The 60,948-nt window shown below is 44.8% G+C and overlaps 3 protein-coding genes across 5 annotated transcripts; all 3 read right to left on the bottom strand.

Moving 5' to 3' along the window:
* Positions 1–6,407: 6,407 nt before the first annotated feature.
* LOC120381121 (olfactory receptor 6F1-like) lies at positions 6,408–27,655 on the bottom strand. 3 transcript variants are annotated; one of them, XR_005587942.1, is made up of 4 exons: positions 27,602–27,655; positions 21,493–21,597; positions 20,894–20,972; positions 6,408–6,577 (listed from the first exon to the last, which is right to left on the bottom strand). XR_005587942.1 is itself a non-coding variant. In XM_039499220.1 (4 exons), the coding sequence occupies exons 3-4, from the start codon at positions 20,933–20,935 to the stop codon at positions 17,062–17,064; spliced, it is 981 nt and encodes a 326-aa protein (XP_039355154.1). In that variant the 5' UTR covers positions 20,936–20,972; positions 21,489–21,597; positions 27,602–27,655. The 3 variants fall into 3 exon arrangements, 2 of the variants coding, with proteins under 2 accessions (XP_039355154.1, XP_039355153.1); XM_039499220.1 differs by lacking the exon at positions 6,408–6,577 and adding an exon at positions 17,062–18,000 and having other exon boundaries at positions 21,489–21,597; XM_039499219.1 differs by lacking the exon at positions 6,408–6,577 and adding an exon at positions 17,062–18,000.
* On the bottom strand, positions 11,436–12,368 carry LOC120381122 (olfactory receptor 5A1-like). The gene has a single exon (XM_039499222.1). It carries the CDS (start codon positions 12,366–12,368, stop codon positions 11,436–11,438), a length of 933 nt encoding a protein of 310 aa, XP_039355156.1.
* A 20,773-nt stretch (positions 27,656–48,428) lies between the features above and the next one.
* Positions 48,429–49,355, bottom strand: LOC120380083 (olfactory receptor 287-like). The gene has a single exon (XM_039497580.1). It carries the CDS (start codon positions 49,353–49,355, stop codon positions 48,429–48,431), a length of 927 nt encoding a protein of 308 aa, XP_039353514.1.
* Between the last annotated feature and the right edge of the window lie 11,593 nt (positions 49,356–60,948).

The raw sequence follows: 60,948 nt of genomic DNA, 5'->3' as shown, positions 1-60,948 counted from the left end.
AGCTGTTCACATTGTATAAATCAGCAGCACATCAGCAGCAGGAGACACACATCACACTAATGCAGCAATGGTGACACTAAGGCCTGGTCTACACTAGGACTTTAATTCGAATTTATCAGTGTTAATTCGAACTAACCGCTCAACCGTCCACACCAGGAAGCCATTTAATTCGAACTAGAGGGCTCTTTAGTTCGAATTTGGTACTCCACCCCGGCAGGTGGAGTAACGCTAAATTCGCACTTGCTAGCTCGAATTAGGCTTGGTGTGGATGCTAATCGAACTTAGCAGCTCCGGGAGCTATCCCACAGTTCACCACTCTGTTGACGCTCTGGACAGCATTCCGAGCTTGGATTCTCTGGCCAGCCACACAGGAAATGACCCGCGAAAATTTGAATTCATTTTCCTGTCTGGGCGGTTTGAATCTGACGTTCTGGTTGCACATCGGGGCGAGCTCCGCAGCACCTGCAACGATGCAGAGCTCTCCAGCAGAGGAGTCCGGGCAATCCCAGAATAGAAAGAGGTCCCCAGCATGGAGTGACCGGGAAGTCCAGGATCTGATCGCTGTGTGGGGCGAGAAGTCTGTGCTCTCGGAGCTGCGCTCCAACAAGCGGAACGAAGACCTTCGAGAAGTTCTCTAAAGCCATGAAAGACAAAGGATACAGCCGGGATGCGATGCAGTGCCGCGTGAAAGTGAAGGACCTAAGACAAGGGTATCAAAAAGTCAGAGCGGCAAACGGACGCTCCGGAGCCCATCCCCAGACATGACGCTTCTACGAGGCACTGCATGCCATTCTAGGTGGGTCTGCCACCAGTGCCCCACCAGTGACGGTGGACTCCGAGGACGGAATAGTGTACGGGACAGTTCCCCCTCCTGTTCGCCGATGGGGAAGATGAGGAAGGGTCTTTAGAGGACGGCGCAGGCGACATCGAACCCACTCCCGCTTTCCCTGACAGCCAGGATCTCTTCATCACCCTCACAGAGATCCCCTACCAACCGTCCCCGCCCGTTAACCAGGACTCGGAATCAGGGAAGGATCAGGCGGTAAGTGCTACAAACAGGGAAACATTTATTTTTAAGAAACAGGGATTTATATAAAAATAGAAATACTATATAAACATTTTTAAGTATGAAACTAAACAAACAGCAGGTCTACACAAACAGCAATGGAGCAATAGTCCTCTGGGGATATTTCAAAAAGCTCTCAGAGAGCAGCTGGAAAAGCCTCAGCAAGAGGTTTCTTGGGAGAGGTGCTTTATTGGGTGCTCCGTTGAAGCACACTCTTCCGCGCCATGCCATCCTCAGGTAGAGGGGACCATCGCCTCTACGAGCATGGCAGCGTAGGGTCCTGGTCTGTGCAGGGCTTCTATTAACATCCGCTCTCTGTGTGCGCCTGACACGCCTCAGGGTGATGTCGTTGTGGAAGTGCTGCATCTAATTAGTGGAATTAGTGTACTGTTACTATTGTGCATGGTAGACTTTTACTTTGCATAAGAATGACCCTCGCTTAACAGAGTTTTACTTTGCATAAGAATGACCCTCGCTTAACAGAGTTTTACTTTGCATAAGAATGACCCTCGCTTAACAGCCACGTGTTGCAGGCCTCAGAGGAAAAGCATACAGGGGTCTTTCGCGGTCACTGGCGGGAGATGCCGCATAACGCTCATCTTTTCTGCTTTGCACATTGCCTCCAGCAGGAGAGCACAGCTAAGCACTATCTGATAAGCAGTCTGTACTGTAAGGCTTACCAGGACTTTGTGCAAGAGGGATGCAGCTGTCTCTCCTCGCTTGTGCGCTATCCAGTGCAATCGCGCCGCCAATGAGAGCGTATTCCGAAATCTCGGACTAGTTCTGAGATCTCCTGAGACTTGGTTCCCTGTTTGGTCTTCTTAACTGAAAATGACTAGACTGTGTTTACTGTTGGCAAACATGTATTTGTTCAAGGAAATCACCTACTTTTTCGCATCACACAGCTTCGGCTCCTTCACGGACTGCCCCGCCATCCCCCTCGCAGAGGCTGGCTCAGATTAGACGCCGAAAGAAAAAGACAAGGGACGACATGTTCCAGGAACTGATGGCCAGCTCCAGAGCGGAGGCGGCAGAGCAGAGACAGTCGAGGGAGAGCCTGTGTCAGCAGCATCGCACACACCTGGAACGGGAGGATAGGTGGCGGCAGGAAGACCAGCAGGCGACTCAAACGCTGCTTGGTCTAATGAGGGAGCAAACGGACACGCTCCGGCGCCTTGTAGATGTTCTGCAAGACCACAGGCAGGAGGAGAGAGCCCCCCTGCAGTGCATCTGCAACCGCCCTCCAACGCCAAGAAGTCCTGTCCCCCCCTCACCCAAAGTGACAAGAAGGAGGGGCGGTAGGGGCCGTGAGAACTGTCACTGCACCGCAGCAGAGCGCTAATGTACAAGACACCTCTCGCTGTAAATTTGTAGAAGTTCTTCCCTTACAGGATCACCCAGTCCCAAATCCAAGTTTCAACCCCCCACTGTGTATAACATTATTAAAAGCGGTTTGCTGTTACTCTCTGTTTCCGTCACGTTTCTCGTGTCAGAAGACTTTGTGGGGGGGGGGGATTTTTAATTACAGTGCATAGCCCACATTACCAGGGTACAGACTTGGGGGCAGGGTCAACTGCAGGGCACACACAGACTGCAGTCACTAGGCACCAGGGACAGTCTGTGTGGTGTATGCTGCCCCGGGTCTTTCCTTGATGTGTAGGGTCCTGGTGCCTGACATCCCCGAATGTAAAGGCAGGCTTCCCTTCACATGCATTTGGACCGTAGTCACGATCCTCCCCGGTGCCCCGAGCCCCAAAAAGAGACCTCATCCAGGGGCAGATACTCACCCTTCCCCCACACCCCTCACCCCTTCCAACGCCCAAACCCACAGCCGTCATGGTAACCCCTATCCAAGGACGGCACCCCTCGCCCCTTCCTGCAAACCCACCCATCAGTGCACACCTTAACCAGCACAGAATGCTTCCATGTTTCAACGAAGAAACAGAAATGCAAAGTCAACGAAAGATTTATTATTAATTACTAAAACATGTCCTTAGTTTTAAAACGTCCTTGGGAAGTGGGGAAAACTTGGTTTATGATCAGGCTCTCTTAAAATCAAGTGGACAGTCACAGGTTACCCTGCTCTGCGAGGAAACTCGCTTTCAAAGCCTCCCTGATGCATATCGCTTCCTGCTGGGATATTCTCTCAGCACGGGTGTCTGGCTGATCATAAACAGCAGCCAGGCGATTTGCCTCAACCTCCCAAGCGGCCAAAAAGGTCTCGCCCTTGCTCTCACAGAGATTGTGGAGCACACAGCAAGCAGCAATAACTACGGGGATATTCTTTTCGCTGATGTCCGAGCGAGTCAGTAAGGTCCGCCATCTCCCCTTGAGACGTCCGAAAGCACACTCCACCACCATTCTGCACTTGCTCAGCCGGTAGTTGAAGAGTTCCTTTTCAGTGTCCAAGGCGCCTGTATAGGGCTTCATGAGCCAGGGCATTAGCGGGTAGGCCGGGTCACTGTAGGCATCTGCACATCCCCAACCGTTATTTTGTGGTCCGGGAAGAAAGTGCCTGCCTGGAGGCGTCTAAACAGACCAGAGTTCCTGAACACAGCGTCATGAACCTTGCCCGCCCACCCGACGTTGATGTTGGTAAAACGTCCCCTATGGTCCACCACAGCTTGCAGCACCATTGAAAAGTAGCCCTTTCGGTTAATGTACTCGCTGGCCTGGTGGGCTGGTGCCAGGATAGGGATGTGAGTCCCATCTATAGCCCCACCGCAGTTTGGGAATCCCATCGCGCGAAGCCATCTATGATGACCTGGACATTTCCGACAGTCACTACCTTTGAGAGCAGTTGCTCAACGATTGCGTGGGCTACTTGAATGACAGCAATCCCCACGGTAGATTTGCCCACGCCAAAGTGGTTCGCTACTGACCGGTAGCTGTCTGGCGTGGCAAGTTTCCAGAGGGCTATGGCCACTCGCTTCTGCACAGTCAGGGCTGCTCGCATCCTTGTGTCCTGGCGCTTCAGGGCAGGGGACAGCAAGTCACACAGTTCAAGGAAAGTGTCCTTACGCATCCTGAAGTTTCAGCCACTCTGTGTCATCCCAGACCTGCAGCACTATGCGGTCCCACCAGTCTGTGCTTGTTTCCCGGGCCCAGAATCGCCGTTCCACACCATGAACTTGACCCATTGCCACCATGATCTCCACTGCCCGGCGTACCCTGCTTTCTGAGAGGTCTGCGCCCACTCCTCACCGTGCTGCCGGAGCCTCCTCGCCCGGTTTCTCAGCATCTGACTGTGGAAGAGGTGGACGATAACGTGCGAGGAGTTGACAACGGCCATAAGTGCAGCGATGATCGCAGCGGGCTCCATGCTCGCAGTGCTGTGGCGTCCGCGCTGTAACCGACCAGAGAAGGGCGCGAACAGATTTCCCGCCGGCGCTTTCAAGGAAGAGGGAGGCGGGATTGACGGTTCAATGACGACACATTTTTCCCAGCATGCATTGGGGAAATCCCACAATTCCAATGGGCAGCGGGGAGTGCGGGAACTGTGGGATAGCTTCCCACAGTGCACCGCTTCCAAAGTCGAAGCTGGCCCCGTGAATGTGGACTCAGAAGTTCGAATTTGTGTATTTAGTATGGATACACAAATTCGACTTATTAAGGTCGAATCCACAAATTCGACTTAAGTAGATTCGAAATAGTCCTGTAGTGTAGACAAGCCCTAAGACACTCATCTCTTAGTGATCAGTTAGACATTGTGCCAACCAAACAGAGGCCTTTGAAGATGCTGAAATGTCAGTGACACAAGACTGATCAGATGTGTGACTTCTTTGCATAGAGAACATCCTGTTGCCAACCAGTTACTATTCACCCATTCAAGGTCATTGCTATCTACATGTGCATCACAAGGTCATTCATTTCCGGTTTATAGGCTTTGGTTTTATCATCATAGAGTAAGCAATTTTTCTCAGCTTTGATCAGTAGTCTCTCCAACTAAGGCAATATCATTCTCATATTATATTCAAGATCCACTAAAGATGAATCTTTAAATAGTACACCTCCTCCTTGGGCTTCAGTCATCGGATAGTCTATTATACCATTAAATACCAAAGGGTGAGAGATTGCATACCTGACGCACCTCCGATTCTACTGAAAACCAGTCTGTAATACAACCGTTGACCCTCACACAGGTCAATGTACCATGGTACTGTTCTTCCATGTGGCGCACTAAGCCCTCAGGCACCCCACACTGGTGAAGCGGTATCCACAGCGCTGGTTGATGCAGTGAGTCAAAACTGGCTGCAAAGTCTATAAACACAGTGGTAACATCCTTTGGTCACTCTATTCATTTTTCAGTAAACTTATCTGTCTATCAAGTCTGGCACACGGGGTTTCCCTTTAGTAATTGTTAAGATTATTTCAGAATCTGTCACTACTGTTGTGGTTTTTGTACAATGGAATCAGCATTTCACACAACAGGTCTCTCTGGGTTGTAGAACTTACCTCCCTAGAGGGAGAGGGAGGAGGCCCTTTCCAATAGTTGACTAACACCTTACACTTAGTGTATGTCTACACAATCAGCTAGGGGTGTGATTCCCAGATTATGTAGACATACTCACACTAGCTCTCAGTGAGGTAGATTACTTAAAATAGTAGTGTAGCTATTGAACACCTAAACTCCTGTCAGGAATGGTCTAGATAATACTTAGTCCTGCCATGAGTGCAGGGTACTGGACTAGATGACCTCTCAAGGTCCTTTCCAGTCCTATGATTCTATGAAGTACAGACATTGGCATGGGCAAGGTATGCCAAATACATACCCATTGGGTTCAGGTGGGTTTCTACTCAGTGAAAATAGCCTGTGGCTCCACTCACTGCAGCCTGTGATACTATTGCTACACTGCTAATTTTGGAATGCTAGTTGGATGAACTGGGACTGACACCTCTTGCTCATAGTGTAGACATAGCCTTAATGGACGTTGAGAGGCAATGACTTAAAGTCTGTAGCCTTCTGCCCCTGGGGAGCACTGGAACCAGTTTGAACAGGCTGGGTCACACTGTGGGAACCATACTAACCGTTGCATGGACACACTGGAAAATCTGAGCAAACCAGGAGCATGTAAATCAGAGAGATTCTGTTCTTGCAATTTAAGAGTGAAGCTAAACTAATTTAGATTCTAGTGAAGTATGAGATTAGATGAGATTAAGTATGTGTGCAGGGCTCTGGCAGAGCTGTTCTTCAACCACTACCCAGGGGTTTTCCTGTCTTTTCATCACATCCTCAGCCCAGACCAAGAACTACTCCTTACTCTGTAAGACATTGATTTCTCCAGTATTGCTCTTTAAAGAGACGTTGCTTACATAATCAGATAGACAATCAGTATCTGCTCAAAGTGCAGCTTCAAAAGGTTTCCAGGTGAGTTATTTGCATAATCTTCACCACCAACAATTTTCTTGAAAATCCACTTCATGCGTATTGTCCCCAAATGGCCTTTGATATCCTCACTATCTGCCAGAGATTGCATGATTCATGTCTTCCTCCTAAAGCTCCATGTAATCCTAGAAAAGTATACAAACATTTGCATTTTTAATACAATGAATTCCAAAGATGTAAAAGTTAGTTCAATAAGATTTGTCCAGGATGTTACAGGACGCCATCATATCTGTCACAATGATACTCTTGCAATACAGTTTCTGAACCCCTGGCTGCACTTACTCAACTCAAACCTTCCTGCAGCCTTACTCCCTGCCTTGAATGCAATTCCTTGGAGACGGTGCGGCTAATAATATCCTTTTGCATGACATCCATCCAGTTTGGGTCTTCCAACCCTTCTCTTACCCTCCACTTCTAGGATAAACTCTGTTTCCTATACATTCTTCCAATTTTCTTTTCACATGGCCAACCCATCTACACCTGGAATCCCTTAGTTTTTTTCTATAATTGGTACCACCTTCAAATTTCTCCTACTTCTCTGGTTTGAAATAATGGACCAGCCATGTAACTCCAACCACCCATCTTTACATTTTCATTTCCATTGTATTCAAGATCTGCTCTTGTCTCTTCCTCAGTGCCCAGAATTCAGGGCCCTAGAAAGTTCAGGCCTAATTAACAGCTTGTATATCTCACTTTTCAATTTGATAGGTTTAGAGGAAACATGCATGTTCATATAAATAGGCATATAGTGCCCAATACAGCAAAAGCTGTACATCTGTAAATAAATTGAACACATGAATAATCTCATTGAAATTACATGAGAGTACGGATTACTAACATGAGTGTAAATTTGTCTGCAGGATTGGGATGGTGCATAATGTTGATTAGGCTCAATAATGCAGATAATCTATAAGTAGAAATCCTATAGTCTCCATTGGAGTTCTGAATGCAGACAGGCTATAGGAGTATTTCTATTTAGTCTAAACACTCAAGTGCATGCAGTATCATGTCTGTAGAGAAGAAGAGATTCACAAAAAACATAATAGAGGAATAAAAAAGTCCATTCATTGGAGACCTCTTCTCTTTTTTGTGTGTAGAATTTTCACAAAGTGAGGATGATGGTTTGGTGAACCAGTGTTGGGAGGGTGTTCTATGCATGTGCTGATGGTACGAAGAAGACACATAATTAGACTGTGGCACTTCTTGGCACAGAGAGACATTGAGACCAAAAATGTAGCAAGATTCATAAAAGGTTTGGATAAGAAGAATATTCAGGATTATTATAAATTAATTAGGATAACATATTTTGAAGGGATATTAAACATCATGTTTCAGGGATTAAGCCAATATCTAATTGTTAACAATTCTACTGTGGGGACTGATTATCCCATCTCTGTCTACTGGGAATCTTCCTCTGAACATCTGGTTCTGGTCACTGTGAGAAACAAGATACTGGGCTATATATGGCCCTCAGGTTGGATGCCGGATGGCAATTCTTTTGTTTCCATCACACAGACAATGGCAGAACTGAGCAATTTTCTTCAGCAGGATCTGTGACTCACAAAGATCTCAAAGTATTTTGTGTGTATTAACTTGGATCCATATATAGGCCCAAAGAGGCCACATAACCCAGTCACTGTCCACGATTAAACAGTTTTAAACAAGATTAGGAGTTCGGTATGCAGAGACATGGAACCCTGGGGAAAAAATCACCATTATAATCTCTTTTTATAACATTTTTATTAAAGATATAGACAAGAAAAACTGTTAAAGCATTTGAAATGTAAAATATTAAACGAGACTTTCATTTTAACAATGTCCTTTGTTTCCATTCTCTTTAGCTGGAGTCTGTTTTAAAAAAATAATTAGATAACTCGATGATAGGTCCATCAATGGCTATTAGCCAAGATTATTAGAGACCCAATCCCATGCTCTGGGTGTCACTAAACCTCTGACTACCAGAAGCTGGGACTGGATGACAGGGGATACATCACTCGATAATTGCTCTGTTCTGTTCAGTCCCTCTGAAGAATCTGGCATGGGCACTCGCAGAAACAGGATACTGGACTAGATGGATCTTTGGTCTGACCTGGGATGATCTTTCATTGGTTCTTATGTTCTAACATGATGATAAGCGGTTTCTTAGCCAATGGGAGATGCTGAGGAGAGGGGTGTGTTTTAAACTCCCCAGCTGTCAAAGAATTCAGTCCCGATGTCCCCTGGAGTGAGACACCTCCTTCTACTTAGGATTCTCAGCTGGGAACCCTCTAACCCCAATTAAGGTGTTTTCTTACAACAAGCTGGCCTGGGGGGTGGGAGGAGGAAGAAGGAATTAGTAGGAGACTGATAACTTTTATCCCAGTGATCAGAATAGTCACCTGGAATGTGTGAAGGCCCCACTTTCAGTGCCTGATAAGGAGAAAGGATTTAAACAGGTCTCTTCCCTGACCTATGTGGGTGTCCTAACCACCGAGATATGGGATCTCCTGAGGTGAGTCTCTCTCAAACTCTCCTGTTCAAGCCTAAGTCCCTTTGTGGTATGATGGGTTGGACCCCACTTCTGGGATGCCACCTGATGTACTGAGGTTTCACTGAGCCCACCTGCTCCACCAGCCTGGACTCCCTCCCCCTGTTTTGCTGAATCAGGCTCCCCGGCCTCTTGCAGCACACACACACACACGCGCGCGCGCACACACACACACACATAGGGATTCACTAGCTGTAGAATCACACAGAGTCTGCAAACACCTCTGTGTGGGAGGACTCACCTCTGTGTGGGAGGACTCAGGTGCACCTCCCCTCTGGGGTCACCCCCAAGGTAGTAGTGTCTTGTGCTACCCAGAGGATTGTGCAACAGAAGCTCATTGAAATTTGCCCCCTCCCCCAATGTGGAGTGAGATATGCACAGCTTCCTGGTCCCTCCAGTTATAATTTGCACAGACTGGGTTTAAATATAAACAAAAACAAGTTAATTAACTACCAAAGGCAGATTTTAAGTGATTATAAAGGATAGCAAACAGATTAAAGCAGATTACCAAGCAAATAAAACAAAACATGTATACCTAGTTTAAGAACTTAAAGAAACTGGTTACAGCTAGGAATTTCTCACCCTAAATGTTGTTTCAGGTATTTCTCTCACAGACTAGTGACACCTTTCCCCGACCTGGTTACAGGGCCACCCAGAGGATTCAGGGGGCCTGAGGCAAAGCAATTTTGGGGGCCCCTTCCATAAAAAGAATTGCAATATTACACCATACTATATTCTCGTGGGGGCCTCTGTGGGGCCCAGTGCAAATTGTCCCACTTGCTCCCTGCCACGGGTGGCCCTGGGAAAAATAAACCTTCCGCATCTCAGCACAAACCTAGTTTTGAGAAAACTTCTTTACAAGGTATCACTGGTTCTCAGCATCAGCTAGTGCTAAAAGGCACTAAAGCTCATTAAAAGGGCTGGACAAATATTTTCCATCAAAACTTTTTTTGGATCAAAAACTAGGGTTTTTTTAAAAGTAGAAAAAAATCACAGACAATGTCTGCTTTCCTTCAAAATGTGTTGTGGTTTTTTTTCAATTGAAAGGCTGAAATTAGTCTGCCAAAACCTGAATATGGTTTGAGGTTTCAGAAGTGTGCGGCCAAATATTTGCTGCTCACAGTCCCACCCCCTTACCACGCGGCTCTGAGCGGGGAGGAGCTCAGGCCCCACCGGAGCCACGCTACAGCTCTCCAGGGATGCTCCTGGATGCGCTGAGGCTCTGGAAGAGGGGCGGAGGCAGGGTCAGGCAGGGGCCGGGGAGGGAGCCTCAGTCATTCTTGTGGGGGCCCCTGCGAAGTCCAGGGCCTGGGACAAATTGCCCCACTCCCCCCCCCCCATGGGCTGTCCTGACTGGGTCAAGACTTCTCCCCCCCGTCATTATTTCTCAGATCTTTCCAGCTGTCATCTTGGGTGGGGATTCAGTGAAGAGTGAACCAAGATCAACTTACTCCCCAGCCTTAAATAGAATTTGCATAAGGCAGGAATCCTTTGCTTTCCAGACCCTTCCAGTGTAAAAATATCAGTTCAAGATGGGATCCTGTACTGGCTGACATGACCACCTGACCTACTGTTGTCAAAGCAGCGTCTCAGGAAGCTTCTCAGGAGGGAGAGAGACTAATATTTTCCAAGTCCCATTGTTCCCCTTAATGGCCCATCCAGGCTGATTGCATTCTGTCTGATAGGCGTTCCCCAAGTATAAACACAGTTGTAATAGTTACACAGTTAATACAGAATATGTTATGTGCATACAAATAGGACAAACATGTTCAGCAAATCATAACCTTTCCAATGAGATCTTACATGAACCATCTTGTGTAAAATGCAAATTAGTTATGCCAAAATCATGTTATAACAATGTTTCTATGAAGAGTATGGCGTGCAATGTCACAAGTGGATCTAGCCCTACCTGGGGAGGAAACCCATTGGCTCCACTGATTAGATTATGTATTAATTATTATTATCATTAGTTAAAATGCTTGAGCTTTTTAATAGGATAGAATTCAATAAGATACTACTGATATTAAATGGGGTTTTCAACAATTTAGTAAAAAAGAAAAGAACAGAAATTGATAGATGAGAAGATTCTTTTTATAGAATTGGCCAGATCGCCAGCTGGTATAAATTGGCCAGAGCTCCCCTGAAGTTACTGGGCCAGATTAAAGAGCCATTGAAAGAGAGGAATGTGTGAATGATTCTACAGCCTGATGCTCAGAGCACACACCCTGGAAGTAGGAGACACAGGATCCAGTCACCCATGCTTCGGTGACTCTTCTAACACTGGGGATCTGGCCCAGTGACTTGAATGGAGCCACACTGACTAAGACCAGTTGTGGTTTTGTCCCAGTGTGTCTGTCCATTACCTGAGCTGAGAACGTCCCAAACACTAGTTATCCACAATTCTATGCTTTCAGATTTTAAAATAAATAAAATTAAATTAAATAAGGTCATCGACACTACTTGAGAAACTTCCAAGTCCACAATATTTTCCCTAGTGCACTTTTCACCTCTTTGTTTTTCAGGCTGTAGATAATGGGGTTTAACATTGGAGTCAAGATGTTATACTGAATGGAAAACATTTCATCCAGAGCCACAGAGGAGACTGAGCTGGGTTTTGTGTACTGGAAAGAACCTGTCAGGTACCATAAACCAACCACAATCAAGTGGGAGCTGCAGGTGGAGAAGGCTTTACGCCTGCCCTGCACCAAGCATATCCTCAGGATAGTGGCGATGATGTGAATGTAGGAGATCAGGGTGAAGAGGAAGGAGCTTGATCCAAGTATCACAACAGAAGGGAGAAGCACCACTTGATTGGTGAAGGTATCAGTGCAGGACAGATGCAATAGGGGAGGGAGCTCACAGCTGAAATGGCTGATCTGATTGGGGCCACAGATGTGCAACCTGAGGGCGAAATCTGTGTTAAGCTGGGTATTTATGAAGCCTATTACCCATGCACCACTCACCAGCAGAACACAGATCCCTTTGCTCATGGTCTCCACGTAACGCAATGGGTCACAGATGGCAGCGTAGTGATCATACGCCATTGTTGAGAGAATAAAAATTTCAGCACCAGCTGGTAGTAAAATGAAGAATATCTGGGCAAGGCAGCCATCAGTAGAAATGGTTTTGTTCTTGTCTAGGAAAATCACCAACATCTTAAGAACTATGGCTGAGGAATAGCAGATAGTGACAAAAGATAAATGAGACAGGAAGAAGTAAATGGGGGTGTGAAGGTGACGATCAGTCCTTATCACCAGTATGATCACCACGTTCTCCACTAGGGTGATTACATAAATAACTACAAGCACCAGGAATAGGAAAATCTGCATCGGTGGGTCACTGGAAAGTCCCAGGAGAATAAATTTGGTCACTTTGGTTTGATTCCCCATTGATGCTCTCTCAGGAAATCTGACCTGTCACATATCACATAGAAGTAAATTGAAATGGCCTGTCAAAATCATCTGATCAAAAGGATGAATGTAAAGTGAGGCCGACTACCACCTATAAAATGTGTGCTGTAAATAGACAAAATGGGCTAGTTGCACAGAAGGACCTTGGCACCTACCGTACCTACCACCTTAGGTGCCTAAATCCCAGAATCAAGCCCCACTGGTATTCACATAAAACCTGCTCAGCTGTGACATTGAGGTACCCCTATGACAGTCCCAGTCTCTCCTACTGAAGCTGTTCCACTGTGGTTAAATAATAAAAGAGGCTTTGGAGCAGAAGGACTGGATACTCAGCCTTCTGTATTGGCGGGTGAGCACTCTAACCACCAGCATATACAGTCATTCATGCTCTTGCCATCTCTTTCAGGTCCAATATCTCTTTAATCTGTCCCACTAACTTCAACAGAGCTACATCTGATTTACACCAGCTGGAGATTTGGCCCATTGACTCCTATGGCGCTATTGATGATTTACACTAATATGGGATCTGGCCAGTTCTATAAATACTTTTACAAAAAATACAGAACGTATAATCTGTAGAATTGTATTGGATGGATGCCTATTAAGATCTCTAGGATTCTAGAATAAGATAAAGACGAAGACGACGAGGAGGAGGCAGAGGAAGTGGAAGAAACCTCCGAGGCCTAGAAATTCTGGTTTGCCACCCAGCAGGGTATAGCCTATCAACCCAAACTAATATGGAAAATACAGGTAATTCATAAATATTATGAATAACATGAAGTGTGGGTCAGATAAGCTTATCTGGTTGACAGCCTCCTCCCCTATGAGGGTGTGTTGTGTGGAGGTGGGCAAACCAACATATCATTCATCTGTTCAAATGAACAACCAGAGATCATTTGCAACAATAGAGGGAAAAGGACTCATCTTATAAACCAGAACGTGACCTGAGGTTGTCTTTTGGCAAAACCAGAAGAGAGAGGTTGGAGCAAACAAATGCTCCAACACTGGAAGGAGAGAAATGACAACAGAGAAAGAAATGACAGAGCATAGATTCACTGCACAACTGAGAGATTTATTCCAAAGAGGAGAATTTATGCAAATGGCGATTGAAAACCTGAAAAGGGAGACTAGTCATGTAGAACTGCATGCAAACATTTTGGGAGCAGCAATGATACAGGATCAACAGAAGCCAAAAATGGGCGGGGAGGGGAAATGAGGAGAAAATATGAATGAAACAGCACCTGAAGAAAGTACAGGAAATATGAATAATTTGTTGATCGAGATCATGCAAAGTGTAGAGACATTGAGGAGTGGACAGTGTTGCCAAGTAGGAAATTTGTACACCAGCAAAGACTGGATGATATAACACAAGCACTTAATGAAGCACTCAAGGAAACTGTGGAGTAAAACCACCAATAGCCGGTAGAATTATATAATTTATGCTGCAGTAACCATAGCAGCTCATCAGTTTAAGATCAAGACATCTGAGGATGTGAGCCATCCTCATGGCAATGAAGGTTAAAGCAGAAGAATAAGCTTTTATATCAGCCTACAAGATGCACGAGAAAAAACATCTGAAGAGACAAGAGAAGCAAACGGCCTTGGAGATAGCAACTGGATGAGAGAGTTGTGAAGGGACAATGTAAATGAAGGCTGAGCCATCTGAGTCACAGGCTTGAAAGATATTGAGCAGAAAGTTATTAGTACCAGGAGAACAATTTCTTCACCAGAGACCCTAGGAGATTCTTTGATCTGATGGATGTTAAAAACAGAATAGGCAAAAATAGAAAGCCAATAAATAAGGTGGAAGAGTTTCAGCGCTACTGGAAGGAAATCTGTCTGAGACTGCGCAACATAATAGACAGTGAAACGGATTAAAAATGAGAGGAAAAACTTACAAATCACACCACAGAGGAATACACAGAAAGATCAAAGAAAGAAAGAAAGAAAGAAATGAGATACTGAGAGGAATGAAAAATGAAATGAATAGAATGTCAAAGGAGAATGAATAAATTTGAGCACCTAAAATGCAGGAAATCTGCAGAGGGCTTAACAAAAGTCCTGACTACCCAAACCTACTGAGTCCGTTCAGCCAGGATTTATTGGTTACTCATGCGGATACATTTTAGTCAGCAGCTTTCTCCTTTTTCAACTTAAAGATTTAGTATGGTGTAAAAGCTATTTCTTTTTTTAAAAATCCACCATATGTAATACAGAGAGACATTCATAATAATCATAAAGGAACGTGCCCAGCAAACACTGTCTAGGCACGCTGACATGATTTAAAAAAGAAGGGTCCAACTGAACGTTAATGGGAATGTTGTGCTTAAATCTTAAATCTTTTGTGCCTGAAACTTAAGTTCCTTTGAAAATCTGACCCACTGGCACTTCTGACTCAGTGTCCCACAAGTCTGAATATCAGGCTGCTCACACGTAAGAGAATCTCTCCTGCTCTCTTGGAAGCGAGTGGCTATTTTGACATTGATTTTTAGTGGAACTGGGAATGAAGCCAGTGTTCTGTCCAATGTCACATCTATGTTTAACCCCGAATGCCTCCCAGACACAAACTAAATCTTTTCCCCATTATCAGCTCATCAGACAAACACCCAAGGGAGGAGATCTTATATTAGATTAGAATGTGAATGTCACCACAGCCAGATTCTGTGCAAAGTGAATTCCAAAGCTAAGTGTCTGCTCCAGAGAATGCCCTGCAACCCCATAACACACACACAGACACACTCACAGAAACTATGGCTAACACACACCAACTGATCTCATTTTTTGTTGTAGTGAGTGAGCGAAAGTAGCTGGGTTGCCAGCCATGGCCCCTGTGGATTTCTTGAGAACTGAAACCTGTTTAAATGCTGTTTTGTTCCTCCTGGGACAAGCTCCCTGAAGTTCAGTCTCTGTAAGGAGCTTCTGCTAACACTGGGCTCGGTCAGTCCTTAAGCAATGCTCTGTAGTGTATAAGAATGACAGCAAAGGGGCTTGGATTATCACAGGGTTTAGGTATCCAATCTCAGCAACAGTGAATAAAAAAGGTGTGGACTTAGCCCCCTATTTTCAAAACAGCCCAGGGAGCTAGACACCTTAATAGCAAATCATTTCGTCTTCCCTACAGTGCTTTGAAGCTCCTAGCCAAATATATATAATTACCACAAGAAGGCAATCTAGCCAGCCAACCTTAAAGTTCACTAATAAATGGACATAGGTTAGGGAATGGAGAAAAGGAGTAAATAGAGTGTATATGATGGTGGTAAATAATAGGCACTGAGATAAAGGAGGAGATAAATTGTAAGGTTTTTTTTCTTATGAAAAGTTTATTTTGAAAACACAAAGCCAATGTCTGTAAAACACAAGGTCCACACGCCGCCAAAGTCCAGTAAACCCAGCTTCCTCTTACCAAGTCATCCCAAAGCTGTGGCCTTGGTGCAACTGTTTCATGGGATGGATTTGTGTCCCCGCATATGTACCCAAGGGGGTCATAGAAGTCCTATTTCCACGGCTTAATTGGCCATGTGCTGACTCTTTTCATGGGTGAATGTCACTCTGCATGAACAGAGAGATGTTACAACTTACCATGGTGATTCCTTTAGATCAGGGGTGATTTGTGGTGCTCTAAAGAAAGGCAGATCATCCCTCTGTGTTAGGGCTGGGGGACACTGACTAGGATAAAGAGATGGGGAAGAATGTGATGCTTAGATTCATAGATTCTGATGCCAGGAAGGAATATTGTGCTAATCTAGTCAGCCCCCCTGTATAGCAAAGGCCAGATAACTTCTCCAAAATAATTCCTAGAACATATCTAGGATGCTGCCCACACTATATATATATATGTCTTGTGGATGAATATAAGGTTCAAGTCAAGCACGTGTGTTTTATCTGACCAGCCTGATTCAGCACATCCAAAACACACAGATTGTAATTTTCAAGGCTACCAGAGGGTGTGATTTCCAACAGTGCCTAAGGCAGTTAGCTACCCACCTCGCATTGAATTTCAGTGGGAGTTGGGCACCGGGAGGGTGAGGGAGGAGCGGGGATGGGGCAAACGCAGAGAAGGGGCTGGTAAGAGGAGGGGAAGAGGTGGGAGCAGGGGCAGGAAGAGGAGGGGAAGGGGCGTGGGCCTGGGGGAAGGGCCTGGAGCAGGGAGGGGGTTGAGCACTCCCCGGGGGAAGTCTGTGCCTATGGTCCAGCTGTTAAATGCAGTGGTGTTTCCCTGGGACTAGATCAGTGTAAGTGAGGTCACTCTCATGGCTCATGGTTCAGTGCCCTAGACATCAAACCATAATGGCTCATGAGCAATGTACTGGGGAACAGGTCAGAGAGAAGAATTTATGCTGCAGTTTCAAAAGGATCCCAAGACAGTTAGTTACCCAGCCAACTCTGAAATGGTTTGAAATGGGTTTGTTTTGCAATTTCCATTTCAAATGACATTCGGAAAATACTTGTTTCCGCTATGATTTGGAATGAAAACAAATGTCAAAATATCAACATTTCCCACTTGATTTCCCCTCACTGCCTGCCTAAATCAGTTATATCCAGGGCATTGGACTAGGGTGAACAGATGTCCTGATTTTATAGGGACAGTCCCGATTTTTGGGTCTTTTTCTTATATAGGCTCCTATGACTCTCCACCCCCATCCTGATTTTTCACACTTGCTGTCTGGTCACCCTATGTCCTACTGAATGCCTTTCTCAAGATTTCTTTAATGTCTTTATTTCTTAGCGTGTAAATGAAAGGATTAAGCAATGGTGTCATGATAGTGTTCAAGAGGGTGACAACTTTGTTCATTTCCAGTGAGTTCTGTTTGGATGGTTTGACATACAGAAAGATGGAGCAGCCGTACCATATAACCACAACAGTGAGATGGGCAGAGCAAGTGGAAAAGGCCTTTTGCCAGGCTTGGGCAGATGGGATTCTCAGGACGGTGGAGATGATGTAAATGTAGGAGACCAGGATGATGGCACAGGACCCAAGGACGACAATAAAACAGATAATAATATACACCATCTCAACAAGGTGCGTGTCTGTGCAGGACAGCTTTATCCAAGAATCTACATCACAGAAGAAATGGTTGATGATGGTAGAGTCACAGAAGGACAACCCGGTGACCAGAAATGCCAGCACAGCAGTAGTCAGGAAGCTACTTGCCCATGATCCAAGAGCCAGCTGAATGGACAAAGTGCTGTTCATGATGGCGCTATAGCGCAATGGGTGACATATGGCCAGATAGCGATCATAGGCCATGACGGCCAGAAGTAGATATTCAGTGCAACCGAGGGAGTAGACAAAGTACATCTGCAGGAGACAACTGGAGAAGGAAATGGTTTTGCTTTGGGACACTAGGAGAGCAAGAGTTTTGGGAATGTACCCCGTAGTGAACCAGATGTCTACGAAGGAGAGATTGCAGAGGAAGAAATACATCGGAGTGTGCAGGCGGCGGTGAGTCCCCACTAAGGAGATGATGGTGATGTTTCCCATCAGCGTCAGGAGGTACATGAACAAGAAAAGCAGGAAGAGAGAGATCTGCACATACCGAGAGCCAGGGAACCCCAGCAGAATAAATTCCCTCACGTTGGTCTGATTTCCCTTCACCATTGGGTGCTCTCCCTGTTAAAACACAAGAAACCATAAAGGGAAGACAAAGAAACATCCAGGTCACTTGGTTAATTGCAGTTCATTGTTGACAACAAACTGAGAAATCATGGAGAGAGAGAGGGGGGAGAGAATATATTATATTGTTAAAGCCCAACAGGATTATACAGTCTGACCTCCTGTATCACACAGGTTGGAAAAACCCATTAATCAAAGCCCAGTAGCTAATGGTTGAACCAGAGCTTATCTCTTAGGAAAAGGTATCCTATCTTGACAAGACACCACCCCCCACCCCTGCCATATCACATTAAAGAGCAGTATCCTACAGGATACTGAACACAGTTTATGTGAAGTAGTGCACATTCAGTTCTCAGTAGGAGATGTGAGTATGTTGTCATCTATGAGAACTAGAGTTTCAATGGCAGATTGGCACTTAACTCCCCTAGATTCCTTTGAAAATCCCAGCCTTAGATTCTGCTCCACCCACAAAGCCAGGAAACTTGGCTTAATTCACCTCCCAAAGCCAGACGCAGAATCCTGGATTTCTTGCTCTCAGACCTCTGCTCTAACCACGAGACCCCACTTCCCTCCTAGAGCTGTGAATGGAACCCAGGAGTCCTGATTCCTAGCCCTCCAACCTTTAGACCCCATCCCACTCCCAGAGCTGGAAAACAGAACCCAAGCATCCCAATTCCTTTTTCTAAGCCAGAGGTTCTCAAACTGTGATCTGAAAACCACTTGTGGTCCGCGAGCTTCATTCAAGTGGTCCACAGATATTTTCCTCTAAGGTGAGCGCCTGAGCTGTCGCACCGAAGAGAATGAAGGCCACCCGCCTAATTAGTGGAGCCGTGAAGATGTGGTTTCACTAATTAAGTGCCTGGACCCTTGAGAAGATGTACATGTAAGGTGAAGTTGTGACCTTGGAGGGAATAGGGGGTAGGTGGGAGGGGCAGTGGGGTGAGAAGAGGGGGTGGGGCAAATTTGGAACTTCAGGGCTGCAGCAGCCAGAGAGGCAACTTTCCCCAGCTCCAGGGCTGCGGCTGCTGGGGAGAGATGACTCTCCTTCCCAGCCCCAGCTTGGGAGCTGCTGCGGCGGGGGAAAGGCACATCCATCACATTAAAAAGGTATGACTACTGATATTAAAATATGAGTTGTGTGCTTTTATTTGTAGAACAAAAAATATGTTAATTATTATTAAGGATTTTTTATATAGCGCTTTTATCTAAAGCGCTTTACAATGGTTAGCTAATGGTTCAAACATTTGGAAAGATAATTAAGTGGTCCCCTGAGACCCTCTGCAGTTTTCAAGTGCTCCATGAAAGAAAAGTTTGAGAACCACTGTTCTAAGCTATTAGCACACTCCTCCACAGAGCCAGAACATCAGAACGTAAGAACTTACATAAGAACAGCCATACTGGGTCATATCAATTTCCATCTAGACCAGTATCCTCTCTTCTAACAGTGGCCAATGCAGGTGCCCCAGAGGAATGAACAGAATGTCTGCCTTGAGACATCTTAAAGGACATCTAAAGGACAATCCTCTGTTGTTGTTGTTGATGATGATGTGTGCATATTTGACTTATACCTCCTCTGAACCATTGGTAACCATGATGGTACCCCTGATTTCCAGACTCCATTCACTTCTAATTCTGGGTATTCTCTATAGTAAGGTTCCATTAATACATAATTTGTAATGGGTTAACAATTGACGTTTTAATAAATGGTTAACCAATTTGTATTGAGGCCAACCACTCCAAATGTGTTTATAAACCCGATATATAACCATTTCTGAAACTTTCTACTGATGTGCTTATAACCCTGGGAACATATAATGTTTACGTCTTTACATGCTTAAAATCAATTAAACTTTGTCAATAGGCGTGGAAGAATTCATTTTCCTCATAATTTTGATGGCTAATATCAATGCTTATTTTTAAAAGCATTGCTTTTCTATTTTTATGGATTTAGATTTTCATATTTGCGCAATATTATCACTTTTAATTGTTTATTTCCATTTTTATCAATTAAGTGTTCACAATTGCAGTTCATTATGTGGGCCAGACAATGAAGCAGAGTCAGACAGATGTTGAGATTCAAAATGTTAAAGGTTTATAACTGTTAAAATTCTGTCAACATCATATGGCAAATTAAGCAAAGCAAATACCCTTTATCAGCATTTTCCTTCTTTACCTGTTAATTTGGATTATTGATGGAAATATATTTGTCATTTTTCTGGGTGTGTGGTGAAATTAACGTTTATCATCATTTACCAATATAAATCTGATCCTTCCAAGCTTGTTTCTAAAGGACTTATAAAGGGAACTCTAATATAAAGTGTGGTCCCATTTTCTTCAGTTTAATTAGTCTCTCTGCAAACTGCACTGTCTTCAGGATGTTCTCACAAGAGTCACTGACATGAATGTAGTAAATAATTCTATTGGTGATACAATGGCTAGAATCTTTCTTTCTTTCTTTCTTTCTTTCTTTCTTTCTTTCTTTCTTTCTTTCTTTCTTTTCTAAAGTCACCATATATGGGGGAAGATTATTTTATTTTGGAAGGTGTCAAGTATCTCTGCATAGTTTGCAAAACTACAATTAATCTGCAAGACAGCGAGAAGGTGAAACTGACCAGAAATCTACTATAAACACAAGTGAAATTGCCTAATATGTTTTTGTACTGGAGAGGGAGCGCAATGCAGAACCATAGGATTGTATGCTCTAAGAGGCTTGAGGGAATTATGAACCCAAATCCATTGAATTTCTGAGGGATTTGTGCAATTTGCTCTAAACTAGTATTAATTTGAATGCTAGGAATAATAATAACACCACCACATTCTGATTTCATTTAAACTGGTGTAACTTCTAAGCATTCTGGGTAGATACTCAAAGACCTTTCAGAATACTCACTGTGTGGGTGGCAGTTCTGTGGATGCATCCTGAATGAAACATAACTGCTAACACATCAAGTGTAGAAAAAAGGTGCTCTCTTAAGCATGGAGAGAAAAACCAACACAGTTATAATTATTTAAAAACAGACAATAATTCTGCTTCTCTGACACACACCTTTTGAACACTTTCAAAAGATTCAAGCACACAACCTGCTCTAATGAAATCAACCATCAAATATCCTTAAGAGATTATCAGTATATCTTAGTATATACTTATAACTGAAAATGAACTATGTATACGTTATATACTACTGTCTGCTGTCTTTCTCTCTCTGTCTCTTCTATGGCACTGACATCTATTTATCTATCTATCTCTTATATACTACTGTCTTCTTATGTGCTCCATTCAGGCAATGAAAGAGTGTTTGACTCAGGATGGCTTAATTCATCAGAAGGCCTCCTTGGGACATAATCTTCAGAGAAATTCACAGACTTTCTCAGAACTACAGAGGGAATTGCTTGAGGGGCCATTAACCAAATAACTCATGGGCCAATCCTCAGAGAAGCTGGCTCTAATTCCCACATGCCCGCATGGGTTTTGTAAACACACACACCTACCTTCGTAGATTTCCTCTGCACTGAATTCTGAGCAACTTCTACATGCTCTTGCGGCATGTCAAACCTCCATCCATTATTCGTGGATCCAGTCTCGAGAAGAGTTGGCTGAATAATAAGGCACAGTGGGAAAGATTCTTTAGGCAGCCAACCAATAGAAACAACACTTAGCTCTTATTCTGGGCTTAAAATCAGTAGCTCTCAAAGAACTTTACCAAGGAGGTCAGGGTCACTATCCCCATTTTACAGATGGGGAAACTGGGGCACAGACAGGGGCGATTCACTCTGGAATGGGTAAGAGGGGACTCAGCCAAACTGACTGCAGTGGAGTTATTCCAGGTTTACACTGGGGTGAACAGAGAGGAAGAATCAGTCCCATTTATCCAATGGGCCAAAAACCAGTGTCTCTTCCCCTGATCATCCACTCACTGACACTGGACTTACACAGGTATAACTCCACTGACTTCAGGAGAGTTATTCCAGATTTGCACTGGCATAGGAGCAGGATCCTGTCCCATGTGAACACAGCATGTGCCTGAATTTCAGAGGCGCAGAGGGGAATTACAACCCTGGTCAAACTGCATGGACCAGATCCTCACCTTGTGTGAATTAGCAAACCTCTTTTGATTCCAGCTGAGCAATTCTAAGGGTACGTCTACACTACAAGACTATTTCGAATCTACTTAACTCGAATTTGTGGAATCGACCTTATGAAGTCGAATTTGTGTATCCACACTAAGGACACTAATTCGACTTTGTGAGTCCACACTAATGGGGCCAGCGTCGACTTTGGAAGCGGTGCACTGTGGGAAGCTATCCCACAGTTCCCGCAGTCCCCGCTGCCCATTGGAATGCTGGGTAGAGCCCCCAATGCCTACTGGGGGAAAAAATGTGTCGAGGGTGGTTTTGGGTAACTGTCATCATTGAACCGTCAATCACGCCCTCCCTCCATGAAAGCGCCGGCGGGAAATCTGTTCGCGCCCTTCTCTGGTCGGTTACAGCTCGGACGCCACAGTACTGCGAGCATGGAGCCCGCTGCGATCATCGCTGCACTTATGGTCATTGTCAACTCCTCGCACCTTATCGTCCACCTCTTCCACAGTCAGCTGCTGAGAAATCGGGTGAGGAGGCTCCGTCAGCGCGGTGAGGAGAGTGGCGCAGACCTCTCACAAAGCAGGGTACGCCGCGCAGTGGAGATCATAGTGGCAATGGGTCAAGTTCATGGTGTGGAACTGCGATTCTGGGCCCGGGAAACAAGCACGGACTGGTGGGACCGCATAGTGCTGCAGGTCTGGGATGAATCACAGTGGCTGCGAAACTTCAGGATGCATAAGGGCACTTTCCTTGAACTCTGTGACTTGCTGTCCCCTGACCTTAAGAGCCAGGACACCCAGATGCGAGCAGCCCTGACTGTGCAGAAGCGAGTGGCCATAGCCCTCTGGAAACTTGCAACGCCAGACAGCTACCGGTCAGTAGCGAACCACTTTGGCGTCGGCAAATCTACCGTAGGGCTTGCTGTGATTCAAGTAGCCCACGCAATCGTTGAGCAACTGCTCTCAAAGGTAGTGACTCTAGGAAACGTCCAGGTTGTCAGAGATGGCTTCGCCGCGATGGGATTCCCAAACTGCGGTGGGGCTATAGATGGGACTCACATCCCTATCCTGAGACCAGCCCACCAGGCCAGCCAGTACATTAACCGAAAGAACTACTTTTCTATGGTGCTGCAAGCACTGGTGGACCATAGGGGATGTTTTACCAACATCTACGTCGGGTGGCCGGGCAAGGTTCATGACGCGCGTGTGTTCAGGAACTCTGGTCTGTTTAGATGCCTCCAGGCAGGTAGTTTCTTCCCGGACCACAAAATAACAGTTGGGGATGTGCAGATGCCTACAGTGATCCTCAGGGACCCAGCCTACCCGCTAATGCCCTGGCTCATGAAGCCCTATACAGGCACCTTGGACAGTGAGAAGGAACTCTTCAACTACCGGCTGAGCAAGTGCAGAATGGTGGTGGAGTGTGCTTTTGGACGTCTCAAGGGGAGATGGCGGAGCTTACTGACTCGCTCGGACCTCAGCGAAAAAAATATCCCCGTTGTTACTGCAGCTTGCTGTGTGCTCCACAATCTCTGTGAGAGCAAGGGGGAGACCTTTATGGCGGGATGGGAGGTTGAGGCAAATCTCCTGGCTGCTGATTACGCTCAGCCAGACAGCCGTGCCGATAGAAGATCCCAGCAGGAAGCGCTGTGCATCCGGGAGGCTTTGAAAGCTAGGTTCCTCGGAGAGCAGGGTAACCTATGACTGTCCACTTGATTTACAGAGAAGCTGAACCTGAGCCTGTTTCAGTGACTGTTGACTTCGATCTGCAGTTACATACCCCGTTCTGCAGGTTTCCCCCCTTCCAACACACGTTTTAAAATAAAGTTAATGGAACACTGATTATTAACAAAGTTTTCTTTAATTATGAATTCCTGTTCTACGGTTGAAACATGGACGCAGACTGTGGTGGGTACGGTGTGCACTGATGTACAGACCGCTTCTACACTAGAGGAATGACAGGCTCCTGCTCCTGGGGGGAGGACGGTTGCGGGTGGGTTTGCAGGAAGGGGTGAGGGGTGTCGTCTTTGGGACGGAGTTTGGATGCAGGCTCTGGGCTGGGGGTTGGGGCGTAGGAAGGGGTGAGGGGTGTGTGGGAAGGGTGAGTATGTGTCCATGGATGAGGGCTCTTGCTGGGGCTCAGGGCATCGGAGAGGCTTGTGGCTAGGGTGGAAGGGCATGGTAAGGGCAGCCTGCCTTGCCATTTGTGGATGGCAGGCGCTAGGAACCTGGGGCAGCATACACCTCACAGACTGACCCGGGGCAGCATACACCTCACAGACTGACCCTGGTGCCTAGTGACTGCAGTCTGTGTGTGTCCTGCTGTTGATCCTGCCCCCAAGTCTGTACCCTGGTAATGGAGGCTGTCCTGTGCAATTAACCCCCCCCCCCCCGTCACACAAAGTCTTCTGACAAGAAAAACGGGACGGAAACAGTGAATAACAACAAACTACTTTTAATACTCAACTACACAGTGGGGGCATGAAACTTGGATTTGGGACTGGGTGATCCAAGAAGGGAAGCACTTCTCAAAATTTATGGCATCAGAGCTGTGTGGTACATGAGCGCTCTGCTGGGGTGCAGTGACAGTTTTCACGGCCCCTAGCGCCCCTCCTTCTTGTGATTTTGGGTGGGGGGGGACAGGACTTTGTGGCGGGGGATTGCGGTTGCAAATACAGTGCAGGGGGGCTCTCTCCTCCTGCCTGCGGTCCTGCAGAACATCTACAAGGCACCGGAGCATGTCCGTTTGCTCCCTCATTAGCCCAAGCAGTGTTTGAGTCGCCTGCTGGTCTTTCTGCTGCCACCTGTCCTCCCGTTTGATGTGTGAGCGCTGGTGCTGACATAGGGTCTCCCTCCACTGTCTCTGCTCGGCCGCCTCGGCTCTGGAGCAGGCCATCAGTTCCGAGAACATGTCGTCCCTAGTCTTTTTCTTTCGCCGCCTAATCTGCGCCAGCCTCTGTGAGGGGGATGGCGGGGCAGTTCGTGAAAGAGCCGCAGCTGTGTGATGGGAAAAAGGAAGTGATTTCCTTGAAAAGATACATGTTTGTGAACACTGAACACAGTCTACTCAGTTTCTGTGAACAAGACCATACAGGGAACCTAGTCTCACGAGCTCTCAGGACAAGTTCGAGATTTCAGAATACGCTTTCAGTGGCTGCAGTCTTGCACCGGAGATTGGACAAGCGGGGCGGTACAGCTGAATTCGTTTATCAGCCAGGCCTGGTAAGCCCTACACTATAGGCTGCTTAACAGTTAATGGATAGCTGTGCCCTCCCGCAGAAGGCAATCTGGAAAGCATAAAGTCTGACCCTGTTTCAGCCCCTCGCGGCTGTGCCCGGGAAAGATCACTGTATGCTTTTCCTCTGCGGCCTCCAACACGTGGCTGTTAAACGAAGGTCTTTGCTATGCAAAGTAAAAGTCAAGCATTCACAATAGTAACAGTACACTAATTGCCCTACTTAGATGCAGCAGTCGCCAAACGACATTACCCTGAGGCGGGTCACTCGGAGAGAGAGAGAGAGGATGCTGCGAGAATCCCTGCACAGACCAGGACCGTATGCAGCCATGCTGGTGGAGGCAATGATTCCGCTTTACGTGAGGATGGCCTGGCGCGGAAGAGTGTGCTTCCATGGAGCACCAAATAAGGCACCTCTCCCCAGGAACCTCCTGTGGAGGCTTTTCGAGCACCTCTACGAGAGCTTCGTGGAAGTGTCCCAAGAGGATTTCTCTTCCATCCCTATATGTATGGACCTTCTTTTTATATAGTTTTATATGGACAACTTTTTAGCTAGTTTTTATATAGTATATATTCCTGTTTTTTAAGAAATAAATGTTTCCATGTTTATAACACTTACCGCCTGATCCTTCCCCTGATTCTGAGTCCGTGTTAACGGCCGGGGAGGGTTGGTAGGGGATCTCTGTGAGGGTGATGAAGAGATCCTGGCTGTCAGGGAAAGCGGTATTGTAAGCGCTGTCACCTGCGCCGTCCTCCACAAACCCTTCCTCATCTTCCCCATCGGCGAACATCGCCGAGGAACTGCCCGTCGACACTATGCCATCCTCAGAGTCCACGGTCACTGGTGGGGCAGTGGTGGCAGACCCACCTAGAATGGCATGCAGTACCTCGTAGAAGCGGCATGTCTGGGGCTGGGCTCTGGAGCGTCCGTTTGCCGCTCTGACTTTTTGGTAGCCTTTTCTCAGGTCCTTGATTTTCACGCGGCACTGCGTTGTACCCCGGCTGTATCCTCTGAGTGCCATGGCTTTGGAGACCTTCTCGTAGGTCTTTGCATTCCGTTTGTTGGAGCGCAGCTCCGAAAGCACAGACTCATCGCCCCACACAGCGATCAGATCCAGGACTTCCCGGTCTGTCCATGCTGGGGACCTCTTTCTATTCTGGGATTGCATGGACTCCTCTGCTGGAGAGCTCTGCATCGTTGCAGGTGCTGCTGAGCTCGCCCCGATGTCCAACCAGGAATTGAGATTCAAACTGGCCAGACAGGAAAAGGAATTCAAATTTTCCCGGGTCGTTTCCTGTGTGGCTGGTCAGAGAATCCAAGCTTGGACTGCTGTCCAGAGCGTCAACAGAGTGGTGCACTGTGGGATAGCTCCCGGAGCTACTAAGTTCGATTTGCATCCACACCTAGCCTAATTCGAGATAGCCATGTCGAATTTAGCGCTACTCCCCTCGTCGGGGTGGAGTACCGAATTCGAACTAAAGGGCCCTCTAGGTCGAATTAAACGGCTTCCTGGTGTGGACGTTTGAGCGGTTAATTCGAATTAACGCTGCTAAATTCGATTTAAAGTCCTAGTGTAGACCAGGCCTAACTTACATCCACTGGGGATCTGACCCATTTTGACCTGGGATATCAGGAACTACAGGTGCCCATGTCTCATTCACTTGCCCTGAACTGAAATCTAGTAAACACTGCATTCCATTCTCAAAAAACCCATTACCATTTTTGAAAGAGATGTTTCCCCTCCCTCAATCAATTTAGAAAGTGTTTTGCTGTCTTGAAACACAGGAAAGTAAAATAAAGCACAAAGTATCTGTCATTCCCTCCTCGTATACCAGGCATCCTCTGCAGGAGAAGAGCAGCCAGACCACGAGGTGCCTACTCACACTTCGATCTTGTAGGCCAGGTGTTTAGGCACATAAAGGTGCAGACGGGAACCTAGGGGGACTTTCCAAAGCACCTGAACAGATGAGGTGCCTAACTCCCATTGAATGTTATATGGCTATCATCTTTTGGCACTTTTGAAAATCCCATTGAGGCCCAGATCCTCAAGGTATTTAGATGCCTAGCTCCCATTGATTTCAATGGGACTTAGATGACAATGTGTCTATGTGCATCTTCAGGCACCAAAATACCCTCCATGTAGTGACCTCAGGTGTCTATCCACATTTATTCCTTCAATGGAGCAGGAGTAGCCCATTATGTAGGCATTGTTTACAGATGTTTCCCATGGCCATCAAGAGGTAGGTGAACAAGAATAGCAGGAAGAGAGAGATCAGTAAATACCGAGAGCCAAGGAAGCCAAGCAGAACAAATTCCTTCACATTAGTTTGATTTCCCTTCACCATTGTGTTGTGTATTTGGTTGTCATGGTTTTTGTTCCTATGGCAACTGTGTTAGATTATTAGGGGATAGCCCAGCCAGCTTCGGCCAGTTAGGGGAGCTCTGTGTCTGTAAATAAATGGTAGTTTTGTTAGCTGTCTGCTCTCTGGCCTCAAGTGATTTCTTCCTAAACTGGCTGCCCCCAAGGATATAACAAGTGGCGACGATAGATGGGATTCCGGTGCTGTTCCAGTAACAGAAGGAAGTAGAAGTCAAGGTAAAGAACAAACAAACAAAAAAACTGCTTGTTTGCACTGACTGTGAAAGTGAAACTAAAAATCATGGCTACTCTGACCGGGCCACTGGAACCTTTTGATGAGAATATAGTGCAATGGCATGTGTATACTGAGCTTTTTGAGCTTTTTGTTATTGCAAATGACATTACAGAAGAGAAGAAGGTGCCAATATTCTTTAGTGTTGTAGATGCTAAAACCTACTCCCTGCTACGCAGCTTACTACACCCTGTTAAGCCTGAGACTAAATCTTACAGTGACATTGTGGAAATCCTGGGGTCCCATTTTCCCCCCAAACCACTGGTAATTGCTGAAAGATATAGGTTCCACAAAAAAGATCAAAAAGAAGATGAAACAGTTGTACAATCTGTAGCAATTTTAAAAAAGCTAGCAGAACACTGTGAATTTAAGGAGATGTTAAATGATGCCCTGCGTGACAGGTTAGTGTGTGGCCTGTACAGTGAAGCTATACGGAAGCACCTACTGACAGAGGCTCAGCTTACATTACAGAAGGCTGTTGATATTGCTGTCTCCATGGAACTGGCTACAAGGGAGGCGCAATACATCGGTGCATCCCCTAGGGTGCAAAAAGTGTCACAAGAACCTACCCACAAAACTGTGCAGAGTCAGGAATGTTACCGCTGTGGTAAGCCGGGTCACCAGGCATCAGAATGCTGGTGTAAGGACCTGGTGTGTCAACACTGTGGCAAAAAGGGACACATTGAGTGTGCCTGTAAATAAAAGAAAAAGAGGCCTGTGGTCTGGCCGACAAAAAGAGGAACCCTGCATACCCTAGAACAGACCCAGGATGATCAAAGTGACACCTCATCGCAAGAGGAAGTGCCACTGCATGTTTTGTCTTTGGCGGTGGGCTCACATGAATACTGGGGTAACCCCGTTGTTGGATGGCAAACCTATACGCATGGAACTGGACACCGGTGCAGCTGTCTCGCTGGTCTCCGAGACTGTGTATAAAGAAAAGCTACAGCATCTTCCGCTTAAGGCAACAAAAACTGTTCTGAAGACGAATATGGGAGAAGCTGTGCCCATGTTGGGAACTATTGATGTTAAGGTGGAGCTCAATGGACAGGCTGCTAAATTGCCAATGTTTGTGGTGAGAGGTAATTACCCAGCCTTAATGGGTAGGTCTTGGCTTGGGAAGATTCAGCTGAACTGGGTGGAAGTGCACCGGATGACTAAAGAAGAAACCAATCTAACCCTAGACTAATGAAACATGCTGCTGTTTTTGGAGAGGATCTGGGAAGTATGAAGGGAATCACTGTGACATTGAACATTAAACCTGACAGTCAACCAAAATATCTGAAAGCCCAAACTGTGCCATATGCCATCAGGCCAAAAGTTGAAGCAGACCTGGAGCGCCTGGTCACCAATGGAGTCCTAATACCAGTTACCCATAGCCGATGGGCCACTCCTATAGTTCCAATAGTGAATAAAGATGGCTCCTCCGGATTTGTTGTGATTTTAAAGTCACTGTCAACCCAGTGTTATGTGCAGAGCAATATCTGTTCCCCCACATCGATGACCTCTTTGCAGGCCTGGCTGGGGGACAAAAGTTCAGTAAGATTGATCTGAGTCAAGCATATTTACAGATGCACGTCGATGAAAAGTCCCAAGAAGTGTTGACTATTGGGACTCATAAGGGCTTTATCGATACTGTCGCCTACCCTTAGGAACAACGTCTGCTCCCGCCCTGTTCCAGAGGGCTATGGACCAGATCTTGTGCGGCTTGTCAGGAGTTCAGTGCTATCTGGATGATATCCTGGTCCCTGGAAGGAATGAACAGTATCACTTAAAGAATTTAGAGGCTACCCTACAAATACTGGAAGAGTATGGCCTACAGTTCGCAAAGACAAGTGTGAATTCTTCAAGCCCTCTGTTGAATATTTGGGACACATCATTGATGTTGCGGGTCTTCATAAGTCCCCTGCAAAAGTTAAGGCTATTGTGGAGGCTCCTCCACCTCGAAATGTAAGCCAGCTGTGCTCGTTTCTAAGACTACTGAACTATTATGGAAAGTTCATCTCACAGTTAGCCACACTGCTAAAACCACTTCACGAACAACTTGGGCAGTACAAGGCCTGGAAGTGGACTGAAGCCTGTGATGTTGCATTTAACAAAGCTAAGGATGCATTGCTAAATTCTGAAGTTCTAACGCACTTTGATCCATCCTTACCCCTACAATTGGCCTGCGATGCCTCCCTTATGGAGTGGGAGCAGTCGTGTCACACATTATGCCTTCGGGAGAAGAGAGACCTATTGCTTTTGCTTCACGCACTCTAAGCAAAGCAGAAACTAACTACGCCCAAATCGAACGTGAGGCATTAGGAATTGTTTTTGGAATTCGGAAGTTTCATCAGTACCTGTTTGGGTGGAAGTTTACTCTTCTCACAGACCATCGACCTCTGACGTCAATTTTGGACCCTACACAGGCATTACCCCATTAGCTGCTAGTCATATGCAATGCTGGGCATTGTTACTTTAAGGACACACATATGAAATCAAATATCGAAATCCACTCTGCAAGACAATGCAGATGGCCTCTCAAGGTTGCCTTTGCCGGTCAAACATCAAGATAGTGCCCAAAAGGAAATCTTCTACTTTGAACAGGTAGAGAATACACCCATCACTGCTACTCAGATAAAGAAGGCAACTCGCATTGACCCAGTATTGCCCCAATTTATGGACCTGGTGATGCATGGAAAATCTCGACAAACCTCTCCGGTCTCACCCGACCTTGTTACCTACATGTCCAGGAGGACGGAGTTATCGGTCCAATCTGGTTGTTTGTTGTGGGGGAGACGTGTTATTATTCCACCACCATTGAGATCACAGATGTTAGAACAGCTCCATTTTGGTCACTGTGGAATAGTGCGCATGAAGGAAATTGCACGAAGCTATTTTTGGTGGCCTGGATTGGACAGTGCTATTGAAGAGAAGGCAAAGCTTGTATGTCATGTCAGGGTGTGAGGAATGCACCCCAGTGGGCACCCCTACACCCATGGGACTGGCCTGAAAACCCGTGGCAACGTATTCACGTTGACTTTGCTGGCCCCCTTGAAGGAAGCATGTTCTTGGTGGCAGTAGATGCCCATTCTAAATGGCCAGAAGTCTCTATAATGCAGTCCACTACTGCAGAGAGTACTATTCAAAAACTACGGGGACTCTTTAGTCGTTTCAGTCTGCCAGAACAACTTGTGAGCAACAACGGACCGCAGTTCGTCTCTCAGGAGTTTCAAAATTTTATGAAGGCAAATGGGATACACCACATCACGTCAGCACCATATCATCCATCCACCAATGGATTAGCTGAAAGATTTGTACAGACAATGAAACATGCTTTGAAATCAGCAAGGGGACAACACTCCATTCAAAAGCGTCTGGATACCTTCTTACTTTCCTACAGAAACACACCTCATGCTACGACCAAGGCATCCCCGGCCTTTCTAATGATGGGATGACAGCTGCGCACTTGCTTTGATCTGCTGAAACCTTCTGAACCCCGACAAGTTGTGCAACATCAGCAGCAATATGAAGTCATCAGACGGGCACCCAGAGCAAAAGACCAAACCTTTAGCTTGGGACAGCCAGTTTTGGCTCGGAATTATACTTCCGGAGCTAAATGGGTTCCTGCCACGATCATCACTCAAACAGGACCTGTTTCCTACACAGTCCGGACTGCAGAGAATCTTACCTGGTGGCGAAATGTAGATCAGCTGTTGCCAGGTCATGCCAGTCCTCAGGACACATCTGCAGTTGAGTGGTCTGACTTCACCTCTTCTGGTAGGACACCGAATCACGAATCACCAGTTCCTGACTGTTCTCCTCCATTACTGCCGGCTGCTGAGATACCCCTTTGCCCAGCACGAGCTGATACCACCTCCTCACCCGTTCGTGCTGCGGACCCTGAGCCCATGGTACTTTCAGGTGCAAAAACACCAGAAGTTCGCCGTAATCCACCTAGAGACAGAAGGCCTCCTCGTCGGCTGGATCTTTAGCTAGGGCGAACCCACGGTTATGGGGCAAAATAATCCCCAGGGTTTAGCCGGGAATGGAGGCAGTCTACCCTCCTTCTCTAGTCTAGTGTGTGTTTTATTTAGGGGATGTTCTTATTGGGGGGGGGAGGAATATGTTGTGTATTTGGTTGTCATGGTTTTTGTTCCTATGGCAACTGCGTTAGATTATTAGGGGATAGCCCAGCCAGCTTCAGCCAGTTAGGGGAGCTCTGTGTCTGTAAATAAATGGTAGTTTTGTTAGCTGTCTGCTGTCTGGCCTCAGTGATTTCTTCCTAAACCGGCTGCCCCCAAGGATATAACACATTGATTTCACAATCTGCCAAAACATAATAAACCATAAAAGAGAGGACAAAGAAAAACCAGGTAGCATGATAAGGGGCAGCTCATTCTTGAAAGACAAGTAATTGAGCTAGGAGGAGCAAGCTAATCTTTTTTTCCGTGGTCCATTTAATACCAGAAAATGTAGAATAGTTAAAATAAAAAATTGTCCATGGGAAAATGTCAGTTTTGACAAAATATCTCAATTTTCTGTTGGAAAATAAATATATATATTTAGGTTGGACATTAAAAAAAATCAAAACATTTTTTTCTCTTTCAAAAATCAAATCGAAACAAAAATATTTTATTTTCAAATCTAGATTTCATTTTTTAAATAGACAAATAGAAAAAATTGACATTAAATGATTGTTTCAATGCCATTTTAAGTCAATATGTTCATTAATATGAAATATTTTTAATTTTGAAGGGATACTGAAATGAAATGTTTCATTCTGAAGTGTTGGAAGTAGAGCGGTCAAAAATGTTCTGACAGAACAGTTCCATGGGAACATGTTAACACCATCAGAAATTTTAACATAAACCACAGATTCCATAGACTTGTAGATTCTAATTACCAAAGGGAACATTGTGATCATCTATTCTGACCTACTGTATAACACAGGCCAGAGAACATCTCCAAAATATTTTCTAGAGAAGATATGTTAGAAAAAACAATCCAATCTTGATTTAAAAATGATAAGTAATGGAGAATCCAGCATGAGCCTTGGAAAGTTGTTCCAATGGTTAATTACTTTCAATGTTACATAAGAACATAAGAACGGCCATACTGGATCAGATCAAAGGTCCATCTAACCCAGTATCGTCTCTACTGACAGTGGCCAATGCCAGGTGCCCCAGAGGGAGTGACCCGAACAGGTAATGATCAAGTGATCTCTCTCCTGTCATCCATCTCAACCCTCTGACAGACGGAGGGTAGGGACACCATTCCTTACCCATCCTGGCTAATAGCCATTAATGGACTTAACCTCCATGAATTTATCCATTTCTCTTTTAAATGCTGTAATAGTCCTAGACTTCACAACCTCCAACAGCAAGGAATTCCACAAGTTGACTGTGCAGTGTGAAGAACTTCCTTTTATTTGTTTTAAACCTGCTGCCCATTAATTTTATTCAGTGGCCCCTAGTTCTAATATTATGGGAACAAATAAATAACTTTTCCTTATCTATTTTCTCCACATCACTCATGATTTTATAGACCTCTATCATATTCCCCCCGCCCCAGTCTCCTCTTTTCCAAGCTGAAATGTTACAATTTTACACCTTATTTCCAATCTGAATTTGTCTTGCTTCAACTTCCAGCCATTGGATTGTGTTATACCTTTATCTGCTAGACTGAGGAGCCCATTATTAAATACTTGTTCCCTGTATAGAGACTGATATCAAGTCACCGCTTCACTCTCTCTTTGTTAAGCTAAATAGTTTGAACTCCTTGAGACACATTTTCTAATTTCTCTTTGCTTTTCTATGAACTCTTTCCAATTTGTCAACATCTTTCTTGAATTGTGCGCCCCAGAACTGGACACAGGATTCCAGCAGCGATTGCACCATTGCCAGATAGAGAGGTAAAACAACTTCTCTACTCCTCCCCAAGATCCTCCCATTTACGCAATCCAGGATCACATTAGATTTTTTGGTCACAGCATCACCAGGACCCCCAGACCTTTTTCAGAGCCACAGCTTTCCAGGATAGAGTCTCCTATTGTGCAAATACAGCCAACATTCTTTGTTTCTAGAAGTATATATTTACATTTATCCACATTAAAACATACATTGCTTGCTCGTGCCTATCTTGCCAAGTCACCCAAATCACTTTGAATCAGTGACCTGTCATCATCACTATTTACCCCTCCTCCAATTTGTGTGTCATCTGCAAACTTCATCAGTGATGATTTTATGTTTTCTTCCAGGCCATTGATAAAAATTCTAAATAGTGAACAACCAAGAACCGATTGCTGCCAGACCCCACTGGAAACACCGCTCCTCGATGACCATTCCCCATTTGCAATTATATTTTGAAACCTATCAGTTAGCCAGTTTTTAATTCAATTAACGTGTCCCATGTTAATTTTAGGTCATTCTATTTATTAATCAAAACGTTGGGTGTTGCCAGACCAAATGCCTTACAGAAGTCTATGTGTATTATGTTAATACAATCACTTTTAGCAACCAAATGTGTAATCTCATTACAAATATGTATATCACTAAGTTACTTTGACAATATCTCTTTTCCACAAGCCTATGTTGATTTGCTTTAATTACATTACTCTCCTTCAATATTTATTAATTGAGTCCCATATCAGCCACTTCATTATCTTGCCAGGGTTCAGTGTTAGGTTGACAGGTCTGTAATTACCTGGGTCATCCCATTTACCTCTTAAAAATTGGCATACTAGCTTTCTTCCAGTCTTCTGGAACATCCCCAGTATTCCAAGATTTATTGAAAATCAACATTAACAGTCCAATGAACTTCTCAGCCAGGTATTTTATAACTCTTAGATGCAGGTTCTCTGGACCTGCTGGTTTAAAAATACCTAAATTTAGTAGATTCTGTTTAACATCCTCCAGAGATACCAGTGGAATGGAAAGAGTGTTATTATTGCCATATGATGAAACTATATCATCTGTTTTTTCCCCAGATTCAGAACAGAATTATTTATTGAACACTTTTCTGGATTTTTGCCAGAAGTTGGGAATAGGCGACAGGGGACAGATCCCTTGATGATTACCTGTTCTGTTCATTCCCTCTGAGGCACCTGGCATTGGCCACTGTTGGCAGAGAGGATGCTCGGCTAGATGAACCATTGGTCTAAGTCATATGGTCATTTTTATGTTCTTATCATTGATAATTCTGCCATTTCCATCTATTAATGGACCAGTAACATTGGCAGGATTCTTTTTTGTTCTTAATATATTGTAAAAATGCCTTATTGTCCTTAACTCTGCTGGCCGTAGATTTCTCCTTGTGTGCCTTTGCTTACCTTATTATTTTTCTAGAATTCCTAACTTCTGCTTTATATTTGTTACTATTAACTTCCCTTTCTTCCCTTATTATTTCTTAATTTGTATAGCTGCCTTCACTTCTCTAAACAAGGTCATTTTTAAACCAGAACATTTTTTCTCAGTTGTGGGATTGTGGCTTTTAGGGGAATCTAGTAAAGTGTTTTTTGAATGATTCCCAAGCATCATTTACATTTTCATGATTAAACTCTTCCTCTCTGTCCATATGGCTCACAATTCCAAATCCCCTTGTTTGTTACCCAGGCTCCTAGCATTCGTGTATAGGCAGTTCAATAATTTCTTCTCTTCATGTCCCTTGGTTCCTTGATTAATTTTGTTCTCAATATTTCCATTTTGTTCTGAGTGCCCATATCTTCCCTCTTTTTAACCTCCACTTTTGCTATTAGTTTAATCCCCTCCTGACTACTCTAGCCAGCCTGTCCCCAAGAAGACTGGTCCCACTTCTACTGAGGTGACTCCATCCAAACTATATATCCCCCTCACCATAGAAGGCGGACTGATGTTCCACAAAACCCTGTACCCTACACCACGTACCTAGCCAGCCATTCACCTCCACACTCTTCTTCATTCAGTCTTCTTTCATTCATGGGACAGAAAAGGTCTCAGAGAAGATTGCTTGGACATTCTTCTTCTTCAGCATGCTTCTAAGTTCCCAGAAGTCATCTACTGTGAGATATCCCACAGCACAATGTCATTAGTGTACTATGAACTAACACCCAATAGATTCTTGCCTGTTGACTTCAGAAGCCTTATTTTATTTCATGTGAAGAAGACGTTCCAACCAAGCTCTGGAGAAAGACTTTTCTGTACCACTTCAGACCACCAAGCCACCCAGTCTTAGGCCATGTCTACACTACCGGCTAAATCAGCACTGCTGTGATCGATGCAGCGATGTTGATTTAGTGGGTCTGGTAAAGACATGCTAAGTCAATGGAAGAGTGATCTGTCAACATCTGTACACCACCTCCCCGAGAGGCAGAAGCTATGCTGATGGGAGAGCTTCTCCCGTCAACATAGCGTGGTATAGACACTGCTGTAAGTCGACCAAAGTTACGTCAACTTCAGTTATGTAACTTGCATAAGTGAACTAGTGTAACTTAGATCACAGAATCATAGAATCATAGAATCTCAGGGTTGGAAGGGACCTCAGGAGGTCATCTAGTCCAACCCCCTGCTCAAAGCAGGACCAAACCCAGCTAAATCATCCCAGCCAGGGCTTTGTCAAGCCTGACCTTAAAAACCTCTAAGGAAGGAGATTCCACTACCTCCCTAGGTAACCCATTCCAGTTCTTCACCACCCTACTAGTGAAAAAGGTTTTCCTAATATCCAACCTAAACCTCCCCCTCTGCAACTTGAGACCATTACTCCTTGTTCTGTCATCTTCTACCACTGAGAACAGTCTAGATCCATCCTCTTTAGAACCCCCTTTCAGGGAGTTGAAAGCAGCTATCAAATCCCCCCTCATTCTTCTCTTCTGCAGACTAAACAATCCCAGTTCCCTCAGCCTCTCCTCATAAGTCATGTGCTCCAGCCCCCTAATCATTTTTGTTGCCCTCCGCTGGACTCTCTCCAATTTATCCACATCCTTCTTGTAGTGTGGGGCCCAAAACTGGACACAGTACTCCAAATGAGGCCTCACCAGTGCTGAGTAGAGGGGAATGATCACATCCCTCGATCTGCTGGAAATGCCCCTACTTATACAACCCAAAATGCCATTAGCCTTCTTGGCAACAAGGGCACACTGTTGACTCATATTCAGCTTTTCGTCCACCGTAACCCCTAGGTCCTTTTCTGCAGAACTGCTACAGCCATTCGGTCCCTAGTCTGTAGCAGTGCATGGGATTCTTCCGTCCTAAGTGCAGGACTCTGCACTTCTCCTTGTTGAACCTCATCATATTTCTTTTGGCCCAATCCTCTAATTTGTCTAGGTCCCTCTGTATCCTATCCCTACCCTCCAGCGTATCAACCACTCCTCCCAGTTTAGTGTCATCTGCAAACTTGCTAAGGGTGCAGTCCACACCATCCTCCAGATCTTTAATGAAGATATTGAACAAAACCGGCCCCAGGACCGACCCTTGGGGCACTCCACTTGGTACCGGCTGCCAACTAGACATGGAACCATTGATCACTACCCGTTGAGCTCGACCATCTAGCCAGTTTTCTATCCACCTTACCGTCCATTCATCCAGCCCATACCTCTTTAACTTGCTGGCAAGAATACTGTGGGAAACTTAAGCATTAGTGTAGACTAGCCCTTAGCTTTGGAAAGGCAGCACACTATGCTGTTGTCCACAAGTCCCTTGCAGAACATTCTTTCAAATCTTCTGAGTTCTGAATCTACAACAAGGATCATCTGTCTTTCTAGGACAACTGGAGAACTGGGCTGTCCAAATGTTGTTTTGATTTTTTATACAAAAAAAAACTATATGAATTTTGGTCTGTAGGGAATAAAAGGAAAAAAATGATATTTTGGAAATCCTAATGGAACAGAAAATTTGGGTTCTGACTTGCTCTATTTCTGATCAACATGGAGTGTTATGACATTTCTGAGACTAAATTTTTTGGAACATTTGATTCCACAAAAATGTTTGGTAGTTCATCTTTTCATCCTGATTCAACATGGAAAGAAATGTTAAGCTATTGGAATTTCCTATGTGATGGACATTCCATTTTCCAGGAAGCTTTAATTATGGATGGGATTTTCAAAGACACCAAGTGGAGTTAAGTGCAAAAACTCTATTGAATCTCACTCACGTGCCTTTGGTAAACCCCAACTACATCGTCTATGACGTTGTAGGATTTAACTAAGGACCAAATTTGTTCCCCAGTGTGCACAGGCCCAAATCCCAAATGTGTGTGATTTAACAGATCTGATTGAAAAAGAAAAATGTTAGTCTCCAAAAGAGTTGGCATGATTTTTAGGAAGTTTTTTTATTATTCTGTAACAAAATATTTAGTTTGAAAAGAAACAACACTAACATTTTATTTCATTTACTTACAAATTATTTCTGTAAAAATAAGCTAAATTATCTGAAATCACATTGTTTTCATGAAACATGTTGATTTTGATGAAATATCATGTGAAACCCTGAAAACATTTGGCCAGTTCTGGTGACTGAGAAATGGGTTTTACCAATGGGGTCTAAGAGGGTTAAGCAACCTCCATGAATTGAAAGTCATAGTGTCAGGCCAGACGGGACCATTAGACTATCTAGTCTGACCTTCTGTATATCACAGGCCATTGAATTTCATCCAGTTACACATATACTTGGGTTAGACTTTCAGTCCTTAGGAGACTAAGCTGTTGTGAGCCACAGGCAGACACCAGGAGAGACCGAGGTGACACCAATGCCCAAGGCCCCTGCAAGGACAGGGAACTGGTCAGCTGAGATCTGTCCAGATGATTGTACCAAGCAATCTATGTCCCATGCTGAGGAGGGTGAAAAAAACTCAAGGGGAAAATTCCTTCCTGACCTGAAATCTGAGGATCATTTTGACCTGATCATGAGAGGAAAACATACCAACCAAGCTCTTGAGAAAGAAGTTTCTGTACCACTTCAGATCAGCGATCCACCCCGTCCTGTGCCCTGTCTCCCACAGTTTCAAATCTCTGATGCTTCAGAGGAAGATTTAAACAAACACCACCACCACCACTGTCACCAACAGAATACAGAGCAGCACAAACCCAGTTTTGAGAAAACTTCTTTACAAGGTATCACTGGTTCTCAGCATCAGCTAGTGCTAAAAGGCACTAAAGCTCATTAAAAGGGCTGGACAAATATTTTCCATCAAAACTTTTTTTGGATCAAAAACTAGGGTTTTTTAAAAAGTAGAAAAAAATCACGGACAATGTCTGCTTTCCTTCAAAAGTTGTTATGTTTTTTTTCAATTGAAAAGCTGAAATTAGTCTGCCAAAACCTGGATATGGTTTGGGGTTTCAGAAGTGTGTGGCCAAATATTTGCTGCTCGTAGCCCCACCCCCTTACCACGTGGCTCTGAGCGAAGAGGAGCTCAGGCCCCGCTGGAGCCATGCAGCAGTTGTCCAGGGACGCTCTTGGATGCGCTGAGGCTCTGGGAGGGGCAGAGGCGGGGTCAGGCAGGGGCAGGAGCCTCAGCCATTCTTGTGAGGGCCCATGCAGAGCCCAGGGCCTGGGGCAAATTGCCACACTTCCCCCTCCACCCCCCCAGGCTGCCCTGACTGGTTCCAGACTTCTCCCTCCGTCTTTATTTCTCAGATCTTTCCAGCTGTCATCTTGGGTGGGGATTCAGTGAAGAGTGAATCAAGATCAACTTACTCCTCAGCCTTAAATAGAATTTACATAAGGCAGGAATCCTTTGCTTTCCAGACCCTTCCAGTGTAAAAATACCAGCTCAAGATGGGAACCTGTACCAGATGACATGACCACCTGACCTACTGTTGTCAAAGCAGCATCTCAGGAAGCTTCTCAGGAGGGAGAGAGACTAATATTTTCCAAGTCCCATTGTTCCCCCAATGGCCAATCCAGACTGATTGCATTCTGTCTGATAGGCGTTCCCCAAGTATAAACACAGTTGTAATAGTTACACAGTTAATATTACTAACTTCAGATACAGAAATGTTATGTGCATACAAATAGGATAAACATGTTCAGCAAATCATAACCTTTCCAATGAGATCTTACATGAACCACCTTGTGTAAAATGCATTTTAGTTATGCCAAAATCATGTTATAACAATGTTTCTATGAAGAGTATGGCGTGCAATGTCACAAGTGGATCTAGCCCTACCTGGGGAGGAAACCCATTGGCTCCACTGATTAGATTATGTATTAATTATTATTATCATTAGTTAAAATGCTTGAGCTTTTTAATAGGATAGAATTCAATAAATGGGGTTTTCAACAATTTACTAAAAAAGAAAAGAACAGAAATAGATAGATGAGAAGATTCTTTTTATAGAATTGTCCAGATCGCCAGCTGATATAAATTGGCCAGAGCGCCCCTGAAGTCACTGGTCCAGATTAAAGAGCTATTGAAAGAGAGGAATGTGTGAATGATTCTACAGGCTGATGCTCACAGCACACACTCTGGAAGTAGGAGACCCAGGATCCAGTCACCCATGCTTCGGTGATTCTTCTAACACTGGGGATCTGGCCCAGTGACTTGAATGGAGCCACAATGATTAAGACCAGTTGTGGTTTTGTCCCAGTGTGTCTGTCCATTACCTGAGCTGAGAACGTCCCAAACACTAGTTATCCACAATTCTATGCTTTCAGATTTTAAAATAAATAAAATTAAATTAAATAAGGTAATCAACGCTACTTGAGAAACTTCCATGTCCCCAATATTTTCCCTAGTGCTCTTTTCACCTCCTTGTTTTTCAGGCTGTAGATGATGGGGTTTAACATTGGAGTCAAGATGTTATACTAAACGGAGAACATTTCATCCAGAGCCGCAGAGGAGACTGAGCTGGGTTTTGTGTACTGGAAAGAACCTGTCAGGTACCATAAACCAACCACAATCAAGTGGGAGCTGCAGGTAGAGAAGGCTTTATGCCTGCCCTGCGCCGAGCATATCCTCAGGATAGTGGCGATGATGTGAATGTAGGAGATCAGGGTGAAGAGGAAGGAGCTTGATCCAAGTATCACAACAGAAGGGAGAAGCACCACTTGATTGGTGAAGGTATCAGTGCAGGACAGATGCAATAGGGGAGGAGCTCACAGCTGAAATGGCTGATCTGATTGGGGCCACAGATGTGCAACCTGAGGGCGAAATCTGTGACAAGCTGGGTATTTATGAAGCCTATTACCCATGCACCACTCACCAGCAGAACACAGATCCCTTTGCTCATGGTCTCCACGTAACGCAATGGGTCACAGATGGCAGCGTAGTGATCATACGCCATTGCTGATAGAATAAAAATTTCAGCACCAGCTGGCAGTAAAATGAAGAATATCTGGGCAAGGCAGCCATCAGCAGAAATGGTTTTTTTCTCGTCTAGGAAAATCACCAACATCTTAAGAACTATGGCTGAGGAATAGCATATAGCAAAAGATAAATGAGACAGGAAGAAGTAAATGGGGGTGTGAAGGTGACGATCAGTCCTTATCACCAGTATGATGACCATGTTCGCCATGAGGGTGATTACATAAATAACTACAAGCACCAGGAATAGGAAAATCTGCATCGCTGGGTCACTGGAAAGTCCCAGGAGAATAAATTTGGTCACTTTGGTTTGATTCCCCATTGATGCTCTCTCAGGAAATCTGACCTGTCAGATTGTAAAAAAATAATGAAATTAACACATAGAAGTAAATTGAAATGGCCTGTCGAAATCATCTGACCAAAAGGATGAATGATCTGAGGTTGTCTTTTGGCAAAACCAGAAGAGAGAGGGTGGAGCACACAAATGCTCCAACACTGGAAGGAGAGAAATGACAACGAAGAAAGAAATGACAGAGCATAGACTCACTGCACAACTGAGAAATTTATTCCAAAGAGGAGAATTTATGCAAATGACGATTGAAAACTTGAAAAGGGAGACTAGGCATGTAGAACTGCATGCAAACATTTTGGGAGAAGCAATGATACAGGATAAACAGAAACCAAAAATGGGGAAAAAAATTGAGGAAAAAATATGAATGAAACAGTACCTGAAGAGAGTACAGGAAATATGAATAATTGGTTGATCAAGATCATGCAAAATGTAGAGACATTGAGGAGTGGCCAGTGTGGCCAAGTAGGAAATTTGTACACCAGCAAAGACTGGATGACATCACACAAGCACTTAATGAAGCACTCAAGGAAACTGTGGAGTAAAACCACCAATAGCCGTTAGAATTATATAATTTATGCTGCAGTAACCATAGCAGCTCATCAGTTTAAGATCAGGCCATCTGAGGATGTGAGCCATCCTCCATGGCAATGAAGGTTAAAGCAGAAGAGTAAGCTTTTATATCAGCCTACAGGATGCATGAGAAAAACCATCTGAAGAGACAAGAGAAGCAAATGGCCTTGGAGATAGCAACTGGATGAGATAGTTGTGAAGGGACAATGTAAATGGAGGCTGAGCCATCTGAGTCATAGGCTTGAAAGATATTGAGCACAAAGTACTAAGAGAACAATTTCTTCACCAGAGACCCTAGGAGATTCTTTGATCTGATGGATGTTAAAAAACAGCATAGGCAAAAATAGAGAGCTAATAAATAAGGTGGAAGAGTTTCAGCAGTACTGGAAGGAAATCTGGTCTGAGACTGTGCAACATAATCAGACAGTGAAATGGATTAAAAATGAGAGGAAAAACTTACAAATCACACCACAGAGGAATACACAGAAAGATCAAAGAAAGAAAGAAAGAAATGAGATACTGAGAGGAATGAAAAATGAAATGAATAGAATGTCAAAGGAGAATGAATAAATTTGAGCACCTAAAATGCAGGAAATCTGCAGAGGGCTTAACAAAAGTCCTGACTACCCAAACCAACTGAGTCCGTTCAGCCAGGATTTATTGGTGATTCATGCGGATACATTTTAGTCAGCAGCTTTCTCCTTTTTCAACTTAAAGATTTAGTATGGTGTAAAAGCTATTTCTTTTTTTAAAAATCCACCATATGTAATACAGACAGACATTCATAATAATCATAAAGGAATGTGCCCAGCAAACACTGTCTAGGCACGCTGACATGATTCAAAAAAGAAGGGTCCTACTGAACGTTAATGGGAATTTTGTGCTTAAATCTTAAATCTTTTGTGCCTGAAACTTAAGTTCCTTTGAAAATCTGACCCACTGGCACTTCTGACTCAGTGTCCCGCAAGTCTGAATATCAGGCTGCTCACACGTAAGAGAATCTCTCCTGCCCTCTTGGAAGCGAGTGGCTATTTTGACATTGATTTTTAGTGGAACTGGGAATGAAGCCAGTGTTCTGTCCAATGTCACATCTATGTTTAACCCTGAATGCCTCCCAGACACAAACTAAATCTTTTCCCCATTATCAGCTCATCAGACAGACATGCAAGGGAGGAGATCTTGTGTTAGAACATGAATGCCACCACAGCCAGATTCTGTGCAAAGTGAATTCCAAGGCTAAGTGCCTGCTCCAGAGAATGCCCTACAACCCCCTAACACACACACACACACACACACACACACATTGGCTAATGCACCAACTGATCTCATGTGTTGTTGTGGTGAGCGAGTGAAAGTAGCTTGGTTGCCAGCCATTGTCCCTGTGCTGTAACTGACTGTGCGGGAGTAGACTGCTGCATCCAGGCAGAAGTCAAGGGGACTCTGCAGACAGATCCACTCCTAGACAAGTGGAGCAGCATCTGGTCCTTTGAAACTGAAACAATAGAAAGATTACAAGTAATAAAAATATGAATCAACTCACCTGCCTTTTAAACATGGATCAAACATATGGTGAGATCATTCTGACCTGTGATTTTCTCTTTCTGTTTTCTTAGTTTACCTACTGATGTATGGATTTGGCTACCTACCCTGTCTATCTGCATCTGGAATCAGCATCTCCGGACATCCAATGTGTCTATGTGTAACCCTTCTGCCAGGCCGAGTTGATAGCCGCAAGGGCCAGGTTCAGTACATAGGGGTCCCCTCCCAACAGCGTAACGCAAAACCAGCTCAAGCCCCACCCAGTGACCTGGGAAAATCTTACACACATCCCTGGGTGCCTCAAAGAGGCAATACTTCCCCTCTCGCAAGCACAGAGTCTCGGTATAGCCGAAAATATTTAATAACATGAGGTAAACTACATCAGCATTACATTGGGAAAACACCACAACTAGAGTTCATAGACCAAACCATGAGCAAAGACCCACCCCAGCAAACTGGGCCATGTCCTTTCCCTTTGGTTCTTGAGTCCAGCAACCCCAAAATCACCCAAAGTCCCCAAGGTCCAACACCCCAAAAGTCTCTTGAGTCCAGCAACCCAAGAATCACCCAAAGTCCCCAAAGTCCCACAACTCAAAAGTCTCTATCCCCAGTCAGTGCAGCCCCGGAGTTCAAAAGTTTATCTGCAGAGTTTTACCCCCACGCACCTGAGTGGAAATGCGGGGGGGGGGGGGTATGCGGAGTGTTAAGGGGCACCTTACATGGTCCAAGGCCAACTGCTCCTCCTCTCCCTGGGGTTCTGCTGCAGCCTTCACCATGAGCCGTTCCACTCCACCAGCCTTCCCGTGAGCCGCTCCAGCTGTCCCCTCAAACTGTGCCGCTCATTGTTTCGTGGGCCGCTCCAACCATCCCACAAACTGCTCCGCTCTGCTAGCTGCTCCACACCACCAACTGTCCCACGAACTGCTCTACCAGCCGCTCCGCTCCTCCAGCCATCCCATGAGCCACTCCAGCTGTGCTCACAAACTGCGCCGCTCACTGTTCCGTGAGCTGCTCCAACCATCCCACAAACTTCTCCGCTCTGCTAGCCGCTCGACACCACCAGCCGTCCCACAACCTGCTCCATCAGCTGCTTAGCAATATAGCTTCAGGCTCCCCCATTAGTTAACACAGCACTCAGTGATCTCAGCTCTTAATAACTTTAGCAATTTCAGCTTGTAACAGAAGAGACCCACTACTGGTGCACCATTGACCCAAAGTGAATTCAGCTCAACAGCCTGTAACTAGACTCCTAATGGAATCAAAATTAAGTCTGACTTTTAACAGTGGAGAGAGGAAGCAATACAATTGATGTTTCAGGCTCACACAAGAGGTCCACACCACTAAGTACAAATACCTACCCCCCTAGCCTCTCTCAATTCACTGGGTTTTGGAACCCATGTCCCTTGTCTAGCGAGTGCTACTTAGTTGATGGTGAGACCCTCTGTCATAAAACAGTTTCATTGTCCTTGATTCACAAAATCAGGGTAACAACACTTTATTCCTCCTGCCCCAATAACAGAGAAACTGGGGATCCCACAGCAGCCAAAGTGACCATTTTGGGCTGTTATGGGCTCATGCTAGGCAGGTGGGTGTGCCTATACAAACAAGATAAGCCCCTGAAGTTCTTTTCCACACTTGCCACAATTCACCACCAGATGTCAGGGTAGAGCTTATCCTGACTCTTGCACCCTTTCCCTGGAGCAGTGAAACCACTCCAGGCATGTAGGGTTATCTGTGGAAGTGGAGCAAAGGTGACTCCAAGACTAACAGTGGATTTCTTGAGAACTGAAACCTGTTTAAATGCTGCTTTGTTCCCCCTGGGACAAGCTCCCTGAAGTTCACTCTCTGTAACGAGGTCCCACTAACACTGGGCTGGGTCAGCCCTTAAGCAATGCTCCGTAGTGCATAACAATGAGAGCAATGGGTTATCACAGGGTTTAGGTATCCAATCTCAGCAACAGTGAATAAAAAAGGTGTGGATTTAGGCCCCTATTTTCAAAACAGCCTAAGGAGCTAAACACCCTAATAGCAAATCATTTCATCTCCCCTACAGTGCTTTGAAGCTCCTAGCCAAATGTATATAATTACCACAAGAAGGCAACATGGTCAGACAGCCTTAAACTTCATTAAGAAATGGACATAGGTTCGGGAATGGGTAAAAGGAGTAAACAGACTGTATATGATGGTGGTAAATAATAGGCACTGAGACAAAGGAGGAGATAAATTGTAAGTTTTTTTCTGATGAAAAGTTTATTTCTGAAAACACAAAGCCAATGTCTGTAAAACACAAGGTCCATGCACCACTAAAGTCCAGTAAACCCAGCTTCCTCTTACCACGTCATCCCAAAGTTGTGGCCTTGGTGCAACTGTTTCATGGGGATCATAGAAGTCCTATTTCAAGAGCTTAATTGGCCATGTGCTGACTCTGCTCATGGGTGAATGTCACTTTGCATTAACAGAGAGATGTTACAGCTTACCATGGGGATTCCTTTAGATCAAGGGTGATTTGTGGTGCTCTAAAGAAAGGCAGATCATCCCTCTACGTTACGGCTGGGGGACAAAGACGAGGATAAAGAGATGGGGAAGAATGTGATGCTTAGATTCATAGATTCTGATGCCAGGAAGGAACATTGTGCTAATGTAGTCAGCCCCCCTGTATAGCAAAGGCCAAAGAACTTCTCAAAAATAATTCCTAGAACATATCTAGGATGCTGCTCACACTATATATATGTCCTGTGGATTAATATAAGGTTCAAGTCAAGCACGTGTGATTTATCTGACCAGCCTGATCCAGCACATCCAAAACACACAGGTTGTAATTTTCAAGGCTACCAGAGGGTGTGATTTCCAGCAATGCCTAAGGCAGTTAGCTACCCACCTCGCATTGAATTTCAGTGGCAGTTGAGCACCAGATTCCCTTAAGCTCCTTTGTGAATCCCAGGTGGATGTCTAACTCCCTTAGGCTTGGTCTGGCTGTGAGAAAGGATCAGGCCAAATTCTCCCATCACTTTCACTGAGGCAAATCCCATGTTGCTGCATTGAAGTTATTGGAGAGAAATCAGTGCAAAAAACTGGTGTGAGTGAACTATCCGGTCAGTCGTTTGTCCTTCTGTTAACCACATTAGTCAGGGGCTGAGTCCTGCACACCCTCAGATGGGCCTAATCCTGAAAATCCTTACTCATGTGAGTAGGTCTGCTGACACCAGTGGTTTCATTGGTAACAATGAGATCACTGGGGTAAGAAGTACTTTCCTCAGTAACAGCTGGCAGGGTCAGCCCACTGAATAGTTCTTAGTCGGGAACTGCTGATTGTGCCAGGTATTCAGTTGCTGTTGACTAAAATAGCTCTGTTGGTTTACACCTGCGGGGCATTTTATCCCTTTGATCTTAGTGGAGGTGGCCCCACTGTCTGCACTGGAACTATGCGGATTCACACCAGCTGGGGAACTGGCCCCATTGGGAGGTATGGCCAATTTGCACCCGCTGGGGATCTGGCCCATTGAGGTAAGGGGAGCTATTCCTGATTTAGACCAGAAAAAATGAGAGGGAGGGGGATCAGGCCCATAGACACAGACATCTCTAGTTTTTTTTAAATAAGAATGCCTAGCAAGGTTCTCGTGGGATTCTCAAATAGGTTAAGTGCCAGATGGGGAAGGTGAAGCACAGAATCCCAACCCACTGCAAGTACCTGGCAGTGCTGTGAAAAGAACCAAAAGACTGAAAAATTTCTTACCTTGTTCACTATGGAGTCCAGCTCATAGGTGCTGACTCAGTGAGTGCTCCAGGGCTGGAGCCCCCACGGAGAAAAATTAGTGGGTGCTCAGCACCCACCGTAAGCCAAGTTCCCCTCCACCCCCTGTTCCCCCAGCACCTCTCGTCCACCCGTGGCCCCGCGGATCTACTCCTCCCCCTCCCTCCCAGTGCCTCCCGCCCACCGCAAACAGCAGTTTCAGGCTGTGATTGGGGCCCCGGGAGGGAGGGGGAGGAGTGGGGATGGAGCGAACGCAGGGGAGAGGGAGGTAAGAGGAGGGGAAGAAGTGGGGTGGGGGCAGAGCAGGGGCGGGAAGAGGAGGGGTAGGGGCATGGGCCTGGGGGAAGGGGTGGAGTGGGGGTAGGACCTGGGGCAGGGAAGGGGTTGAGCACTCCCCCCGGCTAGCGGGGAAGTCTGCGCCTACAGTCCAGCTGCAAAATGCAGTGGTGTTCCCCACTGCATCAGTGGTTTGTTTTGTTTGTGAAAAGGAAAAAGGGAAGAGAAAAAATAAATGAGAAAAGAAAAGAATATTTTGACTCTTTTATTGTTATATTGTGAAAAATTGACATAATAAGGCATGCCATAGAGTGCACACTACTGACATGTCATGACATAATGTTAAACTAATAAATGGAATAATAAAGTAAATTGCAAAACAAACATTACATTTTGAAGTGGAGTTTTGATTCCCCCCCTCCACAACAAATGGTTTGAAATGGGTTTGTTTTGTAATTTCCATTTCAAAAAACATTTGGAAAATACTTGTTTCCGCTATGATTTGGAATGAAAACAAATGTCAAAACGTCATCATTTCCCACTTGATTTCCCCTCACTGCCTGCCTAAATCAGTTATATACAAGGCTTTGGACTAGGGTGATCAGATGTCCCGATTTTATAGGGACAGTCCCGATTTTGGGGCCTTTTTTCTTATATAGGTTCCTATTACCCTCCACCCTCGTCCCGATTTTTCACACTTGCTGTCTGGTCACCCTATTTCCTACTGAATGCCTTTCTCAAGATTTCTTTAATGTCTTTGTTCCTTAACGTGTAAATGAAAGGATTAAGCAATGGTGTCATGATAGTATTCAAGAGGGTGACAACTTTGTTCATTTCCAGTGAGTTCTGCTTGGATGGTTTGACATACAGAAAGATGGAGCAGCCGTACCATATAACCACAACGGTGAGATGGGCAGAGCAAGTGGAAAAGGCCTTTTGCCAGGCTTGGGCAGATGGGATTCTCAGGACTGTGGAGATGATGTAAATGTAGGAGACCAGGATGATGGCACAGGACCCAAGGACAACAATAAAGCAGATAGTAATATACACCATCTCAACGAGGCGTGTGTCTGTGCAGGACAGCTTTATCCAAGAATCTACATCACAGAAGAAATGGTTGATGATGGCAGAGTCACAGAAGGACAACCTGGTGATCAGAAACGCCAGCAAAGAAATAGTCAAGAACCTACTTGCCCATGATCCAAGAGCCAGCTGAATGGACAAAGTGCTGTTCATGATGGAGCTATAACGCAATGGGTGACATATGGCCAGATAGCGATCATAGGCCATAACGGCCAGAAGTAGATATTCGGTGCAGCCGAGGGAGAAGACAAAGTACATCTGCAGGAGGCAACTGGAGAAGGAAATGGTTTTGCTTTGGGACACTAGGAGAGCAAGAGTTTTGGGAATGTACCCCGTAGTGAACCAAATGTCTAAGAAGGAGAGATTGCAGAGAAAGAAATACATCGGGGTGTGCAGGCGGCGGTGAGTCCCCACTAAGGAGATGATGGTGATGTTTCCCATCAGCGTCAGGAGGTACATGAACAAGAAAAGCAGGAAGAGAGAGATCTGCACATACCGAGAGCCAGGGAACCCCAGCAGAATAAATTCCCTCACATTGGTCTGATTTCCCTTCACCATTGCGTGCTCTCCCTGTTAAAACACAAGAAACCATAAAAGGAAGACAAAGAAACAGATGACTTGTTTAATTGCAGTTCATTGTTGACAACAAAGTGAGCAGTCATGGAGCAAGAGAGAGAACAAGAGAGAGAGCAAGAGAGAGAATATATTATATTGTTAAAGCCCAATGGGATTATACAGTCTGACGTCCTGTATCATACAGGTTGGATAATCCCATTCATCAAAGCCCAGTAGCTAATGGTTGAACCAGAGCTTATCTCTTAGGAAAAAGGTATCCTATCTTGACGAGACCCCCCCATCTCACATTAAAGAGCAGTATCCTACAGGATACTGAACACAGTTTATGTGAAGCAGTAAACATTCAGTTCTCAGTAGATGTGGGTATGTTGTCATCTATGAAAACTAGAGTTTCAATGGCAGATTGGCACCTAACTCCCCTAGGTTCCTTTGAAAATCCCAGCCTTAGATTCTGCTCCACCCACAGAACTAGGAAACCTGGCCTAACTCACCTCCCAAAGCCAGACACAGAATCCTGGATTTCTCACTCTCAGACCTGTGCTCTAACCACGATACCCCACGTCCTTTCTAGAGCTGTGAATGGAACCCAGGAGTCCTGATTCCTAGCCCTCCAACCCTTAGTTCCCATCACACTCCCAGAGCTGGAAAACAGAACCCAAGCATCCTGATTCCTGGTTCCTTTTTCTAAGCCAAAGGTTCTCAAACTGTGGTCTGCAGACCACTAGTGGTCCATGAGCTCCATTCAGGTGGTCCACAGATATTTTCCTCTAAGGTGAGTGCCTGAGCAGCCGCACAGAACAGAATGAAGGCCACCCATCTAATTAGTGGAGCCGTGAAGGTGTGGCTTCACTAATTAGGTGCCTGGACCCTTGAGAAGACGCACATGAAAGGTGAGGTTGTGACCTTGGAGGGAATAGGGGGTAGTTGGGAGGGGCAGTGGGGTGAGAAGAGGGGGTGGGGCAAATTTGGGACTTCAGGACTGTGGCAGCCAGAGAGCAGACTTTCCCCAGCTCCAGGGCTGCGGCTGCTGGGAGAGACGACTCTCCTTCCCAGCCCCAGCTTGGGGGCTGCTGTGGCGGGGGAAGGCACATCCATCACATTAAAAAAGTATGATTACTGATATTAAAATATGAGTTGTGTGCTTTTATTTGTAGAACAAAAAATATGTTAATTATTATTAAGGTTTTTTTTATATAGCGCTTTTATCCAAAGTGCTTTAGAATAGTTAGCTAAGGGTACAAACATTTGGAAAGATCGTTAAGTGATCCGCTGAGACCCTCAGCAATTTTCAAGTAGTCCAAGAAAAGAAAAGTTTGAGAACCACTGTTCTAAGCTATTAGCACACACTCCCTCCACAGAGCCAGAACATCAGAACGTAAGAACTTACATAAGAACGGCCATACTGGGTCACATCAATTTCCATCTAGACCAGTATCCTCTCTTCTAACAGTGGCCAATGCAGGTGCCCCAGAGGGAATGAACAGAATGTCTGCCTTGAGACATCTTAAAGGACATCTAAAGGACAATCCTCTGTTGTTGATGATGATGATGTGTGCATATTTGACTTATACCTCCTCTGAACCATTGGTAACCATGATGGCACCCCTGATTTCCAGACTCAGTTTACTTCTAATTCTGGGTATTCTCTATAGTAAGGTTCCATATTTAAGTTTTGTAAAGGATTAATAATTGAAGTTTTAATAAATGCTTAACTAATTTGTATTGAGGCCAACCACTCCAAATGTGTTTATAAACCCGATATATAACCATTTCTGAAACTTTCTACTGATGTGCTTATAACCCTGGGAACATATAATGTTTACGTCTTTACATGCTTAAAATCAATTAAACTTTGTCAATAGGTGTGGAAGAATTCATTTTCCTCATAATTTTGATGGCTAATATCAATGCTTATTTTTAAAAGCATTGCTTTTCTATTTTATGGATTTAGATTTTCATATTTGCGCAATATTATCGCTTGTAAGTGTTTATTTCCATTTTATCAATTAAATGTTCACAGTTGCAGTTCATTATGTGGACCAGACAATGGAGCAGAGTCAGACAATAATTATTTAATGACAGTAGATGTTGAGATTCAAAATGTTAAAGGTTTATAACTGTTAAAACTCTGTCAACATCACATGGCAAAATAAGCAAATCAAATACCCTTAAGCAGCATTTTCCTTCCTTACCTGGATTATTGATGGAAATATATTTGTCATTTTTCTGGGTATGTGGTGAAATCAACGTTTATCGTCATTTACCAATACAAAACTGATCCTTCCAAGTCTGTTTCTAAAGAACTTATAAAGGGAACCCTAATAAAAAGTGTGATCCCATTTTCTTCAGTTTAATTAGTTTCTCTGCAAACTGCACTGTTTTCAGGGTGTTCTCACTGACATGAATGTAGCAAATAATTCTATTGGTGATACAATGGCTAGAATCTTTCTTTCTTTCTTTCTTTCTTTCTTTCTTTCTTTCTTTCTCCTTTAAAGTCACCATATATGGGGGAAGATTGTTTTATTTTGGAAGGTGTCAAGTATCTCTGCATAGTTTGCAAAACTACAATTAATCTGCAAGACAGCAAAAAGAAACTGACCAGAAACCTACTATAAACACAGGTGAAATTGCCTAACATGTTTTTTATACTGGAGAGTGAGCGCAATGCAGAACCATAGGATTGTATGCTCTAAGAGGCTTGAGGGAATTATGAACCCAAATCCATTGAATTTCTGAGGGATTTGTGCAATTTGCTCTAAACTAGTATAAATTTGAATGCTAGGAATAATAATACCACCACCACATTCTGATTTCATTTAAACTGGTGTAACTTCTAAGCATTCTGGGTAGATACTCAAAGACCTTTCAGAATACTCACTGTGTGGGTGGCAGTTCTGTGGATGCATCCTGAATTAAACATAACTGCTAACACATCAAGTGTAGAAAAAAGGTGCTCTCTTAAGCATGGAGAGAAAAACCAACACAGTTATAATTTTTTAAAAACAGACAATAATTCTGCTTCTAGGACACACACCTTTTGAACATTTTCAAAAGATTCAAGAACACAACCTGCTCTAATGAAATCAACCATCAAATATCCTTAAGAGATTATCAGTATATCTTAGTATATACTTATAACTGAAAATGAGCTATGTATATGTTATATACTACTGTCTGCTGCACTGACATCTATTTATCTATCTATCTCTTATATACTACTGTCTTCTTATGTGCTCCATTCAGGCAATGAAAGAGTGTTCAACTCAGGATGGCTTATTTCATCAGCTCAGAAGGCCACCTTGGGACATAATCTTCAGAGAAATTCACAGACTTTCTCAGAACTACAGAGGGAATTGCTTGAGGGCCATTAACCAAATAACTCATGGGCCAATCCTCAGAGAAGCTGGGTTTAATTCCCACATGCCCGCATGGGTTTTGTAAACACACACACCTACTTTCACAGATTTCCTCTGCACTAAATTCTGAGTAATTTCTACATGCTCTTGCCGCATGTCAAACCTCATTCCATTATTCGTGGATCCAGTCCCAAGAAGAGTTGGCTGAATAACAAAGCACAGTGGGAAAGATTCTTTAGGCAGCAAACCAATAGAAACAACACTTAGCTCTTATACTGGGCTTAAAATCAGTAGCTCTCAAAGAACTTTACCGAGGAGGTCAGGGTCACTATCCCCATTTTACAGATGGGGAAACTGAGGCACAGACAGGGGCGATTCACTCTGGAATGGGTAAGAGGGGACTCAGCCAAACTGACTGCAGTGGAGTTACCCCAGAGATACACTGTGGTGAACGAGAGGAAGAAACAGGCCCATTTATCCAATGGGCCAAAAACCAGTGTCTCTTCCCCTGATCATCCACTCACTGACACTGGGCTTACACAGGAATAACTCCACTGACTTCAGGAGAGTTACTCCAGATTTGCACTGGCAGAGGAGCAGGATCCTGTCCCATGTGAACACAGCATATGCCTGAATTTTAGAGGCGCAGAGGGGAATTACAACCCTGGTCAAACTGCATGGACCAGATCCTCACCTTGTGTGAATTAGCAAACCTCTTTTGATTCCAGCTGAGTAATTCTAACTTACATCCACTGGGGATCTGACCCAGTTTCACCTGGGATATCAGGAACTACAGGTGCCCATGTCTCATTCACTTACCCTGAACTGAAATCTAGTAGACACTGCATTCCATTCTCAAAAACCCATTACCATTTTTGAAAGAGGGGTTTCCCCTCACTCAATCAAGTTAGAAAGTGTTCTGCTGTCTTGAAACACAGGAAAGTAAAATAAAGCACAAAGTATCTGTCATTCCCTCCTCGTATACCAGGCATCCTCTGCAGGAGAAAAAGCAGCCAGACCACAAGGTGCCTACTCACACTTTGATCTTGTAGGCCAGGTGTTTAGGCACATAAAGGTGCAGACGGGAGCCTAGGGGGACTTTCCAAAGCATCTGAACAGATGAGGTGCCTAACTCCCATTGGATGTTACATGACTATCATCTTTTGGCACTTTTGAAAATCCCATTGAAGCCCAGATCCTCAAGGTATTTAGATGCCTAGCTCTCATTGATTTCAATGGGACTTAGATGACAATGTGTCTATGTGCATCTTCAGGCACCAAAATACCCTCCATGTAGAAACCTCAGGTGTCTATCCACATTTATTCCTTCGATGGAGCAGGAGTAGCCCATTATGTAGGCATTGTTTACAGATGTTTCCCATGGCCATCAAGAGGTAGGTGAACAAGAATAGCAGGAAGAGAGAGATCAGTAAATACCGAGAGCCAGGGAAGCCAAGCAGAACAAATTCCTTCACATTAGTTTGATTTCCCTTCACCATTGATTTCACAATCTGCCAAAACATAATAAACCATAAAAGAGAGGACAAAGAAAAACCAGGAGGCATGATAAGGGGCAGCTCATTCTTGAAAGACAAGTAATTGAGCTAGGAGGAGCAAGCTAATCTTTTTTTCCACGGTCCATCTTAATTTCAGAAAATGTGGAATAGTTAAAATAAAAAATTGTCCACGGGAAAATGACCTTTTTTACAAAATATCTCAATTTTCTCTTTTAAAATAAAAGAATATATTTAGGTTGGACATTAAAAAAAACCAAAACATTTTTTTCTCTTTCCAAAATCAAATCAAAACAAAAATATTTTATTTTCAAATAAAGTTTTGAATTTTAAATAGAAAAACTGAAAAAAATTGACATTAAAATGATTGTTTCAATGCCATTTTAAGTCAACATGCTCATTAATACCAACCACTTTTAATTTTGAAGGGATGCTGAAATGAAATGTTTCATAGAATCATAGAATCATAGAATCTCAGGGTTGGAAGGGACCTCAGGAGGTCATCTAGTCCAACCCCCTGCTCAAAGCAGGACTAAACCCAACTAAATCACCTCAGCCAGGGCTTTGTCAAGCCTGACCTTAAAAGCCTCTAAGGAAGGAGATTCCACCACCTCCTTAGGTAACCCATTCCAGTTCTTCACCACCCTATTAGTGAAAAAGTTTTTCCTAATGTCCAACCTAAACCTCCCCCTCTGCAACTTGAGACCATTACTCCTTGTTCTGTCATCTTCTACCACTGAGAACAGTCTAGATCCAGCCTCTTTGGAACCCCCTTTCAGGTAGTTGAAAGCAGCTATCAAATCCCCCCTCATTCTTCTCTTCTGCAGACTAAACAATCTCAGTTCCCTCAGCCTCTCCTCATAAGTCATGTGCTCCAGCCCCCTAATAATTTTTGTTGCCCTCCGCTGGACTCTCTCAAATTTGTCCACATCCTTCCTGTAGTGTGGGGCCCAAAACTGGACACAGTACTCCAAATGAGGCCTCACCAGTGCTGAGTAGAGGGGAATGATCACATCCCTCGATCTGCTGGAAATGCCCCTACTTATACAACCCAAAATGCCATTAGCCTTCTTGGCAACAAGGGCACACTGTTGACTCATATTCAGCTTTTCGTCCACCGTAACCCCTAGATCCTTTTCCGCAGAACTGCTGCCCAGCCATTCGTTCCCTAGTCTGTAGCAGTGTATGGGATTCTTCCGTCCTAAGTGCAGGACTCTGCACTTGTCCTTGTTGAACCTCATCAGATTTCTTTTGGCCCAATCCTCTAATTTGTATCCTATCCTCCCTCTGTATCCTATCCCTACCCTCCAGCGTATCAACCACTCCTCCCAGTTTAGTGTCATCTGCAAACTTGCTAAGGGTGCAGTCCACACCATCCTCCAGATCGTTAAAACCGGCCCCAGCATCGACCCTTGGGGCACTCCACTTGATACCGGCTGCCAACTAGACATGGAACCATTGATCACTACCCGTTGAGCCCGAGTTTCTTTCTGAAGTGTTGGTCAAAAATTTTCTGACAGAACAGTTCCATGGGAACACGTTAACACCATCAGAAAATTTAACATAAACCACAGATTCCATAGACTCATAGATTCCAATTCCCAAAGGGAACATTGTGATCATCTACTCTGACCTACTGTATAACACAGGCCAGAGAACTTCTCCAAAATATTTTCTAGAGAAGATATGTTAGAAAAAAAATCCCAATCTTAATTTAAAAATGATAAGTAATGGAGAATCCAGCATGAGCCTTGGAAAGTTGTTCCAATGGTTAATTACTTTCAATGTTACATAAGAACGGCCATACTGGGTCAGACCAAAGGTCCATCTAGCCCAGTAACCTGTCTACTGACAGTGGCCAATGCCAGGTGCCCCAGAAGGAGTGATTCTTACAGGTAATGATCAAGTGATCTCTCTCCTGCCATCCATCTCCACCCTCTGACAGACGGAGGCTAGGGACACCATTCCTTACCCTTCCTGGCTAATAGCCATTAATGGACTTAACCTCCATGAATTTATCCAGTTCTCTTTTAAACACTGTAATAGTCCTAGCCTTCACAACCTCCTCCGGCAAGGAGTTCCACGAGTCGGTTGTGCGCTGTCTGAAGAAGAACTTCCTTTTATTTGTTTTAAACCTGCTGCCCATTAATTTTATTTGGTGGCCCTTAGCTCTGATATTATGGGAACAAGTAAATAACTTTTCCTTATCTACATTCTCCACATCACTCATGATTTTATAGACCTCTATCATATTCCCCCCGCCCCAGTCTCCTCTTTTCCAAGCTGAAATGTTACAATTTTACACCTTATTTCCAATCTGAATTTGTCAAGATTCAACTTCCAGCCATTGGATCGTGTTACACCTTTATCTGCTAGACTGAGGAGCCCATTATTAAATACTTGTTCCCTGCATAGAGATTGATATCAAGTCACCGCTTCACCCTCTCTTTATTAAGCTAAATAGTTTGAACTCCTTGAGACACATTTTCTAATTTCTCTTTGCTTTTCTATGAACTGGACACAGGTTTTCAGCAGCGATTGCACCATTGCCAGATAGAGAGGTAAAACAACTTCTCTACTCCTCCTCAAGATCCTCCCATTTATGCAATCCGGGATCACATTAGATTTTTTGGTCACAGCATCACCAGGACCCCCAGACCTTTTTCAGAGCCACAGCTTTCCAGGATAGAGTCCCCTATTGTGCAAGTACAGCCCACATTCTTTGTTTCTAGAAGTATATATTTACATTTATCCACATTAAAACACACATTGCTTGCTAGTGCCTAGCTTGCCAAGTCACCCAAATCACTTTGAATCAGTGACCTGTCATCATCATCAACCTCCAATTTGTGTGTCATCTGCAAACTTCATCAGTGCTGATTTTATGTTTTCTTCCAGGACATTGATAAAAATGCTAAATAGCGTACAAGCAAGAACTGATTGCCAGGGTTCAGTGTTAGGTTGACAGGTCTGTAATTACCTGGGTCATCCCATTTACCTCTTAAAAATTGGCATACTAGCTTTCTTCCAGTCTTCTGGAACATCCCCAGTATTCCAAGATTTATTGAAAATCAACATTTACAGTCCAATGAACTTCTCAGCCAGGTATTTTATAACTCTTAGATGCAGGTTCTCTGGACCTGCTGGTTTAAAAAATATCTAACTTTAGTAGATTCTGTTTAACATCCTCCAGAGATACCAGTGGAATGGAAAGAGTGTTATTATTGCCATATGATGAAACTATATCATCTGTTTTTCCCCAGATTCAGAACAGAATTATTTATTGAACACTTATGCCTTTTCTGGATTTTTGCCAGAAGTTTGGAATGGGCGACAGGGAACAGATCACTCGATGATCACCTGTTCTGTTCATTCCCTCTGAGGCACCTGGCATTGGCCACTGTTGGCAGAGACGATGCTCGGCTAGATGAACCATTAGTCTGAGTCATATGGTCATTTTTATGTTCATATGGCTCATAATTGCTTACAGCTTTGTGAATCTGGTCCCACTAAAGCACCAAATTTTATATATAAACACCTGGGGGAATTCTATGCCAAAAAATTAAAAATTCTGCACACAATATTTTAAAATTGTGCAAAATTCTGCATATTTATTTGTATAATATAATCATGCCAGTTTCAATTATTTTGGTAATTTATTGCAAAATTTCCATCAGCTAGTATGTCTGTAATAAAACAGACGCATAAAAAAAGATTCTTGGTCCTGCTAGTGAAGGCAGGGGGCTGGACTTGATGACCTTCCAGGGTCCCTTCCAGCTCTATGAGATAGATAGGTAATTGTTTTTTTTAACAAATAGATTCCTTACTAGTCATATTAATACAGAACTTTAAGTAATTCATTTAAATTACAATATCAAGTTGTATTTCCTGCACCTGTCAGAAGCAGTGCAAAGGCTTTGGGGGTCAGGCATAATGGAGGAGCTGAGGGAGAGGGAATGAACCTGGAGGGTTGTTGGGTATGGGTGGGAGAAGTATGGAAGAGGGTTTTTTTGTGGGGGGGAGTGTCAGGATTGGGGGTAGGGGAGTTGGGACACCTACCCCATGCAGACCGTTGCTTACTCCAACCCTCTCCCATTCAGTCAGGCATATCTGCTCAGCCCCTGCCAGTCTGTCCCCCCACTAGCCATTCTGAACCCCAGTGTGTGACCCCCCCCTTCCCAGTAGCCCCACTCTGTCCTAACTTGGCTCCACTGTCAGGGCCGCCCAGAGGATTCTGGGGGCCCGGGGTCTTCGGCGGCGGGGGGCCCTTCCGTTCCGGGACCCGCCGCCGAAGTGCCCGAAGACCTGCGGCGGGGGCCCCCCGCCGCCGAATTACCGCCGGAGCGGGACCCGCCGCCGAAGCGCAGCCCAGTCTTGGCGGTAATTCGGCGGCGGGGTCCCGCCGCGGGTCTTCGGGCACCGGCGGGTCCCGGAACGGAAGGACCCGCCGCTTAATTACCGCCGAAGACCGAGCTGAACTTCTGCGGCGGGTCCCGCTCCGTCTTCAGCAGTAATTCGCCGGCAGGGGGTCGTTCCGCTCCGGGGCGGAAGGACCCCCCCCCGCCGGCGAAGACCGGGAGCGAAGAAGCTCCTGCGCCCGGCCCCGCAAGAGTTTTCCGGGACCCCTGGAGCGAGTGAGGGACCCCGCTCCAGGGGCCCCGAAAAACTCTCGTGGGGGCCCCTGTGGGGCTCGGGGCCTGGGGCAAATTGCCCCTCTTGCCCTCCCTCTGGGCGGCCCTGTCCACTGTGATGAATTTCTATTCCTGGGGGAATTCTGCTCTACTGCACACACACAGTATTCCCCCCACACACGCAGAAACTACATTCTGCCCCAGAAGTGCTGCAGTTTCACCTTTTGACCACCAGAGGACACTGTTGTGCCAGAACAGCCAGCTGCATTCATGCTGCTGGCTGGCTGGCACCACAGGTCCCTCTGCTGGGTGAAATGTGGAACTGCAGCACTCTGAACAGAAAGTTTCTGAGGACAAAAATTCAGCAGGACAAATTAATTCTTTGTGTGCACAGTGGCACAGAATTCCCTCCGGAGTAATATATATTACTGATATGGACTTTATTCTGGTTTCACATTATAAATGTAATCAAATGGTAACCACTAGTACCTATGCTACCATTTATTTTATAGGTCTGTGATCAGTTCCACTTTATCTGTCAGGATACGGTCTAATGTAGAAGCAGCAAAGAATCCTGTGGCACCTTATAGACTAAGAAATACCCCATGCAGAATGAAACATTTATTGAGTTAGGAAATCGTTGTCTATGATGTTTAGAAATTACAAGGATGTTTTAGGACTGACCGCAAATAACTTCCAGCATATGTCATTCACATTGGCGTGCCCAGGGGCGGCTCTAGCAATTTAGCCGCCCCAAGCACAGCGGCACGCCGCGGGGGGCGCTCTGCCAGTTGCCGGTCCTGCGGCTCCGGTGGACCTCTTGCAGGCATGCCTGCGGATGCTCCACCGAAGCCGCAGGACCAGCGGACCCTCTGCAGGCACGCCTGCGGGAGGTCCACCGGAGCCGCCTGCCGCCCTCCCGGCGACTGGCAGAGCGCCCCCCGCGGCATGCCGCCCCAAGCACGCGGTTGGCATGCTGGGGCCTGGAGCTGCCCCTGGGCGTGCCCCATGATAACACCGTTTTTTTCCTGCACATTATAGATAAGTGCATAAAGAAGTGGTCATCTTGTTCCCAGTTGTGATTTGGTGGTCTGTGGCAGAGACCAACTAATACTCCATCTTGTGCTTTATCTGTTAGGACATTGATCCATAAGCATTTAAAATTATTTTCTTCCAAGTTATCAGTAACTCAGAAACAAGTAATGCCATTTATGACCTAGAGTGCCATTTCCTATTTGATCTTTCCTAAATAGCTTAAAATAATTGATTTTAACATTCCAGTTGCATTAATCATCCCTCCAAGTTTCATTAATACCAAACAGATCAAATTTATTCTATAAATGAACAATTCCAAATCCCCTTGTTTTGTTACCCAGGCTCCTAGCATTCATGTACCAGCAGTTCAATAATTTCTTCTCTTCATGTCCCTTGGTTCCTTGATTAATTTTGTTCTCAATATTTCCATTTTGTTCTGAGTGCCCATATCTTCCCTCTTTTTAACCTCCATTTTTGCTATTAGTTTAATCCCCTCCTGACTACTCTAGCCAGCCTGTCCCCAAGAAGACTGGTCCCACTTCTACTGAGGTGACTCCATCCAAACTATATATCCCCCTCACCATAGAAGGTGGACTGATGTTCCACAAAACCAAGACCCTGTACCCTACACCACTTACCTAGCCAGCCATTCACCTCCACACTCTTCTTCATTCAGTCTTCTTTCATTCATGGGACAGGAAAGGTCTCAGAGAAGATTGCTTGGACTTTCTTCTTCTTCAGCATGCTTCCAAGTTCCAGAAGTCATCTACTGTGAGATATCCCACAGCACAATGTCATTAGTGTACTATGAACTAATACCCATAGATCCTTGCTTGTTGACTTCAGAAGCCTTACTTTATTTAATGTGAAAAAGACATTCCAACCAAGCTCTGGAGAAAGACTTTTCTGTACCACTTCAGACCACAAAGGCAACCAGTCTTAGGTGGTCTGAAAACTGCCTGCTAAATCAGCACTGCAGGCAGTAAACTGATTTAGCAGGTTTTACACTACCTGCTAAATCAGCACTGCTGCGATCGAT

Source organism: Mauremys reevesii, linkage group 13, assembly GCF_016161935.1.
Source record: "Mauremys reevesii isolate NIE-2019 linkage group 13, ASM1616193v1, whole genome shotgun sequence".
NCBI lineage: Eukaryota > Metazoa > Chordata > Testudines > Geoemydidae > Mauremys > Mauremys reevesii.
The sequence above is the reverse complement of the archived record's forward strand: the minus strand, read 5'-3'. Positions and strand labels throughout refer to the sequence as shown.

What these genes read in the sequence shown, in the direction of transcription:
- LOC120381122 (XM_039499222.1), bottom strand. Translation starts at nt 12,368, where the DNA reads ATGGGGAATCAAACCAAAGTGACCAAATTTATTCTCCTGGGACTTTCC.
- LOC120381121 (XM_039499220.1), bottom strand. Translation starts at nt 20,935, where the DNA reads ATGTTTCATTCAGGATGCATCCACAGAACTGCCACCCACACA. An exon ending in ACAGAACTGCCACCCACACA is followed by an intron (nt 18,001 to 20,893) that starts GTGAGTATTCTG and finishes GTGTTTTAACAG; the next exon opens with GGAGAGCACCCAATGGTGAA.
- LOC120380083 (XM_039497580.1), bottom strand. Translation starts at nt 49,355, where the DNA reads ATGGTGAAGGGAAATCAGACCAATGTGAGGGAATTTATTCTGCTGGGG.